At 42.1% G+C, this 70,741-nt stretch overlaps 8 protein-coding genes and 2 non-coding genes across 10 annotated transcripts in view; 7 read left to right on the plus strand and 3 right to left on the minus strand.

Annotated features, from left to right (window-relative positions):
* The window catches only part of LOC130885907 (olfactory receptor 2B2-like), a 942-nt gene extending 232 nt beyond the window's left edge, over positions 1 to 710 (plus strand). The window contains exon 1 of the mRNA XM_057787753.1: positions 1 to 710. This exon is cut by the window's left edge and continues 232 nt beyond it. Coding sequence (XP_057643736.1) covers positions 1 to 710 — 710 coding nt within the window.
* A 14,467-nt stretch (positions 711 to 15,177) lies between these two features.
* Trnag-gcc (transfer RNA glycine (anticodon GCC)) lies at positions 15,178 to 15,248 on the plus strand. Its single transcript has one exon. It is a non-coding gene; the product is annotated as a tRNA-Gly (tRNA).
* A 345-nt stretch (positions 15,249 to 15,593) lies between these two features.
* On the plus strand, positions 15,594 to 15,665 carry Trnam-cau (transfer RNA methionine (anticodon CAU)). The gene has a single exon. It is a non-coding gene; the product is annotated as a tRNA-Met (tRNA).
* Positions 15,666 to 19,868: 4,203 nt separating this feature from the next.
* On the minus strand, positions 19,869 to 20,249 carry LOC130885927 (histone H2B type 1-H). Its single transcript, XM_057787771.1, has one exon. It carries the CDS (start codon positions 20,247 to 20,249, stop codon positions 19,869 to 19,871), a length of 381 nt encoding a protein of 126 aa, XP_057643754.1.
* Positions 20,250 to 20,526: 277 nt separating this feature from the next.
* Positions 20,527 to 20,926, plus strand: LOC130885917 (histone H2A type 1-E-like). The gene has a single exon (XM_057787762.1). It carries the CDS (start codon positions 20,527 to 20,529, stop codon positions 20,920 to 20,922), a length of 396 nt encoding a protein of 131 aa, XP_057643745.1. The 3' UTR covers positions 20,923 to 20,926.
* Positions 20,927 to 21,878: 952 nt separating this feature from the next.
* LOC130885915 (histone H3.1-like) lies at positions 21,879 to 45,842 on the plus strand. Its single transcript, XM_057787760.1, has 2 exons — positions 21,879 to 22,207; positions 45,506 to 45,842. Exons 1-2 carry the CDS (start codon positions 21,879 to 21,881, stop codon positions 45,840 to 45,842), a joined length of 666 nt encoding a protein of 221 aa, XP_057643743.1.
* LOC130885922 (histone H2A type 1-H-like) lies at positions 26,706 to 27,095 on the minus strand. Its single transcript, XM_057787767.1, has one exon. The coding sequence runs from the start codon at positions 27,093 to 27,095 to the stop codon at positions 26,706 to 26,708; it is 390 nt and encodes a 129-aa protein (XP_057643750.1).
* On the plus strand, positions 27,385 to 27,765 carry LOC130885926 (histone H2B type 1-M). The gene has a single exon (XM_057787770.1). The coding sequence runs from the start codon at positions 27,385 to 27,387 to the stop codon at positions 27,763 to 27,765; it is 381 nt and encodes a 126-aa protein (XP_057643753.1).
* Positions 45,843 to 54,435: 8,593 nt separating the features above from the next.
* Positions 54,436 to 54,828, minus strand: LOC130885921 (histone H2A type 1-E). The gene has a single exon (XM_057787766.1). It carries the CDS (start codon positions 54,826 to 54,828, stop codon positions 54,436 to 54,438), a length of 393 nt encoding a protein of 130 aa, XP_057643749.1.
* A 293-nt stretch (positions 54,829 to 55,121) lies between these two features.
* On the plus strand, positions 55,122 to 55,517 carry LOC130885925 (histone H2B type 1-C/E/F/G/I). Its single transcript, XM_057787769.1, has one exon. It carries the CDS (start codon positions 55,122 to 55,124, stop codon positions 55,500 to 55,502), a length of 381 nt encoding a protein of 126 aa, XP_057643752.1. The 3' UTR covers positions 55,503 to 55,517.
* The last annotated feature ends 15,224 nt before the right edge of the window (positions 55,518 to 70,741 follow it).

Genomic DNA, 70,741 nt, shown 5'->3' on the forward strand with positions numbered 1-70,741 from the left:
TCCCCCAGATGCTCGTCAACATCTGCAGCTCTCGGAAGGTGATCAGCTATGGAGGCTGTGTGATCCAGCTTTTTATTTTCCTGGCCTTGGGTTCCACTGAATGTCTTCTCCTGGGCGTCATGTCCTTCGACAGGTTTGTAGCCATCTGTCGGCCTCTCCATTACTCCGTCATCATGCACCAGAGGCGCTGCCTGCAGTTGGCGGCTGCGTGTTGGATCAGTGGCTTCAGCAACTCAGTATTGCAGTCCACATGGACCCTTGAGATGCCACGGTGTGGTCACAAGAAAGTGGATCACTTCTTCTGTGAAGTTCCTGCCCTGCTCAAGCTGTCATGCGTGGATACGACGGCAAACGAAGCAGAGCTCTTCTTCATCAGTGTGCTGTTTCTTTTAATACCTGTGACTCTCATCCTCATATCGTATGCCTTTATTGTCCAAGCAGTGTTGAGGATCAGGTCAGCTGAAGGTCGGCGGAAGGCATTTGGGACGTGTGGCTCCCACCTAATTGTGGTGGTTCTGTTCTACGGTACTGCCATCTACATGTATCTGCAGCCACCGTCCCCTGCCTCCAAGGACAGAGGGAAAATGGTGTCTCTCTTTTATGGGATCATCACACCCATGCTGAACCCCCTCATCTACACACTTAGGAACAAAGAGGTAAAGGGAGCTTTTAAGAGGTTGGCGACAAGGGTCTTCTTGATTAAAAAATAAGGAATGCCCAAATAAGATCCTTATTAGTGTAAGTTTTTACAACCTCATAAATTATATTGTTTTCTTCTTTATTGAACTATTATGATGATCCTCATCAATAAAATCTTGCCGAGAAAAAACTACATCAGCGTTCTGCTGCCTAAATATATTCATTTCACAATCCTTTTATAATACCCCCAAACAGCTAACCCTACACGCTGCATATTTTCAAGCTTCATAATTTGTGTGTGCTTGGTAAGGCTCCTAGATTTCTCAGGTAAAAATCTGAGAATCCTTTCTACAGAAACAAGACATTTACTGTACATGCGGATACACTGTCAGATATATAAGCACACCCCACACTCTTTATAGATGTGTAGAAGCTTGAATGGAAGTATGTGATGCTGGCCATAGACCCATCTTTTTGAGGCTGTTTAAAAATTCAGCTTTATTTCCACACCAACACAATTTAACTTCCACAGTGAATCCCCCACCCAAAGGTTATTAAACTATTTCATTATTTTATTTTTACAGTTTCTACTTCTATTAAAGTGACATCCTGTTTCATCTACTAAAAAAGAAATAATAATAAAGAAATATTTTAACCTTTAATCAAACTCTTGTTTGGAATTTTAAATGCTTTTTCATAAATGTATATATATATATGTATATATATTCTCATTAACTTCTAAAGGCGATATAGTTTAAATGATAAAGAAGTCTTCCTGTGATGCCCACTCCTTTTCCCTGTACTTTTCTTATGTAAGAAGAAAGTTTGTTTTCTGTTAGTTGCCTTGTATCAACATAGATTGTAATTTATAGTTCTTCAATATTGCTTTCAGAATTCAACAGTGCTGAACAAAATTTTTATACACTAAAAGTCATAACATGCTTATTATATATCACACTGTAATTGATCTCTTTGATTCTTTTTTCACCAAAGTAATCTTAAAACAGAAAAGGCAGTAACAACAACACCCGCACGTGGAACACTTACACTGAGTCACAACAACCTCAGGATTTCTAACCCAGTGGGTCTGAGGCGAGGCTAAGAAGTTCTCTCTCTACAAACTCCCAGGACATGTTGATGTTCTCTGGCAGGGACCAGACGTTAAGAACTGCTCTACTTGCCCCAAACCTGCCTTGTCTGCAAGGTCCTTAGCTGTGGAACAGTTTCCTGCCATTTCACTAAGGATACCAACCCAGAGCAGTGAGTCCCTGACCAGAGGGCAGGCCTCAAGGTCCCCGCCAGGGAAAGCGGGCCCTTGCTGCTGGGGCTGCAGTCTCTGCTGTGATCTGCTGGACCTGCTCTGCCTGCGCCCTACTTCCCTTAGTCCCTGGCTCATTGGGGCATCCAGGAGTTCCTGTGTAGGTGCCGAGAAGTTTCATCGGGACGGGTGAGTGTGTGCTATCCTGGGGCGGACTGTCCAGGTAGAGAGCACAAACACCCCTCCCCCAGCTCCTGCTGCAGGGCTTGCTCTCCTACACACCCGCCCCCACCCCCACCCCCAAACCTGCCTTGTCTGCAAGGCCCTTAGCTGTGGAACAGTTTCCTGCCATTTCACTAAGGCTACCAACCCAGAGCAGTGAGTCCCTGACCAGAGGGCAGGCCTCAAGGTCCCCGCCAGGGAAAGCGGGCCCTTGCTGCTGGGGCTGCAGTCTCTGCTGTGATCTGCTGGACCTGCTCTGCCTGCGCCCTACTTCCCTTAGTCCCTGGCTCATTGGGGCATCCAGGAGTTCCTGTGTAGGTGCCGAGAAGTTTCATCGGGACGGGTGAGTGTGTGCTATCCTGGGGCGGACTGTCCAGGTAGAGAGCACAAACACCCCTCCCCCAGCTCCTGCTGCAGGGCTTGCTCTCCTACACACCCGCCCCCACCCCCACCCCCAAACCTGCCTTGTCTGCAAGGTCCTTAGCTGTGGAACAGTTTCCTGCCATTTCACTAAGGCTACCAACCCAGAGCAGTGAGTCCCTGACCAGAGGGCAGGCCTCAAGGTCCCCGCCAGGGAAAGCGGGCCCCTGCTGCTGGGGCTGCAGTCTCTGCTGTGATCTGCTGGACCTGCTCTGCCTGCGCCCTACTTCCATTAGTCCCTGGCTCATTGGGGCATCCAGGAGTTCCTGTGTAGGTGCCAAGAAGTTTCAACGGGACGGGTGAGTGTGTACTATCCTGGGGCGGACGGTCCCGGTAGAGAGCACAAACGCCCCTACACTAAGGCTACCCAACCAGAGCAGCGGGCAGGCCTCAGCAACCCCCGAAAGGGAGCGCAGGCACCTCCAGCTTGTACTGCAGTGTCGCCTGTGTTCTACTGGACCCCGCCCGACCCCTTGCATTCGGCCTTCTTTACGCGGGTCATTGGAATACCACGCACCCATGTTTTGGTGTTGAGGAGTTCACCTGGAAGGGAACGGTTCCTGCCCCTACACTGAGGAGATACACCTAGAGAGTTAGTCACAGCAAAGACTGGTCCAAGACATCAGGCCTCTCCTGGCTCCATTTGAAGGAAAAGATGGGCAGGCGCCAATGCAAGAATTCCCCCAACAACTTGAAAGGCAACGTGACATCACCAGGATCCAGGAATCCCGAAATGAGAAGTCTACACCCTAATCCAGAAGAATTAGAAGAATTCGACTCAAAAGTGAATTTTATGAAAATAATAGAGGACCTTAAACAGGAGGTGAAAAACTGCCACAACCAATTAGAGATTACAAACAAAAAGGTAGAGGAAATGAATAAATATCTCAAAGATACCCAAGAAAACCAAGAGAAACAAGAAAAAGTAATCAAACAGGTAAGGGAAACGGTTCAAGACTTGAAGAACGAAGTGGAAGTAATAAAGAAAACACAAACCGAGGGAAGGATGGAGATGGAAAATTTGAATAAACGAACAGGAACTACAGAGACAAGTACCACCAACAGATTACAAGAGATAGAATAAAGAATCTCAGACACTGAAGATACCATAGAGAAAATAAACACTCTCATCAAAGAAAACAGCATAACCAACAAATTCTCATCACAAAACATTCAGGAAATCTGGGACACAATAAAAAGACCAAACCTAAGAATAATAGGGATAGAAGAAGGAGAAGAAGTACAGCTCAATGGTCCAGAAAATATATTTAATAAAATTATAGAAGAAAACTTTCCCAACCTTAAGAAAGATATTCCTTTGAAGGTCCAAGAAGCATACAGAACACCAAATCGACTGGATCAAAAAAACACATCTCCTCGTTATATAATAATCAAAACACAAAACATACAGAATAAAGAAAGAATATTAAGAGCTGCAAAGGAAAAAGGTCAAGTTACCTATAAAGGTAAACCTATCAGACTTACACCTGATTTCTCTATGGAAACCATGAAAGCCAGAAGGTCCTGGATAGATATACTGCAGAAACTACGAGACCATGGATGCAAGCCCAGACTACTATACCCAGCCAAGCTTTCGTTCACTATAAATGGAGAAAACAAAGTTTTCCAGGATAAAAACAAATTTAAACAATACGTAGCCACAAATCCAGCCCTTCAGAAAGTAATTGAAGGAAAATCACAAGCCAAGGAGTCCAACAATGCCCACAATAACTCAGACATCTAAAGACCCTTCACCAGCACAACTTGAAGAAGGGAAACACACAAACTCTACTACCAAAGGAAAGAAAGAAAGAAAGGAAAAATGACCGGAGTTAACAACCACTGGTCATTAATATCACTTAATATCAATGGACTCAACTCACCTATAAAGAGGCACAGGCTAAGAGATTGGATACGAAAACAGGATCCAACATTCTGCTGCTTACAAGAAACACACCTCAACCACAAAGACAGACATCTACTCAGAGTAAAGGGCTGGGAAAAGGTTTATCAAGCAAACGGACCTAAGAAACAAGCAGGTGTGGCCATACTAATTTCTAAGAAATTTGACTTCAAACTAAAATCAATCAAAAGAGATGGAGATGGACATTTTTTACTCATAACAGGAACAATTCACCAGGATGAAATCTCAATCCTGAATATATATGCCCCTAATATAAAAGCACCCACTTATGTAAAAGAAACGTTACTAAAACTCAAGGCAGTCATCAAACCACACACACTAATAGTAGGAGATTTCAACACTCCTCTCTCACCAATGGACAGGTCAATCAAACAGAAACCTAACAGAGAAATAAGAGGATTAAGGGAGGTAATGAATCAAATGGACTTAACAGACATCTATAGAACATTCCACCCAAATAGGAAAGAATATACCTTCTTCTCTGCAGCTCATGGAACCTTCTCGAAAATAGACCACATACTCGGTAACAAAGCAAACTTACACAGTTACAAAAAAATATTGGTAACCACCTGTGTCTTATCAGATCACCATGGATTAAAGTTAGAATTCAACAACAATGCTATCCCCAGAAAGCCTATGAACTCATGGAAACTGGACAGTCAACTACTGAACCTCACCTGGATCAAGGAAGAAATAAAGAAAGAAATTAAAGTCTTTCTTGAATTCAATGAAAACGAAGACTCAACATACTCAAACCTATGGGACACTATGAAAGCAGTGCTAAGAGGAAAATTCATAGCATTAAGTGCCCACTTAAAGAAAACGGAGAAAGCACACATTGGAGACTTAATAGCCCACCTGAAAGCTTTAGAAAAAAAAGAAGCAGACTCACCTAGGAGAAGTAGAAGACTGGAAATAATCAAATTGAGGGCTGAAATCAACAAAATAGAAACACAGAAAACAATCCAAAGAATCAATGAAACAAAAAGCTGGTTCATGGAGAAAATCAATAAGATTGATAAACCCCTATCCAAACTAATCAAACGGCGGAGAGAGAATACGCAAATTAACAAAACCAGAAACGAAAAGGGAGACATAACCACAGACTCAGAGGAAATTCAGAGAATCATTAGATCTTACTACAAAAATCTGTATGCCACAAAATTGGAAAATGTTATAGAAATGGACACTTTTTTAGATAAGTACCATATACCAAAGTTAAACCAGGACCAGGTGAACAATCTAAATAGACCTGTTAGTCGCGAAGAATTAGAAGTTGTTATAAAAAACCTCCCCACCAAAAAAAGCCCAGGTCCAGATGGCTTCAATGCAGAATTCTACCAGAACTTCCAAGAAGACCTAATACCTATACTCCTTAATGTATTTCACAATATTGAAACAGAGAAGTCATTGCCAAATTCCTTTTATGAAGCTGAAGTTACTCTGATACCAAAACCATACAAAGACACAACCAAGAAAGAGAACTACAGGCCAATCTCACTCATGAACATCGACGCAAAAATACTCAATAAAATACTGGCAAACCGAATCCAAGAACACATCAGAAAAATTATCCATTATGATCAAGTAGGCTTCATCCCAGAGATGCAGGGCTGGTTCAACATACGAAAATCTATCAATGTAATCCATCATATAAATAAACTGAAAGAAAAAAACCATATGATCATTTCATTAGATGTTGAAAAAGCATTTGACAAAATTCAACATCCCTTTATGATAAAGGTCTTAGAGAGATTAGGAATACAAGGGTCGTTCCTAACTATAATAAAAGCTATTTATAGCAAGCCGTCAGCTAACATCAAATTAAATGGAGAGAAACTCAAAGCTATTCCACTAAAATCAGGAACACGACAAGGTTGTCCACTCTCTCCATACCTCTTTAATATAGTGCTTGAAATTCTAGCAATAGCAATAAGACAACATAAGGGGATCAAAGGGATTCAAATCGGAAAGGAAGAAGTTAAACTTTCATTATTTGCAGACAATATGATAGTGTACATAAGCGACCCCAAAAACTCCAGCAAAGAACTCCTTCAGCTGATAAACACCTTTAGTAGCGTTGCAGGATACAAGATCAATTCCAAAAAATCAGTTGCCCTCCTATACACAAAGGATAAGGAAGCAGAGATGGAAATCAGAGAAGCATCACCCTTCACGATAGCCACAAATAGCATAAAATATCTTGGGGTAACCCTAACCAAGGAAGTAAAGGATCTATTTGACAAGAACTTTAAGTCAATGAAGAAAGAAATTGAGGAGGATACCAGAAAATGGAAGGATCTCCCTTGCTCTTGGATAGGGAGGATCAACATAGTAAAAATGGCAATTCTACCAAGGGCAATTTATAGATTCAATGCAATCCCCATTAAAATCCCATCAAAATTCTTCACAGATCTTGAGAGGACAATAATCAACTTTATATGGAGAAACAAAAAACCCAGGATAGCCAAAACAATCTTATATAATAAAGGATCGTCTGGAGGCATTACCATCCCTGACCTCAAACTCTATTACAGAGCCTCAGTATTGAAAACAGTTTGGTATTGGCATAAAAACAGAGAAGTCGACCAATGGAACCGAGTAGAAGACCCTGATTTTAACCCACAAACTTATGAACACCTAATTTTTGATAAAGGAGCTAAAAGTATTCAATGGAAAAAAGAGAGCATCTTCAACAAATGGTGCTGGCAGAACTGGTTGTCAACGTGTAGAAGAATGAAAATAGATCCATATCTATCACCATGCACAAAACTCAAGTCCAAATGGATTAAAGACCTCAATATTAGTCTGAACACACTGAACCTGATAGAAGAAAAAGTTGGAAGTACTCTACAACATATGGGTACAGGAGATCACTTCCTACGTTTATCCCCAGCAGCACAGACATTAAGGGCAACATTGAATAAATGGGACCTCCTGAAACTGAGTAGCTTCTGTAAAGCAAAGGACACTGTCACTAAGACAAAAAGGCAACCCACTGACTGGGAGAAGATCTTCACCAACCCTGCAACAGACAAAGGTCTGATCACCAAAATATATAAAGAACTCAAGAAACTAAACTTTAAAATGCTAATGAACCCAATAAAAAAATGGGGCACTGATCTGAACAGAGAATTCTCAACAGAAGAAATTCAAATGGCCAAAAGACACCTAAGGTCATGCTCAACCTCCTTAGCGATAAGGGAAATGCAAATTAAAACAACTTTGAGATACCATCTTACACCTGTCAGAATGGCTAAAATCAAGAACACCAATGATAGCCTTTGCTGGAGAGGTTGTGGAGAAAGAGGCACACTCATTCATTGCTGGTGGGAATGCAAACTTGTGCAACCACTTTGGAAATCAGTGTGGCGATTTCTCAGGAAATTTGGGATCAACCTACCCCAAGATCCAGTAATACCACTATTGGGAATATACCCAAGAGATGCCACATCAAATGACAAAAGTATCTGTTCAACTATGTTCATAGCAGCATTGTTTGTAATAGCCAAAACCTGGAAACAACCTAGATGCCCTTCAATGGAGGAATGGATGAAGAAAGTGTGGAATATATACATATTAGAGTACTACTCAGCAGTAAAAAACAATGACTTCTCGAATTTTGCGTGCAAATGGATGGAAATAGAAAACACTATCCTGAGTGAGGTATCCCAGACTCAAAAAGAGGAACATGGGATGTACTCACTCATAATCGGTTTCTAGCCATAAAATAAAAGACATTAAGCATATAATGTGTGATCCTATAGAAGCTAAATAAGAAAGTGAACCCAAAGAAAATCATATAGTCATCCGCATGGAGAGGGGGAAGTAGACAAGATTCCAGGGCAAAAACTGGGAACTTGCGGGTGAGGTGGCATGGGGCAAAGGGGAAATGGGATGAGAAATATGAGAAGGGGAGGATGGGAGGAGCTCGGAGGATTGGGATGGTTGGGATATAGGAAGGATGGATACGGGAGTAGCGAAGTATATATCCTATCTAAGGGAGCCATCTTAGGGTTGGCAAGAGACTTGACTCTTGAGGGGTTCGCAGGTGTCCAGGAATATGTCCCCAGCTGGTACCTTGGGCAACTAAGGAGAGGGAACCTGAAATGACCCTATCCTATACTGATGAATATCTTGCATATCACCTTAGAACCTTCATCTGGCGATGGATCGAGGTAGAGACAGAGTCTCAATTTGGAGCAACGGTCTGAGCTCTTAAGGTCCAAATGAGGAGCAGAAGGAGGGAGAACATGAGCAAAAAATCAGGACCACGAGGGATGCACCCACCCATGTGACAGTGGAACTGATTTATTGGGAGCCCACCAAGGCCAGCTGGTCTGGGACTGAATAAGCATGGGTTGATTCCGGACTCTCTGAGCATGGCGGTCAATGAAGACTGATGAGAAGCCAAGGACAATGGCACTAGGTTTCGATCCTAATACATGAACTGGCTTTGTGGGAGCTTAGCCTGTTTGGACGCTCACCTTTCTGGACGTAGATAGAAGGACCTTGGTCTTCCCGCAGGGCAGGGAATTTGGACTGCTCTTCAGTATCGAGAGGGAGGGGGAATGGAGTGGGGGGAGGAGAAGAGGAGTGGGGATAGGGGGAGGCAAGTGGGGGGAGGGCAATATTTGGGAGGAGGGGAGGGAAATGGGAAATGGGGAGCAGGTGGAAATTTTAATTAAAAAAGAATAAAAATAAATAGATAAGTAAAAAAAAAAAAAGAACTGCTCTACTTACAGTTAAAGAAAATAGCAATTATACTGGGATCACATTTTTTATTGCTATCAATGGGAATTAATGAGAAAAATGGGAGAGAAAACTAAAAGTATATTTTGCAAACCAGAGGGCATTTTCTAAGGGAAGACCATGCTTATCTTAAAGTCCAAGTAAAGGAAAGACCAAATTTCCAGAGGCAACTTTTTATGTCACTTCAGCGTCAATGTCAGTGTCTTTAGAGATCTATGAGGAACCGACTGTGACGGCTCTCAAAGGCAGGAGGCTGAGGAGTAAGCCTTTGAGCCGTGTGCTCCACCATGGCCCTCTGGGACAGTGCTGACTATTTTCTCAAATTCCATCTGGGATCAGATCCAGCCTTCAGAACTATTGTGAGGCCAGCACAAGCTATTTCCTGACCCTTGACAGAAGCCAGAGGTGGGGTTGGAGGAGTAAGCAGAGTGAAGGAAATCGAGGCATTTTATGGTTTAAAAGATGAGCAATCTAATCGATCCAGCACACTATATACCAGTGAATTTTAAAGGGATTTACATCTAAGTTCTATAAATATTTTCTTATTAGTTGATGTATATACGTATGATATGTGTTTCTTTATCTCACCAGGTGATACGTATGATATGTGTTGCTTTATCTCACCAGGTGATTCATATTACACTTTTGTACAATGTGGAGCAATTGTGACTAAGGGGCCAGAATCATTCTATGTGTTCCCTCTGTGTTAAAACTTCTCATTAAAAGTTATTAATAAAATGCTACTCTCTTGGGAAGAATTCACTGTTGCTACAAGATTTAAATATTTTACTCTACTAATTGACACTTATCAATAGCCTGTCTGAATTTAAAAATGACAGGACAGACAACTTTAAAAGGATGATGTAATAAGAGATAATAATCCTAAAAATATGAGAAATAAAGTTTGAAGTAAAAGCAACAAATGGGTGGTATTTAACATTAATTAGTATAGATATTTCAAATTCATTTTCTACACTAAAAGGTACCTTTTCAAAGACTTTTTAAGGCATGTATTTGTTCATCACAGAGTAGGGAGTACTTTGTCCTGATGTCATTGACATCAGATTGGAAGAGTGCTCAAAAAATGTAGTTTCTTTCATAAGGAGAAGAATTCCTACCAATGGGTAAAAAATCAAGAAGTTGATTTTAGGACAATGTGTTGGTGGAGGCCGCTCTTTCAGTTCCTGGCTGCCCAGGCCTGAATAATCATACAGAAACTATATTAATTGCAACTGTTTAGCCTATTAGCTCAGGCTTATTATCTAACTCTTACATCTTAAATTAACCCATTTTTATTAATCTGTGTATCAACACAAGGCTGTGGCTTGCCTGGTAAGGTTCTATTCTGGTGTCTTTCTCTGTCAGCAGCCACATGGCTTCTCTCTGACTTGTCTACTTTCTTTCTCTATCTTTTCCAGCCTGGCTTTATTCTGCTCTACTATAGGCCAAAGCAGCTTCTTTAGTAACCAAAGGTAATAAAACATATTCATAGCATACAGAGGGGAATCCCACATCAACAATGGAAGAAAGGACTCATAACAATATCAATACTATACAAGTCCTGATAAAGCTGACCATTTCTGACAATCTTGGAAACCAGATATTTATGAAACAAGGTTGAGTCAAAAACCTACTCAATGCTTTTCTATTTCATTCTGTTTCAGGAGTTTTCAACAGTGAGATCTAAGTGACTAAAGGAAAGAAAGCAGACAGAAAATGTCAGCAGTGACACTGGAAAGTCTCGTGTAGATGCTCAGCTGGTGGTTGTGGCTTCAAGGGACAGAATCGCTTATTTTGATTGTGCTCAGGAAAATATGGAATGACAGGAATGAGTAAGTGCCTCTGAGATTTACAAATGCTGGAGAGGAGTCGCAGTGCACAGCTTGTAAAGATTCTTCTACCCAAAACGTTAAGGTCCTGGAAGCTATAAGAAGAACTTGGTTAGGTGTGAAGATTTCCAAAGTTCCATAGGTTATGTACCTGAAACCAAGGTATCAATCAGCCTGGCCATTTTTCACATTTGAGTGGTGAGGGAAGAAGCGTCCTTAGGAGGAACTGTCCCATGCATGTTGCAGCTCCTGGAGGCCTTGCACGTGTCAGGTCGCTTACTCACAGCCATGTGATATCACCTTTGGGTCCCTTCACAGGGCTTTCTCCACTTTGTGAATCTCTGACAAATCTCTCTCAGTCTGTCTCATAAATATTCATGATGGCACTTGGGAGACATCTAAATAATCTAGAATAAACAATTCCTCTTAAGGTTCTCAGCCCCACCTTTTGCTAATTAAGATAACACAAGGTATGAGGCGTGCCTGTATACCTACCTCATTGCTAAAGGAAGATCATCACTAAAGTGCTGAGCCATCTCTACCGCTGGGGATCACGTAGGTCTTCATCTCCTAAAGCAAGAAGGACAAAGTTAAGCTGTTTTCTAGAATCTTGATGAGATGGGCAAGAATTCACTTTACTCTTATTCCTAGCATCATCCCTATCTTACTATCAAGAGAAGACTTTAAACTTGCATATTGTTCCTATTTGAAGCAATAGAAGGGAGATTGCATCACTTAGTAGGATATACATTGAACTAAACATTGGTCAGAGGTTGGCAGGAGAATAAATTAAAATTCCCATTTCGTGGCTATTGTGACTAGAGCCATGGTAAACATGGGAGTGCAGATGTCTCGAAATACTGATGCCATTTCCTAGATGAGTCTGCAACAGCGAGATTTCTGCTCTGTACATGAGTGTGCAACAGTGAGGTTTCTGCACTATAAATGAGTGTGCAACAGTGAGATTTCTGTATTATGTGGTATTTCTAGGTCTTTGAGGAATCTTCAAACTGTTTTCTATAACAGGTGTGCTAATTTAAATTGTTTTCTGTGGTGGGTAACTAATTTACATTAGCACCAACAGTACCTAAATGTTCCGCTTTATCTATGTCATCACCAGTATTATAAAGCTGAGTATTACTGGGGTGAAATGACAGAACGTCGTCGTGGGTTTCATTTGCATTTCCCTAATGAAGTAAGGCTCAGCATTCCTAGAGAAACCCACTGGCCATCTTTATGTCATCCTTTTTGAAATGTCTGCTTAGATCTGTTGCCATTTCTTCTGTCTTTTAAGGCCTTGCTGTATCTTGAATTCCTCCTATATTCTGAATAATGAAACATATACAATTTGCAGACATCTCCCATCTTTTTGATTCAGTTGCTTTCTCTTGTGCAGACGCATCTAAGCTTGATATGGTCCCATATACTTTGGCTTTTATCTCTTGTGCATTTAAGAGCTTGTCCAAAAAAGCCTCCCACATTCTAATGCTGTCAAACATTTCCTTTATCTTTCAATACAAAGCCTGCCCTATCTTGAAAATGTGTTTTTTTTTTTGCATCTTTGTTAAAAATCAGTTGACATAGAAGTACAGGATTAATATCAATCTTTCTATTCTGCTATCGCTTTGTTTGTTTTTATGCCAGAACTTTTTTATTTTGATTGTTTCTGCTTGATAGTATATTTTTAAACCAAGAAATGTGATTACAGTGTTTTTATTATTTTTGACCAAAAATTTTTTTGTGAGTGGGGGATTTGAGACAGGATTTCTCTGTGTAGATCTGGAGCCTGTCCCGGCTCTCCCTCTGTGGTCCAGGCTGGACTTGAACTCACAGAGATCTGCCTGCCTCGGCCTCCCAACGGCTGGGAAAGACTTAGTTTGTGTGTGTGTGTGGGGGGGGGAGAGATGGGTGTGTATATATGTTCATGGGTATATAAACACACATTTCAAGGGCCATTGAATATATCAAATGCCTTCTGCACCTACAGAGTTGAGAATGAGGATTTTTTTCTCTACTGTGTGATATAGTATGCTTATTATTTGTTGGACTATCCTTTCAGCCCACTTAGTCATGGTGAACTTTAACAAATGCAATCATGAAGATAGATGGTTCACCCTGGGTCTTTAAAGGGTCTATCTCAAGGCTCCCACATCTTGTCAACTTTGCTGTTTTCTTCCTCTTAACCTCTTTCTTTAATAGAGATGTTGGCTCTGTGCTTTATGAAGGACTCGACAGGAATGATCTCCTTCAATGTCATCACACCAGAAAAAGCCAGCGGTTGAAGAATCTAGACGAAAGGGCAGCATGGTCATATCATATAATGCCATACACACAAGGAAGCTGCTCTTGTTGCTTGGCTCGTGCTAAGAGGAGCAGCATTTAGTCCGTGAGCATTTTATTTTGACGGATGGCAAAGGTAAGCAAGTAGTTCAGCTCATCACTTAGCGACAAATAATGAGAATCTAGCTTTGTTGTAGGTAAACAAGAGGGGCGGGCATCAGGGATGGAGGGATGGCTCCAACAGCAAAGGCACTTGTCATTCAGACCTGAAGACAGGAGTTCAATCCCAAGGCCCTATGCAAAACCTCTCAGCTTCAAAGAGTTGTCCTCTGACCTCCAAGACACGCACAGGCTCACACTTGCAAGACACACACAACACACAAATAATAATAACAAAGTAAAACTTTCAAAAAGAATAGTGACACCCGAGCCTTCCACCCTCTGAATGGGGGAGAGGCTGAGAGGCAAATAGGAACACTGCTTCTGAGGCCCCAGCCTCAGCATCAGTGTTCTCTGGGACATAAAGCCCTTTTCCTTTTCTTCAGGAGTCCTTTTCTTTCTTTGCAATAGCAATTTTTCATTGAAGTCTTTCCTGAATGTAATTTTTTTTAAAGTTTCGTTTTTGGACAGTTTAGCTCTGAAAGTGTTATTGCTATAGTCTCTCTCTCTCCAGTGCTGCTTCCAAATGGTCTCTTCTTCCTCAATATGGTTTTTAATTTAGCAATGTATTCTGGGGAAAATCCCTTTATCAGGAAAGTAGTGTATGTTTTCTGCTTGTCAGTGGCTTGTTTTTAAATTTCTATACAGCTCCTTTTGCTGAATAGGTTTTACATTTTGATACAATACTGAATATCCTTTCTCCTCTATCTCTTAATTTGTGATTTTGAGGCAACACACATAAAAGAGATTGATTGGTTTATCTCCCACCTTCCCCTACTTCTCTTACCCTCATCGCCCGACTCCACCCTCAGCTTCTGTCCCATCGTATATTCGGAATCCTAAAGATTTTTGGAGAGAATTTCTTCACCCTTTCAACTTCTCCAGAAGTTTTTGTAGGGCTGCACATCTATATTCTCATGCGGGAGGTGCCTGAAAGGAGACCCCAGGCAAAGCCAGACTTAGTAAGCGCAAAGGAAAACCTAGTTACGACCTCGTTCACACACTCATTTCGTCATTCCTGATCTCTTATGGAAAAGCTTCTCTTCTTTGGATTTTTTTGTTGATTGAGTACAGAAATCATATCTTGAGTTTGTTATACAAAGTCGTCTAAAACGAATTCATGTTTATATTTTTATGGAAGTCGTGACTGTGCCTTTTGGGAGAAGTTATTCCTTGATGAGACGCTGCACTCGGTTTTCCTAAAGGACACCTCGGAGCTACTTCCTAAATCAATGTAACCTTGACCAAAACTCCTAAGGCGACCAGCAGGGAGCAGCACTGGATGCCACGAAGTTGGGCAGGTGTGGGGTTCCTCTTCCCCCTCTGCTCTGCTCTTCTGTGCCCTCTGGTTGACCTGGGGAATTCCTTCCCGTTTTTTTGTGTTTTTTTTATTTTTATATTAATTAATTAATTATTGGCTTTTTTTCATTCTCCTGCTCGCGTTCCTCCCGTTTCCGTCCAGATTCCTAAGCGAGTGCTGAGAATTTTAGCCCTTGAGGTGATATTCACGGCCTCCTCAGGTGCCCTTCTCCTTACTGCCCCCCAACAATATTCCGGTCCCCTGCCCGGGTCCAAAACCTTTCCATCCCTGAAAGGAGACTTACGGTCTTCAAGGCGGTGTCAAGTTCCTGGGACTATTTTAAAAATAGGCAATATACACATTTGTAAGATTATTACAGCAACTCTTACACCAAGCATTGGTGGTTCAGTGGTAGAATTCTCGCCTGCCACGCGGGAGGCCCGGGTTCGATTCCCGGCCAATGCAAGGTGTAGCTTATTTTCTTTCCCCTTAAAGAAAAGGACATCTTGAATACAATTTCCCTCAGAGTCAGACGTTTTACCTACTTACATTTTCATGACCCGTATATGTTAATCATATTTTGATTAAAATCACCCTTTCAAATAAAAAGGACTAGTATGTTAGCGACAAACTGTTTTCTTAAAGAAACAGTGAATTTTATTTCTCTGAGGCCATTTGAAATAAAAATTTTCTAAACGAATTTTGCAAAATCCAAGTCTCTAAATAAGGCAGTCAACCATTTTATTTTTAAAAAGGGCGGAGTTACATGAATCTGTAAAGGTAAGAATCCAAAGCCACACTCTCGTGCTTAGCAGAGTGGCGCAGCGGAAGCGTGCTGGGCCCATAACCCAGAGGTCGATGGATCGAAACCATCCTCTGCTAGTATTTTCTTTCCTTTACTTTTTCGCCACAAAGAGAATGTATAGAATTAAAGCTTTATCAACTTCCTACCGTTTGCTTATAGAAACGGAAAATAATAGCCAATCAAAGCGTGCTGCACTCAAATATTCCTTCAAGTTGAAAACACCACGTTTTCAATTAACTGGGACATGGTGACAGTCTCGGAGCGGCGGTATTAAACCCAGCGGCCAAAGTAGCGTGTCTGTTCGCCACAGTTCAAAGGAGCTAGCCTCGATTTAGAGTGTCAGAGAAAGTGATATGGAGCAGACTTTTCTTCCTACTCCCTTTTCCTCCTTGCTGATCATTACCACCAGCTCAGTATGGTGTGCTTTATTCCTTTGGCAGTGCTGGGAAGCTCTTTCAGTAGGACCGGGGTTATTGTATTTCTGCTCCGTGATTTCCACTGTACCTTGAGCCCAGCCTGGTGACACTTGACACGTCTTGGATACTTGTGGTTTGGAATGAATTAAGACACACTTTCTGGTTTACCACTCACCAGATTTTAACATTGTTCCTCAAAGATTACAGAAATGATCACATGGCATTGATCTATTTATTTAACATCATAACACATTGACTACAGGTCTCTTATATTTAAAGGAGCGAGAGGAGGGAAAGGAGGGAGGGAGAAAGAGGGAGGGAGGGAGGGAGAAAGAGAGAGAGAGAGAGAGAGAGAGAGAGAGAGAGAGAGAGAGAGAGAGAGAGAGAGAGGAGAGAGAGACTCATAAAATGAAAGTATTTTCCAAAATCATTGCGGTCATATTATCCACTCCAGTTCTCAGTTTTCAGCCTCATAGATATCTGAACACAAACTCAGTTTACCTAAAACAATTGTAGAGAAAGGAACCATCACTTTCTGTTCTGGGCCTTATTTAAGAAAGAATTTTTCTGTTTGTTTGTGGATACTCCGATAGCCACTTACAGAATTTGTTTTTTAAGTGATGTATTCAATTCACCTCCTAGTTACTTACTAATTCTCCCTCTCTATGGAATTTTCTCTTAGCAAGTACGATGGTTATTACTGTCCAGATGACAGTATCAAGAGTCACTGAAGACAGGGGTCATGTCTGTGGGGAGCTATCTAGGTTAGATTCCTTGAGATGGGAAGACCCACCTTAAACATGGGTAATGCCATTCCGCAAACTTGGGCCCTGGACCAAGTACAAAGAAGTGCGCTAAACTCCCTGGCTATGTGAGCCTTGAGACCAGCACCTCCTCAAGTGTGCCACAATGACTTCTCTGCCCTGATCCCTTAGACCTTTAAGCCAGAGTCAACCTCTGCTCTCTTAAGTTGCTGTGGTGGTGGTCGGGTATTTATTTGGTTCCAGCAATGGGGAAAAGTCACTAATACTGTTAAAGAAAGAGTAGGTTCTCGTAATGAGAAATCACTGTGTACGGTTAGTGATGAAGGATGACAGCAAATACACAAGCAAGAGATGGCGTAGAACAGATTTCCCTAATGTACGTACACTATAGCTTTATGAGATCCACTACACTATCAGGCTTAAATGACATTTTAAGGTCTGGCCCAGGTTACAATTTGAACAGAGGCAAGAGACTACACGTCTGGCCACTTGGGGAGATGGGAGATTTACACAGCCAAGACTGGCCAGGATTATTTCTGAAGGACACCAGTGTCGTTCTTGTCCACACAGTTGTCCCCCAGGTCCATCCTGGCCACCTTGGAGAATTAGGCTTCTCATAATAAGAGCACGGGGACTTAATGGCAGGTCAGAACTTAATGATTCAGGTTGCGATGCCTGTTAGAGTCTTGCTGTTTGGGGAATGGGCCTAATGGCCTGTCAATCCTAGTGAACATTTACAACCTGGCAATGTAAATTTTGCTTATCTCTAACAGACCTAGCTAAACATACTAATTATTTTGGGGATCAGTGCCCCCTTAGCTAAATCCTACATTGTGTGATTTAATGTCTCCCAAGCAAATCTATTAACAAATCCCTTATAACATAAATTCCATTATGTAACTCAGTTTCTATCTGGAGCCCATTCTGACTTCACAATCATTTGAGTTCAAGCTTGCCTGCTCTGCCTGCTCCAGCATCCTTGAGAGCTGTGAGAAAGTTCTGATTAAGCCATGGGAAAGAACATTTTGCCCATGATGGAGAACACATCATCTATTAAGACACAGGCTGTTGAACGCCAGTCAAAGGCACATCCAGTTAAAAAGTAAAAACTTTTTGCTGCCAGCAGGATTCACAGGACAGACAATGAGGCTACAGTGCTTCTTTCTCTCAAGGACAGTACAGGAAGGTGGTGATGATGTTGTTCTGTGATCTGTTTTTTGCCTGTTATTAGTATATATCCTGACTGAGAGATAAATTCAGGGCTGTTTGGCTTGACCAACAGACTTCCCAAATCTATCCTGTGTTTTCTGTCTTAATTTCTCTCAATCTAACATTTCATTAGCCTCAGCACCCCCCATCCAGGTACCCTGGCTGACTTTGTTGGAGCAGGCTCTGACACCATTACTTTGAGTTTCCACCCCAGCACGGCAAGTATAAAATCAAAAGAGAACAGCTGTATGAAGATACTTTTGAGCCAGCTCACAGGACACAGGGGCACAAGAATCAAGAGTTTAAAGTCGTCCTTGTCTGCATAGCTAGTTCAAGGACAGTTGGCCTACAGGACTCTTTGTTTCGACAAACAAGACAGAGTCATTTTGAGAGAGCACCTCACGGGAAGCCGTTTTCGTTGTACAGCAAATCCCTTTGCCAAGGCTGAAACACATGTTTTCGCATTCACATTTGTGAGTGAAGGCAGCCACCTACCAAGTCTGGAAGAGAAGCCTCAGAAGAAGTACCACACCTGATCACACCTTGCTCTTGAACTTCAAGAAAAATGTGTCTGTGTTCTGTTGCTTGTCAGCCCTGCCGTTCTACTAAAGTGTTTTAATAAGATCTTTGTGCATGATTAAGCACTGCACACCACTAAAGGATCAAAAGCTAGAAAGCATGCCTCTAATTATTTTCAGTTATTTTAACTTGCTTTTGAGTAGTATTTTATTTATTTATTTATTGATAGCGTTGTCCAGACACTCCCTCTATGCTCTCCCTAGTCCCCTTGGTCTTACACCCTCTTGCTCAGTCACACATGAATGACTCCTATAGTTACTAGGAAACAAATAGCAACCCTACTGCAACTCATCACAAGAAGGAAGCAGTTAGGTCTAAACAAGAAAACTGTGAGTTCGAGGCCAGCCTGGTCTAGAAGAGCTAGTTCCAGGACAGGAACCAAAAAAGCTACGGAGAAACCCTGTCTCGAAAAATAAATTAAAAAAAAAAAAAGAAAGAAAGAAAAGAAAAAACTCAACGTCATGGGTTTGTGCTTCTACTTGATGCCACAAGATGGCAGAAAAGAGACGTTTCACACACCCTGCAAGACCAGCTCATTCCCTAAACAGCCCCACCTGCAAAGTCTTCCTGTGGAGGGACCGAGGTGGTGAAGCTTATTCTTTCATAGGTGGAGAAAGATCTACAAAACATGATTGACGGGAGAAAGTAGACTACGCGGGAACCGACACGTTAATACCATGAGACACTAAAATAATAAGTTAGGTGGTTATTTGGATAATGGTAAATTGCAGGCCCTGGATCGTGCATGGAACTCCCACGAATATCGGGAGGTAACTAACCAAGGCAGTTCGGCGGAACAGCTGGAGTCCGCTGATTTTCGGTGTAGGTTGACTCTTGTTGCTGGACTCACGACAATTAACACACCCTTGAAGATAGCCTCTCACACATAATTCGTGCTGAATTTACACTTAAAATTAGTTTTCAAGAGCTACTGGGTCCCGCTTTTACTTGGGTACCAGTAACGATTCACCTTTACCCACTCAGCATTGCTAACCTGTGGTTACACTGGCACTTTAAATATTTAGTTATGAAAAGTTGACTTGGCGGGGATCCAAAGGCCAGTGAGACACCTAAAGTCTTGAGTAATCGGTTCAGTTATAGAGATAACTTTACAAAAAAGAAACCACCTTACAACTGTCAAAACAAAGGACAACCTTTGGACGGTATGCCGAAATATTCTGTCATGAGAAGATAAAGCTTGCCTCGCCAGAGTTACACAGGAAATGGGAGAGAAGGAAAATTACGTAACAGCTATTTCATGCGAAATTGTGGGTGGCTCTGAAAAGAGCCTTTGGGGTTGCAGTCAGAGCGCTCACTTGGAGCTGGTGTACTTGGTGACGGCCTTGGTGCCCTCGGACACGGCGTGCTTGGCCAGCTCCCCGGGCAGCAGCAGGCGCACGGCCGTCTGGATCTCTCGGGACGTGATGGTCGAGCGCTTGTTGTAATGCGCCAGACGCGACGCCTCGCCCGCGATGCGCTCGAAGATGTCGTTGACGAACGAGTTCATGATGCCCATGGCCTTGGAAGAGATGCCGGTGTCGGGGTGGACCTGCTTCAGCACCTTGTACACGTACACCGAGTAGCTCTCCTTGCGGCTGCGCTTGCGCTTCTTGCCGTCCTTCTTCTGCGCCTTGGTCACGGCCTTCTTGGAGCCCTTCTTCGGGGCGGGCGCGGATTTCGCAGGATCAGGCATAGCGAAGAACAAAAGAACAAGAGACAGAAAAATAAAAGTCTCCAGTAGACACAGTCACTGGTCCCTTTTTAAAGAAACTTGTGTCTATGCTTAGTATGAATCGCAAAACGTCATCTACAAACTGTCCAATCAAAGAAAGAAGTTTTTAAAAGCCACGGTGCCGTTGGTGTTTATGTGCAACCAATGAAATCGCGCCGTTTTCGCGCCCTGCGGTAACTATAAAAAACACCAGTGTTGCTTTTCTTCAATAGGCTTTTACCCTGTTAGCTTTTTTGCAATGTCTGGACGCGGCAAGCAGGGCGGCAAGGCTCGCGCCAAGGCCAAGACCCGCTCCTCCCGGGCCGGCCTGCAGTTCCCCGTGGGCCGCGTGCACCGCCTCCTCCGCAAGGGCAACTACGCCGAGCGGGTGGGCGCCGGCGCCCCGGTGTACCTGGCGGCCGTGCTGGAGTACCTGACGGCCGAGATCCTGGAGCTGGCTGGCAACGCGGCCCGCGACAACAAGAAGACGCGCATCATCCCGCGCCACCTGCAGCTGGCCATCCGCAACGACGAGGAGCTCAACAAGCTGCTGGGCCGCGTGACGATCGCGCAGGGCGGCGTCCTGCCCAACATCCAGGCGGTGCTGCTGCCCAAGAAGACCGAGAGCAGCCACCACAAGGCCAAGGGGAAATAAGTCGTTTAAAGAAATCTTTTAGCTATGCCAAAGGCTCTTTTCAGAGCCACTCACTCTTTCTCTAAAAGAACTGACCATTACGGGAAGAATAATGGCTGTTAGAGGCGCTATGAGATTTCTTCTAGCCGAGAGGTGGTGGCGCACGCCTTTAATCCCAGCACTTGGGAGGCAGAGGCAGGCGGATCTCTGAGTTCGAGACCAGCCTGGTCTACAAGAGCTAGTTCCAGTACAGGCTCCAAAACCACAGAGAAAGCCTGTCTCGAACCCCTCTCCCCCCAAAACAACTGTTGCCTCACCGCTTGCTCAAATCACTGCTCCTGTATGTTCCTCTACATTGAATCAAAATTTTATTAACTCCTGAGTTTTTGAGAGGTTAAGACAGACACTTTGGCCACTAAATGTTCAACTCGACACTTGGAGAACTTCATATTTATTGGGAAATAACTAATCACTATTGAGAAATAACTACGTACAGTCCTCGCTTGAATGTTGAATCACACGCATGACTGACAAATCAGCCGCCATTTCCTAACATCAAAACCAACTAAAAATATCAAATAATTTGGTGATACCACGGTTAAGCACATTTCCACTCCCCGCCTTCTTTGCTCTGTGAAAATTAAAATTCACGAATTAGCAGGGCCCAAATTGCTAACCATTTAAAACCTCTTTTAAAAGTCACAACCTGATACGTTATCTTTTCATATAATCTGAAACAGAAGGCTCTAAAATAAACGCTTTAAGAAGAATTAATTGATTTCCACTAATGGCCGGAAATCCCACACTATTGCTCAAAAAAAAAAAAACCACAAAGCATGCAGAAAATAAAAGAAGTCAACAGCCAATTAAGTTGTTCCTGCAGCCATTTGGACCAATCAGAATCCGCTCCTCCGTATAAATTTTGGTCGCGCGCCTTCCAGTCTCAGAGTTTTCTTTGGGAACTTAGGACTGTAGTAATGGCTCGCACAAAGCAGACCGCTCGCAAGTCCACCGGTGGCAAAGCCCCGCGCAAGCAGCTGGCCACTAAGGCCGCCCGCAAGAGCGCCCCGGCCACCGGCGGCGTGAAGAAGCCCCACCGCTACCGGCCCGGCACCGTGGCGCTGCGCGAGATCCGGCGCTACCAGAAGTCGACCGAGCTGCTGATCCGCAAGCTGCCGTTCCAGCGTCTGGTGCGCGAGATCGCGCAGGACTTCAAGACCGACCTGCGCTTCCAGAGCTCGGCCGTCATGGCGCTGCAGGAGGCCTGCGAGGCCTACCTGGTGGGTCTGTTTGAGGACACCAACCTGTGCGCCATCCACGCAAAGCGCGTCACCATCATGCCCAAGGACATCCAGCTGGCCCGCCGCATCCGCGGGGAGAGGGCTTAAGTTGGTCTCCGCAATGTTCTTTCAAAGGCTCTTTTCAGAGCCACCCATATCTGCACGGAAGGAGCTGTTGGCTTTTGTTTGAGCCTTGTCATTTTGGAATTTTACCCTTAAGAAAACACTAGCTCACTTCTAGTTTATTGCTGCCCGGTTTGTTTTGCTGAGGAATGTATTTAATAGGTGTCAAGATTTGTTTTCAAACTCCCCAAGTTTATTAGTACCTTCCTGTGTTTAGCAAGCTGCTCAAGAGAAAACATTTGTGTTAGAGGTTACTTAAAGGGTTGGGTTTAGTTGTTCCTAAGTGTATTTGGTCAGTTTATCCTGACTTAGAAGCTGTTGAAAGTAGAGTCCAAAGCCATCTTTTTAGGTATGTAAAGTTTTGATAACAATCTGCCACAACACCGTCCCTCTTCCCGATTATTATTCATAGTGTCTGCTTTACCTGCTAAAAATTAGCAAGTAGCGACAGACGTGCTCAAAAAGTGAGGTGATTAATCTTTACATGTCTGCACGACTTGTGTACCCGATGTTCTCAGGGCAGAACAGGGCATAGGGTCCCCTGCAACTAGAGTTCCAGAGGGTTGTGAGTGAAGGGGTTAAACTCTCCCACTCTCAACCGAGTTTAGGTGTCAGTTCTCTGAGAAAGGCCAAACAGGTGTCTCCCATGAAGACATTTGTCAGCGATATTACTCTCAGGGACAAGAGAAAACACAGGCCTAAGTCAGGTCAGCCTCACAATGTCTCAAGGGCAAGTCCTGCAGCCCTCCCTGACTCAAAGTCCGAACTTGCCCAAACTTGTGCAAATATGTCCAAAAATGATAAGACAGTCTCAACCAATTAAAAGTATACTAATGTACCTGTTGTTTGCTTAACCAATTATATGTGAGATGACCTAACTTCTTGAAACTTTTAAGGAACTAACATGGTCCTCTTGGGGTCGTCGTCATTTTGTATAGGTCAACGACCTGCATATTAATTAATCAAGAAATAAACACTTTGGTTTTACATACTGTTTGAGTCTGGGGTGTCCTTTAGCGTTTCCTCGAAGCATCATGTGGTCTTGGGAATCTGAGTCTTTCTGGAGGAGGTACAAGCTGGTTTAGTAGCTCAGCCATCTCTCCAGTCCCATGAAGGGGGTTTGTGTTGGTTTGTATACTCCTGGAACTGTGTTCAGAATCCTCGGATAAACGGATGAGTGCGCGGAGAAACAGCAAGAAAACCAGATAGAAGGTGCAAAACTCATGATCAGCCGGAGTACTTAAACCAACTTCCTGTGGCCTGTGAGGGCTATCCTTGAGTTTCAGTATCCATGTGTCTTTCTAACATTCATTTTCCTTTTCCACAAGCATTCAACTTCTCCTGGCCAAGTGACCTATATAACATTCCTGTCTCAACTTGTCAGTGAGCTCATTGGAAAAAAGACACTGTGCAAGAGAGGAGTTCTGGTGCCTAGCGATCCTGTGCCTGCCTGTAACTCCAGTGCAAGGGAGGGGGAAGCAGAGATAAATTGACTAACTTAACCGCTGACTCCATCAGCTCTGGATCAGATTAGGAGACCTCAACTGAAGGTTACAGGAAATGATCAAGCCAATGTCAATCCCTGGCCACACACCTGCATTCCATGCACACACATTACCATACACACTAAAAACACAAACACAATACACACAAACACACTACACGCAAACGCAGAATAAAAATTTAAAGATAATATAAATATGCAATAAATAATATAAATATATAATAATATAAAAATTTAAATATAATAATAGCAGCATATGCTTCATATTGGCATCTGTCCCTAAAGCAAACTAAAGTCCCTCTCCAAGAAAGTGGAACCTGGAAAGAAAGATGAATATTTTGGAAGGAAGGCCAGTGGCACCACTGCAGATGGAGAGTTTGTCTTTGGACCCAGGCTGAGCCTCTTGGACAGTAAGCAGAACAGTCCTTCCTTTTAGAGCAGCACTATGCTCTATTACGGACTCTAGACGGCCTCACACAGATTTTTTTTTTTTCAGGTTTGCACTGATCAGTACTCAGTATACATCTCACAGTTTTAGCTTTTCGGTTAGAATTCCATAGAATGTTCTTTCAGGGGCAGTGATAATGCCTATATGTACATTTTATTCTGTTTCTGACAATATTCCATGTGGTGGCTATTCAGGTCATCCTCGAAATAAACTTTAAAAACTCGAGCACACCTCATCTCCCGGATAAGAATGTAGTTTTCCTTTAGTAATGGCATATAAAAGTGAATACCAGGTGGCAGATGGCACATACTTTTGGCATGTCCAAGTGGGTAGACATGAATGTTATTTATCAAGACAAGGACCTGTAAAAAATTGAATTGTTGAGTAATAGATCTAGGATATGTGTTTAGTTTTATTTTTGTTTTTTGTTTTCCTAGAAGACATCTTGGAGTTAAAGGAAAGGTCACACAGAGGGGCGAACTCCCACAGACACAAAGATGTGGAATTCAGTAGGATAGCAAACATTTAAAACCGAAGGAGAGGGAGACCTCTTGGAGCTTCTGCCTTATAGTCAATGTCAAACTTCCTAATTGGCTTGTTCCTCTCAGGCATGAATCTGTGCTTATGGGCATTCTTTGCTGGATTCCCCATAGTACCCCTCAATAATCATCTCCTTTAACCTCCCGAGCAGATGTTACCATCCGTAGATTTTTATTCTTTGAAAGCACCATGCTCCTGTTCCCTAAGTCTTCACACTTCACCCTTCTTATGCTGTTTACTCACTTCTGGGTTTCTCCTCCCTAGATTGTTTCTGTAGCTCAGACACTAACCTACGTTGTCTAAGGGTGAGGTGAATTGGTTCTGAATGAATAATTAGAATTCAAGGAGGTAAAATAACAGTCATTGTGCTTGAGCTTCTTAAGACAACTATTACATGGTATAAATATAAATTTCCTTTTCCTTATCCAGATTTCCCATATGCTAATATAGGCCGCATCAAGGGTATTTGACCCCACTGTTCTCCAAATGGCCTTTGGCTTTCCAGAAGAAATTAAACTTCCTGAAAATGGGTTGTCTGCTTATTAGTATTAGTACTTCTGGGGTTGGGATGACAACATTCAATATCATCATTATTCCTGTAGTCTCATTTAGGAACCATCCCTGGTCCCCTCTCTCTCTTTCTCTCTCTCTCTCTGTGTGTGTAAAACTGTTCAGTATATAAACACTTAACTCATTTGATTATAGCAAATGAATTTTTGTTTTTGAGATGCGGTCTCACTGTATAGCCCAGGCTGGCCTGGAATTCACAGAGATCTGCCTGTGTCTGCCTCCTGAACATTGGTTTGAGAGATGTGGGACACCCCGGCAAAGCAATGTTCCTAACAGTTTATGAGATGAGCCAGTAACATAAGACAGCAAGGTACAGTGGTTAACTGCAAATATTCATAACAGGAAAATAAAGCTAGAAACATTTTATTTTCTAAGCTTTTATTAATTTATAGACCCACCACAAACAGCAATCCTACTTCCTCAGCCCTTGGCTTTTTCTAACTCAGCTGTTCCAATGCCTCAAACAGCAACGATGTTATTTAAAGGTAAGAACCATCCATACCTGGCTTGTGAAATTTAATTTCGGTGTTACAGCAGCAGAATCATGTATATGAATACTGGATCATTATAGAAAATTTAAGTTGTGTTCTCAATGGACATGTTAATAGATGGTCAACCTCTCCCTACGTCTAACTCCAGCTCCATTTTATTTCCAAGCTGAGTCATAAACAGAGACAGAGGTAATCAAAGACTAAGTCAAAAACAGCTAAGCTAATACTACTTACTTTCTTTAAAAATATGTATCTATACTTAGTTACAACTATTATATGGGTGGGATGTGCACATGTGAAAGCCAGAAGACGAACTTGTGAGGCTTGATTCTCTCTGCTTCGTTGTGGGCTCACGGGACTGAACTCAACTATTAAGTGCAACTAAGATTTCCTGGCTCTGGACTAGGTCACTAACTGAATTTTATTCATACAGAACTGAAGACTGCAGAAAACTTGTTTCTTAGATGTGATGCTCCAGGAACAAAGCAGTAAAACACAAAGTGCTGCGGCCACCTTCTGCAGAGTTCCACATTGTAGGAACTCTAGACTGGAACCACTCGGAAACCTAAACAGTGTTCCATTTGGAATAGCTTGTGACACAAAATAATTTTAGCAAGGCACTTGTCATGTAAGCCTATAATCTGAACCTACAGAACTGAGGTAGAGCCAAGTTGTCCGTTGGGTTCCAAACAACTTCAATAATTCAACAGAACAAAATTAAAGTAAGATCTATCCTGTTACTGTTCTAATGGATTAAGAACAAATCCAAGTGTCACTCTTCTTTTGAGTACAGAAAGGGGCTCTTAAAAGAGCCTTTGTTTCTAAGAGCTTTCCGAAAACTATACCGTTCACTTGGCTTTGTGGTGGCTGCTCTCGGTCTTCTTGGGCAGCAGCACCGCCTGGATGTTGGGCAGGACGCCGCCCTGCGCGATCGTCACGCGGCCCAGCAGCTTGTTGAGCTCCTCGTCGTTGCGGATGGCCAGCTGCAGGTGGCGCGGGATGATGCGCGTCTTCTTGTTGTCGCGGGCCGCGTTGCCAGCCAGCTCCAGGATCTCGGCCGTCAGGTACTCCAGCACGGCCGCCAGGTACACCGGGGCGCCGGCGCCCACCCGCTCGGCGTAGTTGCCCTTGCGGAGGAGGCGGTGCACGCGGCCCACGGGGAACTGCAGGCCGGCCCGGGAGGAGCGGGTCTTGGCCTTGGCGCGAGCCTTCCCGCCCTGCTTGCCTCGTCCAGACATCGCGAACTAAACGTGTGTAATTTACCGGCTGAATTGGAAGAGCGGGTCAATCTTTATATTTACACAGTGGCGCTAAAAAAGAAGACGTGGTATTGGTTAGAAGTCTATTTTCATGTTAACCAATAGAAATACGAATTTGGAAATCTGTATTGTGATTGGATAAAACGAACTTCAGATACCCAATAAGATCGCGTACAAGTTTTCACCTCATTTGCATATGGAAATCTATATAAGGAAAGCGTTCGCTTGTCTGTGAACGTTGTTAATTGACGTTGTTGAGTGGGCTAACATGCCTGAGCCAACGAAGTCGGCGCCCGCCCCGAAGAAGGGTTCCAAGAAGGCCGTGACCAAGGCGCAGAAGAAGGACGGCAAGAAGCGCAAGCGCAGCCGCAAGGAGAGCTACTCGGTATACGTGTACAAGGTGCTGAAGCAGGTCCACCCCGACACCGGCATCTCTTCCAAGGCCATGGGCATCATGAACTCGTTCGTCAACGACATCTTCGAGCGCATCGCGGGCGAGGCGTCGCGCCTGGCGCATTACAACAAGCGCTCGACCATCACGTCCCGGGAGATCCAGACGGCCGTGCGCCTGCTGCTGCCCGGGGAGCTGGCCAAGCACGCCGTGTCCGAGGGCACCAAGGCCGTCACCAAGTACACCAGCTCCAAGTGAGCGCGCCCATCTCGCTCTTAACCCAAAGGCTCTTTTCAGAGCCCCCCACTACTTCGTATGAAATAGCTGTCACACGACATCCCTTCTCTCCCCTATTTGCTGTATTGATCTTTGGTGAGGCAAGCTTTTGTCTTCCCAATACCAGTAACAATATGTGGCCACCCGAATGTTTATTCTGGAAGGGCTTGTACGCCGTAAAAGTTCTATATTTTTAAGACTCATTCACATTACTATGTGTTCAGTATTGGAACTCAAAATATCCCACATGCCCTCCCGACACTTCAGCTGAGTATCTTGTCCTCAGCTAGGCACTTTCAGTGTACCCTTGAGCTTTTTCAGTCGTAATTTGGTCCCATATTTAACAGTTTTGACGTCACAATTGTCTCATGTAAGTCTGTTTGCCCTTGTTCTCGTTGCACCATAACTTGGCCACGCCTCACTTGTGGATTTCACTTTGTATTTTGGACACCAGGTCTTGATTTCACCCTACCTGAACTTGCCTCAAAATTTGCATCTTTGGGCCTTAACTTTTTGGGTAGCTGGGGTTATAGGCCTGTACAACCAAGTGTGGTTTTACATGGCCCCGGTTTTTTTCTATCGGGCTGCCTGGTAACCAACCTTAGGTCACTTGTTGATTTTAAAAATCGTCTTCTGTTGATTCTTAACTATGTATATAAGAATTTATTAGTATGATGTTTCAAAAAGGAATTTAAATGAGAAAATCTCAATAAGTCTTAATGTGATTTACCTTTTTATATAGTTTTGACATTCTGCTTACAAAGAATTTTTGTTTCTTAATCATAAAATACTAGGTAAAGGTTCATTTAACTATAATAGAAATCTCAAGAAAACGAAAGTTATTTCTAAATTCTCTTAGTAGCATAGAAAGTGCAATGGACTGGTAATTAATCACATAAAGGTAGGTAATAGGATATTGTCGTAGTTTTGTGAGGACCACCTCAGCCAGGGATGGCACTGCTCCCTGTGAGCTTAGTTCAATCACATCAATCATTGATTGAGAAAATGTCCCACAGAATTATCTACAGGGCAATCCGATAAAGGTATTCTTTTCAGCAGGCGGTGGTGGCGCACGCCTTTAATCCCAGCACTCGGGAGGCAGAGGCAGGCAGATCTCTGAGTTGGAGGCCAGCCTGGTCTACAAGAGCTAGTTCCAGGACAGGCTCCAAAGCTACACAGAAGTCCTGTCTCGAGAAACAAAAAACAAAACAAACAAACAAAAAACAAAAAAAAAGGAAGGAAGGTATTCTTTTTAACTGAGGGTCCCTCTTTCATCATATGACCCAGCTTGTGTCAAGTAGAAGAAAACTAACGAGCCCAAACATCAGTGAATTTTAGCTATTGTATAGTAAGATCTTAATATGTGTGTCTAACCATTTGTTTATTATCTCTAATCTCTCTAGTATCCTGTGGAACAAATTTTATTGTCTTCCTTCTTTTAAAGTTGAGGAAATTAAATGAGAATGGACTGCACAGAAGTCACAGCTAATATCCTGTCTTGTTTGACTGCAAAGACTGAGCTGTGAATAATTCTCCAAAATAATCATACAGTCCCTAAAAAGAAAATCTGTACTACATTGTCAAGTGAAATACCTCAAATTCTGTCAAATTTCAATAAAATTTCTTTCATTGATTTGTTTACTCGTGATTTTTTTGTTTGTTTGTTTTATTTGGTTTTTTGTTTCATTTTGTTTTTAAAGAGTGAGAGTTTGCTTTATAGCCAGACTTGCTTGGAACTGGAGTCCTCCTTTCTCAGCCTGCTACATGCTGTGGCTGGAGGCTTGTCCACCAGGCTCTGATATACACTCAGAGGCAGAGTTTCAGTCTGAATCCCTGTGAGAGGGTAAACTCTGACATTCACTACAGTCCAGACAATGTTCTGTGATAACTTTAACTTGAGTCGGTTTACCAAATATATAACAAGTCAAAAGCAAATAAATAAAAATAACGAGAGATGCCACAAATAAACAGTAAATCCTCAACAAAACGGATCTCAAAACATCTGGCAGCCATCAGCTGAGGAAGCCATCAGTCAGCTGGATTTCGAGTCCTTGGCAGAAGGGGCTCTTCCTGTAAAGTAAAAGCAAAGAGCAGCTCTAGCGATAATACCATCAAATCAGATGCTCACAGCATGAAGCAGGAACCGGGGAAGCTGCAGGCGGCTGGAGTTTCCTGTTGGACCTTTGCCGTCATTACTGAGCTTCTCATAACCGAAGAACAGAAGTACTAGGTTTTTGTTGTTTTGTTCGTTTTCCCCTTTGAGGCAGGGTTCTTTGTAGAGTTGGCTGTCCTGGAACTTGCTCTGTAACATCAGGTTGGCCTCGAACTCACAGATCCCCAGGCCTCTGCTTCTTGGATAGTTTTTTGTTTTGTTTTGTTTTGTTTTTGCCCCTGAGAGCACTTTTTCATAATGGAACAAACAAAAGTAACATTTGTTAGAAACGGTTCACCTTCTAAGGACACAATGGTTTTTATGCTTGGCTTGTTTCCTATTTTTTCCTAGCAACAGCATTAGGGGAGCCAGATAATTCTGGGCCTTGTAAGAGACTGATGCTTTTTTATGGGCAGGCTGAGGAGGGGGGTTGTAACCTGGCTGCCCCAGAACTCTCTGTTGACCAGACTGACCTGCTCTCCTCTGACTCCCAAATGCTGGGATTAAAGGTGTGTGTTGTCAACCACTCCCAGACTCCAAAGAGACTTTGAGACAAGCACGCTTGGGTCTGAACTGGTTGGGAGGTAGCTTTTCAGCGAACTCAAACATCATATGGCAATTTACCGATATAATGCTCATGATACCTTTCTCATTGTTCCATGATTGTCAATGAGATAAACTGATAGACTAACAAAAGTGTATACATTTATTATATGAAGAAAGAGATCTGTAACTTTATATATTTTTCTTGGTGGAGTAGGGTGACCAGCAGACTAGTGGAAGGTAAGTTATACCCCTCATCTGGCCTTGGTGTTTCCAGAGGATACTCATGCTAATGCGGTTGTTTCTGGGTGACTAGTTTATCTCTGGTAATTTAATGGAAATTCAGATCAAGCATATCCATAAATTTGTTTCCAAAATACCCTCAGTTTGCACTGCAAAGAGCAAAATTTAGACTGGCATTTACCAAATTTCTCTATATCATATTTGTAAGGGATATTAAATATATGAAAAAGAATGTTTCCATTGATGTGGGAGAAACTAAGAGTAGTAAGTTAATGTTATAAAGAATTTGTGAATAAACTTACCTAGCAAATACTAAATAGCACTCTGCCCCGGTTCCTGAGGAAGCCCTTTGGTGTAGGGAGCCCAGGAAGCCCAGAATGAGTGGAGTCCTGAGTGAATGTGTGTTGACATGGGAATGGCCATGTCAAGGACCCTAGAATCCCAGCCCCATGAAGGAATGGCAAAGCCTCCCACACCAGAATGAGGCTCAAAGCATGGCAAAAGCTTCTCTTGTGAGTGGATGTTGACAGTGTGTGCAGAAAATTACTACCATAAATCCCCAGCCCCGGGGTCAGGGCTCAGAGTCTGCCCGCCTGCAGAGACAGCTCCTACAGAGTTTAGCAAAACCTGTTGTCTTGACGGAGCTGTATGCCATGAACTCTGCCTTCTCCTTTATCTGTGTGCAATAACCCTATCTCCTTGCCCAGCTGTATGCAACAATCCTGCCTCCTGTTCAACTCTATATAAGAAACACGCTGAGCTTGTGGGTGCTGTTTTCTACAGCCTAGACACCAGTCCATCCAATCTCAGCTTTCTGTCCATGAGACTGTCTTTTATTTCTTCACAGTCCCAGCCAGGACTGAGCCCCCTAGAAGTCATTTTGGATGCATTCTTTGCATTTTGTTTTGTGGGTATTTTTCAGCTTGTCTAAGTTTCCTAATTTGTTGATTTATATTTTAAGTGTCCATAAGTTTCCTTGTAACTACTGATGTCAACAGCTGTATTGGAGTTTAGTTCTGTGGCAAGTCGAACAGGAAAAGAGACTCAAAAACAGACACATGTCCTTCAACAAGCTTGACTTCCTGTCACGTGACAGTTGCAAGTGCATTTCCTAGATCACTCTTATTTCCCCCGAATGTCCAGCATCAAGTTCAGAGACTCACAGCTTTTCGGGCTTAATAACTTCTCAGCTGACTCAGGTATCAAGGGAAAGTGCTGAGATTTTATTACACTTTCATCAAAAAGGATTCAGGTCCCTGTTTCAGACATTCTTTCCAGGCTTGGAAGAGCGATGTGCTGAGATGGGTGCCAGGCCATGAGGTCCTTCAACATCACAGCAAACCAAGCCTGCCCACAGCACAAGGGGGAAATCTTTACATTCATGGCCATTAGAGGGAAAGGGTATCTGAGCTCTACAGATTATTAAAAGTCCTAAATAAGACATATGACCACAATTTAGAAAGCTCTGTTATGGTGTACCCACGGGAGAAAATTATTCTGACACAGGCTTAAGCCAATAAAAAGTCTTGCCAGGCGGTGGTGGCGCACAACTTTAATCCCAGCACTCTGGAGGCAGAGGCAGGCGGATCTCTGTGAGTTCAAGGCCAGCCTGGTCTACAAGAACTAGTTTCAGGACAGGCTCCAAAGCTACAGAGAAACCCTGCATTGGGGGGGGGGGGGATTGAAAGTCTTTATTAGCTGGCCGGCAACTATACTGGGTGTTCAGGATCCCGGTGTAGCTCCGAGCCTTTCTCAGGGTGAGCTTTTAATTTAAAACATATACCCTCAGTTGGCTTATTTCTGTTCACAAGAACAGTTAGTCAGAAACAGAACTATAGAAGTCAAAAAGCAAGGATTATATATAGAGACTTTCCCAGAACTAGGGCCTTTGATGGATTAGGTCTTGGTTTCTATCTTGGCAGGTGGTGCTGTCTACATGCTGAGCTTTAGGGTCTGAATGATACTTCCACCATGGAATGGGGGTGGGGTGGGGTGGGGCTACTAATGTCATTGCAGGTCATCCTATTGCCCCACCCTACCTGGGGCTGTACTTGCTAGGCCTATAGCAGCTCAGAAAAAAACCTAGGTAGAATATTGTGCGGGTCAAACACACTAGTGGTTGATTCTGAGTCATCAGTAATGCATGGGTGTCACATTAAGGGAAGAAATAAAAGCATTTCCCTTAGGAGTCACTTAACCAAGATCAAGTTCAAATCTGAGTTCTCTATCTGCTTCATGCTCCCTGCGTCAAGTGTCTGTTCTGACGTAACGTCTGTCTGTGTGAATGAGTCTGAGTCTGAACTGCCTAGCTGAAGGCTGTCTTGTTGTCTCTGTCTCTGTGTGTCTGTCTGTTGTATGAACTGTGTGTGTGGATGGTGTCTGTCTCTCACAAAGGCTTCACTCTGTATTTTTTTGAACAGCATAGAAAGCAACATATGGCCTTTAGTGCATTGGTTTCAACCTGCAGGTTGCGGCTTCCTGGGGATTCACTTAGCAGATATCCTGCATATCAAATATTTACATTATGATTTATAACCATAGCAAAGTTACAATTATGAAGGAGCAGTGAAATAATTTTATGGTTGAGGGGTCACCTTAATGCAAGGAACTGTATTAAAGGGTCACAGTATTAGGAAGATTGAGATTTGCCAAAAGCTTTAACAGAGTTTTACAAGGATTATGTCACTGGCTACACCTGATCATGAGTGAACCAGACAACAAACATTATTCCTTATAAACTAACATCCGTAAATGTCACTTTCAACTTATATGGTAGATTTTAGAAAGTAGCTTTTAACTTCTGGAGTTGATGTTTTCAGCAAATGTTAAGCACACATTATCTAGGTCAGGAGTGTGGAAGAGTATGTAACTGCAGATTACAGCAATGCACTAGTTTAGGTGGCAAAACTTGGTTCCATGGGAAACCCGAGACAAGGTTGAATGTTACATTATTCTCTTAAACACACGCTAAACAAACAGGCTAGTTTAACACTCTCAAAAGTGACTTACTAACTCGCTGTGAGGCACAAAAAAAACATTAGAAAGTAGAAACATTAGAAAGGCTATTAGAAAGTAAGAGATAATTTCAAGATAGTATATCACTGTTTTCCGTTCAGTCAGCAACCCAAACTCTTTATTTGCCTGGGTTTTTTCTAGTTAGCAGCTCCTATCCTGAGTCATATCATTGCATTATATAAATTTAGTTCAGACAGAAAGGACACATGGAAAGCAGATACTTTTGTTATGGGGGAACCTTTAAAAACCTTGAACATCTCCAGGAACCCTGGAAAATTTGTTTGCTTTTAAAAAAACTAGAAAATATTAATGTACATTATAAAGAGTTTGTGTGAGAGATGATGAGGAAATATGATAGGGCAAAAGATATGAGCTATTGTTACCTCACGGCTTGGTTGGTTACTGTAACCCAACAAGTTCAATGGATTGAGAGGCAGAAGAACCAAAAAAGAAAAGGCTTTGTTAACAAGAAGTCAAAATACTGAAAGATGACAGGCTATAGCCTGTTTAAAATTATTTCTTTTTATTATTTTATTTTTTATGTGTGTGGGTATTCTGGCTGTACATGTGCCTGTATGTGACATGCATGTTTTTTGCCCAGATAGGCCAGAAAATACCATCAGATCCCCTGGAACAGTAGGTACAGACAGTTGTGAGCTACCATGTGGGTGGTATGTGAAGAAAAAAAAAATGAAGTGGCGAGGTAGACAGACTCACCCCCCAAAGGCTGAGACGCAGTGTGGGAACAGGGCAGCCTCAGCCTTTCTGGTGGAAGACTGATTGCAGTTAGAGAGACTGGAGAGACTGGTATATACACACATGTATACATGAATAGCTCCCAGGAAGTTACAGTGTGTGCGCATGTGTGTGTGTGTGTGTGTGTGTGTCTGTGTGTGTGTGCAGTTTAACTGGGAGTTAGGTGGGTTGTTTTTGATTCCCAGGGATATTGTTTCTACAGATGGACCAGAAGGATCTGACCAGGGAAAATCAATTCTCTGTGACTGTTACAACCTGACTCAATTCCTCGTGACCTGAGACTATTCTCCAACACTGGGAACAAAAACCTGGGTTTTCTTAACCTCTCAGACATCTTGCCGGCCATGGAGAGGATCTAGCCTTTCTATAAGTATTTTTGCCCCTTGTCCTAAAAAGCAGCCTTCTAGGTAAATCAAAGGAAGGTTTGAGGGTCCTTGACAGGGAGGTACTTGCTCGTATCTTCTAAACGTGCCCTTTTCAGAACTGTGGACTATATGACACTTACTTTTCCAGAGATAGTTGAAGTTCACTCAGTGTAAATACTTACAGGGTCGGCGTTCTGTATTAGTTCAATCAACTGTATCTACAGTTCGCTGTTCTCTGTATCTCTGGCTCCCTTGCAAGTATGACTTTCTTTCAACCTAGGCTGGAAGTGCTCAGAATGGGAGGGTCTTTGCATGTTGTAATGGCTATTCTTGGTTGCCAACTTGACTACATCCTTTATTAACTAAAACCCAAATAGCTGGGCACACCTGTGAGGAAATTTTTTGTTAATTATATTATTTGAAGTGGGAAGACCCACTTCTGTGTACGTTTGAGATGGGAAGATACACCTTTAATCCAGACCTTTTGAGGTGGGAAGATGCACTCTTGGCCACACCTTCAGTTGGCAGCCTTTATATATAAAAGACACGGAAAAAGGAAGCTTGCTTTGCACTCTCGCTAGCAAGTTCATTCCTTCACTGTCGTTGGATTCTACTTCTTTGGTATTCCCAAATGTACAGAAGAGCAGCTGAAATATTCGGCCTTCATGGACTGAACAACTATTAGATTCTTAGACCTTCCGTTCATAGACAGCCATTTTCGGGCTAGCTGGAACATAGCCCTGTAAGAGCCTACTCCCACAAATCATCTAAGGTTCCTATGTTAAGGCTAAGGAAATGTCAGATGAAAGAAACTGAGACAGAAAACACAGGGTAGAATTAGGAAGTCTGTTTGGTCATGCGAAAACAGCCTCACAGTCCAGAGTTTATTTTAGAACTTCCTTTTATACAGATCAACGGCAGACATCAGAACAAAGAGCAACCACCTCCCTGCGCTGTCCTTGGGAGGAAGCTCAAACAGGTTCATATCACTCATGTGAATTCTGCTAGCAGCAAGCAATTTTTTTTCTATTTAATAGATAATGTGTTTTTGGCTCATGGGCAAAATGCTGTTTCCCAAGGGCTTAATCAGAACTTTCTCACAGCCCTCATGGATGCTGGCAGAGCAGGCAAGCTTGAACTCAAATGACGTCTTAAAGTCAGAATTGACTCCACATGGAAACTGAGTCACACGTGGACTTCCAAATAGCCCATTAGCTTTTTCATAGGGAAAGGGATTTACTAAAATGGCTTCCAAATGTATGTAGTTTATAAATTCTGTTTCTCTAGAATGCCCTAATTAATATACATGCTTGGCTGATTACAATATTGGTCAACCTGTAGAAGAGAAAATCCAGCCAATCCTTAAGGACTAGAACGATCAATAAGGAGGGCAGACTTTTCAGAACTGGTCTCAGTGTGGAATAGTACTGGTGCTTTTTGTCAAAACAGTTTTCATCTGTCCACAAAAGAAACAGCTGATGTCCAAGGAATAAAAGAAATGGTTAATTCTAGCCCCAATATTGGGTTTCTAATGATCTTGGAATTCACCAAACTGTGGGACTTTTCACATGCTAAGGACATGAAGGAAATGGAGTTTTAGAATCGGTCCATTGCGAACCTCTTGCCCCCACACAGGGGGTCTCCTGATCCTTTTCTACCCTAAGGCAAGCAAAGAAGTGAGAACACCTTATATGACAGAAACAAGACTGCCTTTCTACCAAACTCAAACCAGAAATACTGTTCTAACAGCCTTGTCCTGTAGTAGAAGAGGCCACTTGTATGTAGTAGCCGACTGCTTGTTCATTCCGGGCTGTGCAGACCATGAAATAACCACTCAGAAACTATATTATTTAAATCACTGCCTGGCCAATCACTTAAGTGTATTGCTAGCTAGCTAGCTTTTATATCTTTGGTTAACCCATTTTTATTATTTTATATTTTACCATGAGCCTTGTGGCCTACCAGTAAGGTTCTAACTGGCAGCTAGTGTCTTTCTGGCGGCTCCATGGCATCTCTCTGACTGCACCTACTCTCTCTATATATCTCTTCCAGCTTGGCTAAGTTCTGTTAAGCCATTGGCCAAAAACAGCTTCTTTATTAACCAATAAAAGCAACACATATACCGAAAAACTTCCCACACCATTTCCCCCTTTCTATTTAAATAAGAAAGCAAGGTTTTAACTTTAACATAGTAAAATTACATATAACAAAACAGGTATCAAGAAAGAATTACATTTACAACATTTGTATCTATTTTATCTTTTATCATAACTAAGGAAAACTATAACTACAACTATCAACCCCATCGAAGGCCTGAGAAGGGAGATACTATTACTTGAGTAAGCAGGAATTGCAGTCAAGCAGCTTTGAAAATGTGCAGTAGATGACAGAGACAACTGGCTACCTGGACAATCACCCAAAGTCTCATTTGCAAAGTTGAAGCAACCAACTTTGGCTAAGGACTGGAGTAACTGAAGACCATATTCAGAGGCAGGGAATTTTTCAGAACCGTCTTACCCTGTCTTGATAAGGTTTGGCATCCTTTTCCCTCTGTCCTGCTTATCCAGTCCAGATACCATGTACTTTGTCAGTGGTCGAGGCATGGGCAGTTCCTTGCCAAAAATAAATTGTACCAAGAAGAAAATGAACTCCAAGTGGAGTGTCCTCAATGTTTAGCATTTTCTCGGGAATAGATGGGCACTGTCAGGCGCAATTGTGTCTCACATCAACAAAACCCTAACAATTTAAGTGTCATGCTCTACAGATCCTTAAAGTGGTTGAAGATTACCTATCTTTGCAGAATATAATCTCTATTGTATCTAAATAACCTAATTACTCTGACTATATGTATAACAAACATGAATAACTATTGACCTATAATACTTAATACCTATATAACTTAAAAACTAAGACTTTATATCAGAATATTAAATATTCTATAGTCAACTGTGCTATAAAGAACAATGACCTCAAAATGTAAACAATGTGTAAGTATCTGGATCATAGGTAGAAATATATAATGCAATATGATAAAGATATCCTAAAATTATATCAATATACAAAATGCTTAAACAGGGGTAGAAATATGCATGCATACAATATGACAAAATGACTTCATAACTTTTCATAGGTGTACAAATATTATAAACAGAAATAACAAAATATTTGAACTTATATCAATATGCAAGAAATTATACCAATGTAAGTTGTCCATAAATTACAGCTCACAAATAATCACTCTATTACTCACTATTATTATTATTAGTGTCAGTAAGGTCACACTAAATTCCTATTATCCCATTCAATTTTCCCTCTCTCTCTTTTTTTAAAGGAGATCTCTGGGCCTACATAATTTTCACCCCAATCCTCTACCCTATACAAGTAATAATTAAGCCCTAGATGGTGTCCCCAACCCTGAGGACAAACTTTGTTGGGAGAGAAGATGCTGCCTTTTAGAATTGCTTTCAGCTGTCATGGGGCAATGTTTTTTTTTTTTTTATGGGATCCTGTAAAAGTAAAGCAATGGTTAAGTTTCAAGATTACTGTCTAGTATAATTGTAAATGATTTCTGAGAAGTCAATAGGGTTTTTCCAACGTTTTTATTTGGAGTTCTGGCCAGAATATTGTAAGAAGATGCATCACTTCAGCAGCTGGTACCAAAAGTCCAGTTTTATAGTAGCACTATTCGCTTATGATATCATTTCAACCAGGTGGAGTCGTTGCTGTGGGGCCTCATCTTCTTTTTGAAAATTTTAAAGATTGCTGCAGGAAAAATATTTGTAGGAAAATCTACTGTTTATTGTGAAAACCTTAAACATTATTTATATAGACATATATTTAATGAAAATAAGATATAAACAAAATAGGTATGGAGAAAATAAAATCTTTTTAATTCTTTTTTTTTTCCTGTCCCATACCAGATAGCTCCTGACATGAGACAGAAACTCTGAACGTTTCTTTAAACACATGCCTAGATTTAGAGGATAGCCATTGTTCAACTCTAAAGTCAGATATATACATATGTTGATCACCTGTCCCCATAAGTCATATTTTTTTTGGCTTGGTGATCCTTTTCAAATAGTTAGTATTTTTTATCTTTTAACATCTAAACATTTAGGATCTCTTGACTTTTTTTGGGAGGGGGTTTCTCTGTGGTTTTGGAGCCTGTCCTGGAACTAGCTCTTGTAGACCAGGCTGACTTCGAACTCACAGAGATCCACCTGCTTCTGCCTCCCAAGTGTTGGGGTTAAAGACGAGCGCCACCACCACCGCCCGGCGATCTCTTGATTTTTTAATGATGTACATTTCCTGTAAAGACAAGAACAGAACCCAACCCTATATGAGGTTCTTTAATATCTGTATGGTTGTCACCTCGATGAATGAGCTGTTATTTTTCTTTTTTAAGAGATTTTTTCTTTTTAAAGCAAATCTTTATTAATTTTGATGGTATTCATAGGTTTTTTTTTTCCCTCTGTAAAAACAAAAATGAAACCCTTCCCCAATGTAGCAAATCTCCTGATTTCCATTGTGAGGTCAGCACATTCCTGAAATACACCAGCTCATTTAACTTAGAAGTTTTTTTTTTTAATTATCCAATGTCTCTTTGCTGCCATTGTTGCTTTCTCATTAGCGTTAAGAAAATTCAAGGCTAATAAAGCATTATGCAATCTATTTCTGGGGTATTTTCCATTCCTTTATAGTTTGATTTGACCTTTGTATAACTGCCTGACCTGTAGGATTGTTTGGTATACCTGTAATATGTTTTATAGTATAATAAGCAAAAAACTGTTTCATTTTCTTAGATACTTATGCTGAGTCATTATCTGTCTTTATTTGTGTAGGAATACCCATGATGGCCATAAGTTCTAATAAATGAGTGATTACTGAATTAGCCTCTTCTGAGTCCAAGGCAGTTAGTTGCCCATTGAAAGCCTGAATGAGTGTCACTGGCATCCCATGTCCTCACCCCAACACCATCCCTCTCTGAGATTAGCTGGCCAAAAAGACCGGTTTGTCTGATAGGAGATCTTAAAAACCTGGCCCCAGAGAAGTCCCTAAACTACTCAGGATTCAGAAGGACCAACCACTATAGCAGGTGAAAATTGACTAAAAAGATCTGCGGGTCAATGAAATAAATTAGCTCACATAAATCTTTTCATTATGTTCTATTTATTTTTCTGATGCTGTCCCGATGGTTCTTGCTGTTCCGAGTTCATGTTCTCTCGATGTCCCTCTTGAACCCACAAGGTTTCCAGTTTCTATACCCACACAGACAAAGCTAACAATTCTCAGCTAAATAACAATGATACCTAGCATGCATTCCTTAGGCCTAATAAGATGGATAAAGTATGCGCCGGTCGTCTTACTACAGTCTCAGAAAGGTTGCGGCTATGAGATACTGGGTGGATTAAATCAGTGCAGAATTCCAGAAAGAGAAACGGGGATGGAGGTTGTGTACTAACTACACTTCTTAAGTGTGGCAAGTTAAGCTAGAAGTTTGTGATTACTAACTGTAGAGAAAGATGCAGCAGTGTTGCTCTTTCTGAGCACTTCTGTCCCGGGTTCTAGTCAGAGTGCCAGTGGGGGCACCCAGGTGAGAAGGAATTCCTTTCTCTGGGGCTGGTTTAGAGATCTAAGCTTTTTTTCTTTTTTTTCTAGGGGTAAAAGCACAAACAGTTATTTTTCTAGACTAACTCCTTGTGCCAATGAACCTGAAGCGGTGGGAAGTACAGAATATTAGTAGTTTCTTAGGGCAGAGCAAAGACCAGTAGATTGTACTCTCCTGAATTGGCTGTTGTAGATTTTAGGGCTGTCCAGATTTGCATTTCAGTAAGGGTAGACTGTGTCCCCTGCTCAATATCTGTCCTTTTGAGGTTCCCATGTGGTCTATAGCAGGGGTCCCTTCCTTGTCAGAAGTCTTGTCAATAAGGTTTCACTGTTGTGATGCTTTCACCAGGGCCCCACAGTATGGGAAAAGATCATCCCATTGCTGGTACAGGGAAAATCATAATTAAGGAATGATTTCTACTCTACTAGGATATTACAGGATGAATCCTATCATGGGAGGGAGGAAAACCTTGGCCTCACAAGACTTCTACAGAGTCGACAGTGACTATTCAAAAGGCAGGTTTCCGGTAGCTCTGCAAATCGGGCTTCTCACTGCTTCTCTGAGTTGGTTTAGTGATCTGTCCGCTGCACTTTTACTGTAAAATATTGTGGCTCACAGCAGTCTTACATCTGGGGAAGGAAACTCCATATGGAAAAGCAGAAAAGATTATGAAGAGAAAGTCCGGGCTGAGATTTCCCATTAGTTTATTCCCACACCTTTGTTCTCCAATTCCACTAATACACACCTGTCTGTTACTGAAAATTCAGGAGAAAAAGAAGGGACGTTTTCCCTGAATCCTTGAATATTTGTTACAGAAGGCTTGATGTCACATAAAAGTTTAATACAATTATCCTAGACCTTCTTCCCAAGTCTGTTTTAAAATTGTTTTATTAATGAGACCAAGAACTTGAAAGGAAACCTGAGCTTCCCCAGTATCTAACCCGGGAAAGCTGGGGCTATGCTGATTAGCGCGAAAGCCTATATAAGCCACACTTCCCTCATGGCAGGCCGGCTGAGCAACCAACCTTTCTGCTCCGATCTACTGTGCTCCGAAGTGTATTGTTAGAGGAATAATAGGCCTTCGCAGTGAAGAATCACTCTGCACACTTTGGGGGTAAAGGCTCTTAAATGAGGGTGTTTATCCGGCTCTGACTGCTTCCCCAGGAGGAGCTGGCCTTGAATAGAAGATTTCACTAACTCAGACACCTGGAGCTTCTGTATTCTGTCCTTCTTGAATCTCTTTGGGTCTCGGGCCCAGGTTACACTCTGATCAATTTAAACAAAGACAAATCTGCATTTCTGGCCCCTCAGGCAGGTGGGAGATTTACACAGCGAAGATATTTCGAGAGAGTTCTTTTAAGGTCACCAGTGGTTTTCTTTATAAAATCATCTTGCCCACCTGGTAGAATAATGCTTTTCTCAAGAAGTGAAAGGAGTTGGGGCGGTGGGTTGCTTTGTGGCAGGCCAGGGTTACACTGACTGTAACCCTACTCTGACCCCTTGGGAGGCCTGCTTAGAGTCCTGTTCTTTGTTATGGGAATGTGCCTAACAGCTGTTGCAACCCATGATTGTCTCTGTTGTTATGGAAATGAGCCTAAGGACAAGTTAATCCTGATGAATAAACGTTAGCTCCTAGCACCCTAAGTTTCACTCCTCCCTAAGGGCACTGGTTAGTGCACTGCTTATCTTTAGGGTTCTTTGGAGGGCAGTGCTCTTTTTGAATTCTACCTCGTGTGACTTCACGTCTCCTAAACAAACCTATTATTAACAAATCCTTTATCATGTCATTTTTATTATTTTGAATCTCTTCTAAACCAGTACAGCAAGTATAAAATCAAGGGAAGAGCTACTTAAAGATACTTATTTAGAGTCAGCAAAAGAACCAGGAATACTAAGTCATCCATGACTTTATGACTAGCTCAAGGACAGCAGGCCTACGTGACAACTTGTTTGAACAAACCTACAATTAAAAAAAAGATATAGCTATTTTGTCTCAAAGCAAATGCATTCATAAATTTTTGATATTATCAATTCTATTGCTTCAAGTTTCTTCTCCATTAGTATTGTCTCTGCTTCTGCAGGAACTATATAACTTTGCTCAACTTGTTGTTGAGAGAGGATATCTTCTTGCCATCCCCATGATGTAAATATTTGATAATGAATGAAACAATACAATATGGTTTTTTTAATGTTAAAATAATTTTAGATATTTTTCTTTAAACTTGCCAGAAATCACAAATCTTAAAACATTTTTTAATGGAGGAGCTAGAAAGATAGTTCAGCAATTAAGGACACTTGAAGCTTTTGTAGAGGACCAGGGTTCAGTTCCCAGCACGCATATGGTGGCTTCAAATTACCTGTTCATACCCCAGTGCCAGGATGCCTGATCCTCTTCTGAACTTCCTAACTGTTGGGCATCAGGTATGCAGATGTTGCAGGTGCACAAAAAAATATACCAGCACAAAAACTTTACATGATCATAATAAAGTAAAAAGAAAAATCTTATTAAACACTTAAACATGTACCAGGCAGTGGTGATGTGCATGCCTTTAATCCCAGCATTGGGAGGCAGAGGCAAGCAGATCTCTGTGAGTTCAAGGCCGATCTGGTCTACGAGAGTTAGTACCAGGACAGTCAGGGCTACACTGAGAAACCCTATCTCGAAAAGAACAAAAATAAAAATAAAATTTAAAATAAAAACAAAAAAAACTTAAAAATTTTGAATGGAAACAATGCAAAATGCAGTAACTGTCCTACTAGAATCAAGAAGTTATTATATTAGGGATAATATTTTATTATAAAAAATCAAAAAAATCAGGGCAAGTGGCCTGTTGATGCATCAGACAGTCTTTCATTCACACTGAAAATACATTCTGAGCATAAAAAATATTTGGGCTATAGCTATATATTAAAGCCAGCCCTGTGTTGAAGTCTTTTGGCTCTCCCCAACAAGGAAACACAAAAGCCATACTGTCTAGTTACGCTAAGTTTATATTCATCCAGAACACTTACAGCAGGCACTAGTGAGTATAATAAAGTCTTTAGAAGTCTTTGGAGGATAAGATAATATTAATTAAATACCTTAACATTTTGAGCAAGAGCTTTGGGGAAAAAAATGGTTAGAACTCCTGCCATGTGGCGACACTGGAGTCAGTGATGCAGGGCCAGAGACTAATTACAGTTTATCCTGGGCTCTTTCATCTCCTCAATAGCCATTTCTTGCCCAGCACGGTGTTGGACCTAACCTTCTATGACTAACATATGAAATAACCTTATGGAATATATTAACTTAATAGAACCCTAATTTCTTACTAATCAAAGGGCTAAGAATGCAGTCGACTAACTTCTAAGGCCTGGCATAGGCTGTTCTCTATCTTGCAAGGATCTGATGAGTGTGTGTGAGGGGACACAGGAAAGAAACTGCTGGCATGACCTCTCCATGATATGCTAAGATCTTTACTATCGAAATGAGAGAGGGAAGCACCAGAGGCATCTGATGAGTCCAGAGCAGAGACAGAAAGATATGGACTGAGCACAACCAGAGCTAGGGAAGAGGGAAGCAGTAGAGAACCACTGAGATATCGAGGAAGCCAGAGACGGAAACTAGAGCACAGGCAGAGAGAGTAGGAGACAATGAGACAGCTGGGGGTGTGGTGAGGGGGAGCTAGGCTGAGAGAAGGCCCTGAGCCACAGGGAATTCAGGGTAAAGGAGGAGGTGAGAAGGGCTGAAAAGCTAGTGGGCACTTTGAAATGCCTACCATATTCTTCTGATACTGTGGGAGCCTGGAGGCCAACATGGGAGTCCATATGCAGCCAGAGGTACCAAGAAATCAATTCTGCCATAGGAAAGATAAAAAGACTCCTTTTGGCAGATGGAAACCGAGTTTGGCGAGTTCCTGAAAAATACTGACTTTTATCTAATTGCCAAAATTCCTGTAATTCAGGCTGAGCTCATTTCTAGATATAGACTGCCTGTTTTTTTGAGCTTTGGGAAAATGAGTTTATTTAGGACTTAACAATGACCTCACATTAAAAACAATTTTTAAATGCCTTAGGTCATGATTTTCCTATTTCTGTTACGATAGGTTTATATTACTATAAAAAGGGTACTATATTCTAGAAAGAGTTACTTACTTGAACATGGAATTTGGAGTAACTGAAATCTGTGTCTCTGGGGACACGTTTACTCATATTTGGCTCCAGAATAAAGGATGTTTTTATTTTTTACTTATCACGAATGCCCATCCTCTCGGGTAAAGCATTTGAATTTCATATTAAGTATGTATTTTGTATATGAAAACATTCCAACAGCATGGATTGGTTAAATGTGTGAGCTTTTGTTAAATGCATGAGATTTCTTAAAATGTATGCCCAGATAGTTATGTTGAAATATTAACTATACAAAAAAGTTTTAAATTTTTTCTCCACACCATTTTAAACTATTTCACGGTACAGTCCTTCTGCCAAGAAATACTGATCAAATTAAAAGTAGTGGTAGTATTCGATGTGGTTCTGAAAAGAGAAAATATGCATATGATTTCTTATGTAATTCGTGAATTTCTTTGCAATTGGTTAAAATTTTTTCTATAAGCGCTTAAAAAATAAGTAGAAATGACCATTTAGAAGCTTTAGCTAGAGGAAATTATTTGAAATGTAGTCACTGTAGAGAAGGAACACAAGGTAATTCACAGCAGTATGCGCCTTAGAAAGTGTGCTCTGCCCGCCAGAGCTCCTAAGCAGCAGGCTGCGGTGCTCTCTCTGGAACGGGTAACAGGTTGTTAGGGGGCCGCGCGGCTTTTTGTATTTTGCACAAAGCAGTAGCTTGTGCGCTTGATTCTCCAAATTTAAAACAGGATAAGGAGTTAGTTCCATTAGAAAGCACAGACAAGGAAACAAAAGCGCCTTTCTTTTTTTTTTTTTTTTCCCCCTTAAGCCTTCCCCTCCCCCACAGCGGCGGGCGCAACTTCCCGCCTCCTCCCTCAGTTCTCAGTTCGGTCCGCCGCCTGCTCTATAAAAGCCGGTGCTCGGCTGCCGTGCCAGTGTTTCAGCTCTCAAACGTCTAACCATGTCTGGTCGCGGCAAGGGCGGTAAAGGCCTGGGCAAAGGCGGGGCCAAGCGCCACCGCAAGGTCCTGCGCGACAACATCCAGGGCATCACCAAGCCCGCCATCCGCCGCCTGGCCCGGCGCGGAGGAGTCAAGCGCATCTCCGGCCTCATCTACGAGGAGACCCGCGGGGTGCTGAAGGTGTTCCTGGAGAACGTGATCCGCGACGCGGTCACCTACACGGAGCACGCCAAGCGCAAGACCGTCACCGCCATGGACGTGGTCTACGCGCTCAAGCGCCAGGGCCGCACCCTCTACGGCTTCGGCGGTTAAGCTTTTACCTTTTGTCCACTTATTTCCCAAAGGTCCTTTTCAGGGCCACCACATTTTCTTTAAAGGGAGCTTAAGCGCTACGTTATATTTAGGAATAAAATCGTCTTGAGTTGCCTGAGAAGCTAAAAGCCGACTGGCATGCATATGTCCAATCAAAGCATAGCTTTCTATGCTCTTCATTTGCATGTCATTTATCAGTGCTGTCTGAAGGATCGCTTTGGAGTCAAGTGGTTGGCGAGATGGTCATGCTTAGAACTTTTCCACTTGTAGTTAGATATCCTCGCTCTTTCAGTTTCCAGCCTCCTAACATAATTTGAGGTTGCTCTGACTTTACACATTTTTCTCTGCAGTGATACTGTAAGTTGCCACGTTAGGGGGCTGAGCTTATAAATTGAGGTGTTTTTTTTTGTAAACTTAAACATCACCTAAGCAAAATTAATCGGTCAAGAGTGTTGTCCCCAGATTATGACCCCCAGAGAAACCACCCGAGAGGCCCAGACTGTAATAAGGTATAATCAGCATAATACAAACATGTTTGGAACTCATCTTCATCCCCGTTACATATGATTTTATATGAATTATTCACATTTTTCCCCTAAACCTCTGAAATGTGACTTGCACATTTCCATAAGTATTGCATTAATTCTGTATATTAATTTTGCTACTATAGATGCTTTTTGCAATGTTATTTCTGTTATTCAGGAACACGGTATTTTTTTCATTTTCTGGCATCTTCTGTTGCTATATTTTAGTTGAGAAACTTACACACCATCATACATATAAGGACAAATAGTGGTTTTTTATTTTCGGCCAGCCACCAAGCATGGGCTAGAGTAGAAGAATGTCTCTTGGTGCCAAAATTCAAAGGAAACTGTGTTTTTAAAAGTGCAATAAACCACAATTATGTCAATCTTAGGAGAGGGTCAAAGCCTTATTTCTGTTTTTCCTCAACATACTAATTATTTAAGATACAACAAAATAATTTTATCACTTATTTTAATTTATTTTTAGTTTGTACAAACATTAATGATTTTAGTTAATACACGTGGACAATGGGTCAGGGTCATCGACAGTGCAAATGTGTCCCCAAGACAGACAATGCCATTGTAGGCTAAAAAGCTTAGACAAGTCTACACACGCAGACAGAAAATGGAGTCAGAACAAGATGGCCTGATCTTAGACAATTCACCGTGGTTTTCCTTTTTCAGTATCTTAAAGTTCTTGTTGCAGAGCTTTTGAATTTTTTTTGGTTGGATATATTCATGAATTATTTATTGGGCGTATTTTGAATGGAGTGTTTTTCCTGACTAGTTTCTGGGAAGCTCAACTGTGTGTCACATGAAAACCACTGTTTGTTTGTTTTTGGTTTTGTTTTTATTGATTTTTTTTATATGCTGGAACTTTACTATGTCTATCCATATGAAGTCCATGAGGCTTCTAATCAACTCCATGAGATCTTTAATAGACTGCATAGGGTCTTTTAAGAATCCTATCATCTTTAAATAAGGATAGTTTGACTTCCTTGCTTTCTGTTATTACCCCTGGTATGTCTTTCTCTTGTCTGCTTGCTAAAGATAAGACATTCAGAACTACATGGACTATGAGCAGGGAGAACAGTCACCCTGTCTGTTCCTGCTCTCAGAGGAAATGTTCCCACTTTGTTTCCATTTCATACCCTGCTGGCTGTAAATTTGTTGTAGATAGTATTTATTATTTTGACGTATTTTCTATCTATTCCTAAATCCTCCGGAACTTTTATCAGGAAGGAATGTTAAACTTTATCAAATGCGTTTTTAGAGTCATTTGTAATAATTATGTGGATTCTGCTCATGAATTTATTTCCATCTCTTTTTTTAAATTTAATATTCACTCAATATCCTATAAAGGTTTATTATATAACTGTGATATGTAATATCTCAAATCAACTCTCCATTGATTTATTGAATATCTTTGTTGGACCCTAGAATCCAAACACTGAGGAGGAGTTGCCCCCAGAGACCATCCCTCCCACCACAGCTGATGTAAAAGCATGAGGATTTTATTAATTCTGTCATGACAGGGTCTCCCAGCATTCAGAAGCCGAGAGACCCCTAATAGATGGTACAGGCTACTTTTAAAGGAAAAGCCATAGAAGCAAGGGGTTGTTCTTTGACTATTATATTGGCTTATTCAAAAATGCTATTACCGATAATTGGCTGGAGAGCTGTTGCCTGATCAGATGAGGTAAGAGGTCACTTTGACCCCGTTTCCCAAGGACTGAGTCAAAACATACGTGTGTGGGTAATTGTTCAGGAACTGAGTCAACATCAGGGAAATGGAAAGTTCCCAACATTTCAGTAATTGTTAGGTCCTTGGTTCCCAGGGGAGAAGGGGCAAGCATTACTGCTGAGACTGAGAGAGCCCAGAATTGGTCAGAAATGGCTTCAGACTTGCCTTGAAGTTTTACATCTTTATTTTATCATCTAAGTAAAAAGGTGAAGTTTAGTGTATAAAATTTAATTCAAAAGTAATCTTATAGCTATAGTTTTAAAAGTTTTCTTATGAATCCATGATTAAAACTTTTGGTTATTACTTTTTCCAGTTCAATGATATACTTTGAAAAGAGAAGTTTATAAAGTGTTATAGTAGATGGTTTGAAGTTTATTAAACACAGAGAACACATTCCATTGTTTCCTCATTTTATAGAAGACACACTTTATGTAGGGAAATAGTCATACAATTGAGAACAAGTCATTTACCTTTTGATAATTTTATCACTGAAACAGTAGAACAATATATTTATATCTATCATATATATATAATATCTATATATATATGATACCATATCATTACATCTGTTCCAGGGGTGGATGATACTTGGAAAAATTCAGAGTCTTGGTATCCTGGCATTTTAAAAATGTCTCCCTGGTACTATTTGAAAATACTTAGTTCTGATACTAAAAAAGAAATATGATAAATAAAACAATAAAAAATAAGTTGTGCAATTGTGTTAAGGTATTTAAAGGAATTAAAGACTCAAGAGACTAATTGTACTTGTGAAGTAGTATTTAAACATGAAAAACCTGGATGCTAAATTCATGATATACTAAATATACTTGGTAATATGGACTGCCCAAATTCAGTCACACAGTGATAATATCCATTCTAGATCCATGTCCTTTTATCCACCAAACCACTAATAAAACTTGAAAGTATTCTAGAGGTTTGTGTGGAGCCACAGCTGTGACTGGGTTTGTTTGTCTCCCAACTTAATAAAGGGGAACTTAATAAAGTTGGAAGGCCTTCCAACGTTGCCCACACTGGGACCTTTGTCTTCATAGACAGTGAAGGAGCCTGAAGAAAAATAAGCCAGAGGTGGTGCTGTCTGTTGTAATTCAGACACTCCAGAGATGCAATCAGGAAAATCAGCCAGGAGCTCAAAGTCGGCTTTGGCTACAAAGTTAATTCAAGCCTAGCTGGTAGTATGTGAGACCGGATCTAAAAAAAAAAAAAAAAATCTCCTTGCTCCATTTCTTTCCCTTTGCTTTAGGATTTGAATTAAATTATTTTTATATCCTTTGAAATACCTGGGTAAAAAAATTTCACACGTGTGTACATGAATGTGAGCCAGAAGAGATAAAAAAATGAAATTGGAGTTATGTTTCTAAAAGAGTACCAGGAAGTGAACTCCTGTCCCAAAGACCAGCAAATGTTCTTAGAACACCGAGCAATCATCTCTAGAAAGTTCGTATTTTGTACTCAAATTCTATCCAAGTTGTTGCATAAATTTGGGCAGCTGAGTGGGTGACTTCCATTAATTGTTGAGACGCTGAGTTTGTAGTCGATAAGGATTAGAGAAGGCTAGTGATTAAGCTATTAACATTTAAAGGTCTATAAAATTGGACATTTCAATTAACTACCGGAAAAAAGGCAAAGGTCTTCACAGGGAACTATGCAAACTAAGGACTGAACCTCTCGCCGTAAATATGGACAATGTTACAACTCTTTCAAAGGATCGAGTGGGTGGCCCTGAGAAGGGCCTTTAGAAAGCTGAGCATAAAATAAACAGCTTAACCACCGAAGCCGTAGAGGGTGCGGCCCTGGCGCTTGAGCGCGTAGACCACGTCCATGGCGGTGACGGTCTTGCGCTTGGCGTGCTCCGTGTAGGTGACCGCGTCGCGGATCACGTTCTCCAGGAACACCTTCAGCACCCCGCGGGTCTCCTCGTAGATGAGGCCGGAGATGCGCTTGACTCCTCCGCGCCGGGCCAGGCGGCGGATGGCGGGCTTGGTGATGCCCTGGATGTTGTCGCGCAGGACCTTGCGGTGGCGCTTGGCCCCGCCTTTGCCCAGGCCTTTACCGCCCTTGCCGCGACCAGACATGGTTAGACGTTTGAGAGCTTGAAACACTGGCACGGCAGCCGAGCACCGGCTTTTATAGAGCAGGCGGCGGACCGAACTGAGAACCTGAGGGAGGAGGCGGGAAGTTGCGCCCGCCGCTGTGGGGGAGGGGAAGGCTTAAGGGGGAAAAAAAAAAAAAAGAAAGGCGCTTTTGTTTCCTTGTCTGTGCTTTCTAATGGAACTAACTCCTTATCCTGTTTTAAATTTGGAGAATCAAGCGCACAAGCAGTACACTGACTTTGTGCAAAATACAAAAAGCCGCGCGGCCCCCTAACAACCTGTTACCCGGTCCAGAGAGAGCACCGCAGCCTGCTGCTTAGGAGCTCTGGCGGGCAGAGCATACTTTCTAAGGCGCATACCGCTGTGAATTACCTTGTGTTCCTTCTCTACAGTCACTACATTTCAAATAATTTCCTCTAGCTAAAGCTTTCAAAATGCCATCTTAATATCTATATTATTCTCTTAAGAAATTTTCATAAAAGCAACATACATGAATCGGTGAATTGGTCACCTGCATCAGTTGTTGAATGCGTCAAGCTTAAGGTCGTTTTTCACATATAAGATAATTTTACTTAATATACTTGGGTCAATACGGATGTTTCCATTCCATTTTGACTATATTATAAACTTCATATATAAATTGCATCATATTGGAAATCCCATTTCTTCTCACATATTTTCTATTTAATTGGCTTTCACCAATATTTTCAAATAGTCATCCAAATTCTTCTATGAAGTATGGATAAAATCTTCGAGGCTGGTCGTTCGTCTGTGACTGCTATGCATAGTCCAAGCAAAATGAAAATGCTTTTTTTTTCTTAATCTCCTGAACTATTTTTTCCTTAACTTGTAAATTAGGATCTGTGAAGAGAACTCCTGGGGACCAGTGTCTTCAAAGACTCATTGAGTAGGAGAGAGGATGTGGAGAGTTAGGGGCCCAGACCTAACAGAGGATGGAATCTTACTGGTCTGTAGGGTAGTTGTCTCATCTTTGGCTAGTTTTAAGCCCCTGAATGAGGTTGTCCACCTCTAGGTCTAAACTAATACCTTGTGGCTAATAGATAAAAGTCAGTTGCAGCCTTAATATTAAAGTCGGTTGTAGCCTTAACATTGCAGACCACTAGCTTCCAAATCAATCCAAAATCTAAGAATGCCATCAGATGCAATCAATATGTATCCTGGTAACTATTGGCTAATTGGCAGTTGGCGTGTATCCGGGTCTCCTCAAAGGACCCCATTTGAAGTTGAACTCTAAGCATTTTCCTGTTCGGCTGCCAGGATAAACAGCCTCTGCAAGGCCCAGTTTCACAGCCTGGACCTGAACAATGAACTGTGAGCTCGAATCAAATTTAACCACCAAACACAATGCACTGACAGCTTCCCACATGGCAACACTGTGGCCCTCATTTGCATGAATAGAGTAGCTTGGGGATTGAGCTGGAACTATCTTTCTTTCTTTCTTTCTTTCTTTCTTTCATTCTTTCTTTTACATTTCTTTAACTTTATTTTATGTTCATTGGCATCAGATCTCCCAGAACTGGAGTTATAGACAAGTGTGAGCTACCATATGGGTGCTGGGAATTGAACCCAGGTCCTATGGAAGAGCAGACAATGCTCTCAACAACTGGGCCATCTTTTCAGCCACTAGGCAGGAACTTTCTACGAATAAAACCTACTCATTTCTCAAACACACTTTACTTTTATGTGTAAAGATGTACATTTGCAAGATAGTTGTTGAAGTAATCTTTTTTATATAAATTCTTTACTAGTATGAAAAATCCATGTTTTTTTAATTTCCCAAGATTTTGCATTTACACTAAAATTTAAACCATTATTTAATAGACAACTTAACATAAAGTATGTATAAGACATTATTCAACAGCGGTTGGTAGCAGCTAAAATAGCACTGCAGTTCCTGCTACCCAGAAATGCTATGCCTCACATTCTGGGTCATCCTATCTGAACCTCCTGAGCCCTAGCATTACAGGCCTGAGTATCAGACTGGCTAAATATCAATTTTTTTTACCCAAAAACATTATAGAATACTTTGAACATTTGTTTTTTCTTCTTTTTCTGTTGTTTATTGTTTTTATTAGTTTACATATTCGTAATTTCAATTTAGAACCTAAATAACTCTTACTTATAAAAAAAGGTATAACTTTTTCTTTTATTTAGCTTTATGTGGATGAAGGTTTTGCATATATATACAACATGTGCCCCTGATGTCTACAAAGGCCAGAATAAAGCATCAGATCTCCAGGAACTGAAGTAGACAGTTGTGCACTAGCATGTGGGCGTGAGAACTGAACCCAGGTTCTCTGCAAGAGCCACAAGGGCTCCTAAACCTCGAGCCACCTCTTCAGGCCTCCACTCCGCCCTACATTTTAATATAGAGATGGTTGTATACAAGGGAGATGAGGGCTGTGTGGGTGGAGAACTGGTGGGTGGGACACTAGGCATCGCCAGGCACTGAAAGAACACTTCCTAGGGGTGTGTGTGTGTGTACAAATACGCATAAGAGTGAACATGGACTTGCAAGTGTCTATGTGTGCAAGGGTGATGGATGACCCAAAGGGTTGTATAAGAGAGCAGTGAGGAGGTGCAGTGAGGTCCCATCGTCTCCACTGAGCTTCTCAGTAGAAAAAGCAACACCGACTACCCTGATGAAGACTCGGTTTGTTGAGAACCAGCCTGCCTGCTGGAAGCAAGCGCGTGACCGTGACTATTTTAGTAAACCTAGTAAAATGCTGACACTTTTCTTTAGGTGTTTTGGAGGTGTGCTCATGACTCTGTGTTCGCTGAGGAAGGTCAAGTCGCATGAGAAAAAGAAAATTAACAATAAAAAGTGGAAGAGCTGGGATTTCCTATTCCTCTGAGTTTCAAATCTGTCATTTAAAAACACTAACTTGAAGATCTTGATCACAGACTCCCAAGGCAGGCAGGGCGATCCAATAGAATTTCTGGTTTTGATTTATGATCTTTCTTTAGTTCTTGAGTTAGGCGTGAACAAGTAGCCAACGGTTGACATAAGACACCACAGGCAGTATATACTCAACCTATGAGATGAATACTTTTGTTTTGCTTGTTCTGTTTTGTTTGCATAAATTAGGTGTTTCTGTATGCCTCAATAACAGAACCGGACCCCACCCAACCGCTCACCCCCCTATCTGATGTTCAGTCCTAAGAACTAAACTCTGGTCTTCTTATAAGATCAGCAACTGTTCTTAACCACTAAGCCATTTCTTTTTTCTTTCTTTTTTTTTTTTTTTTGTTTGTTTGTTTTTTCAAGACAGGGTTTCTCTGTGGTTTTGAAGCCTGTCCTGGCACTAGCTCTTGTAGACCAGGCTGGTCTCGAACTCACAGAGATCCGCCTGCCTCTGCCTCCCGAGTGCTGGGATTAAAGACGTGCGCCACCACCGCCCGGCCCACTAAGCCATTTCTCAGCACCCTTTTAAATGTAACTATTGCTAATATATACTGCAAGTTTTCAGATAAAATACAGATTCTGGTGATTAAACCTAGTAAATTATTTAAACTTTTTCTTTCTAGAGTTGCTCTTCCCACTAACTTCTATGAACTCGTGATAAATATAAAAGCACCGAACTTTGCATTTGTGCATAAGTTTCTAAGTTCTTCGGCAGCAGTTTTTAATTTTAACTTTTCTATTAGTCTATGGGCTCCAAGATGTCTCGATTCAAATCTCACATTAAGCTTCCTCAAAGCCTGTGCCACCACCACGCGCTTCATTTTGCATGGACCTTCCAAAACTCAATACCAACGCAGGAATGGCACCCTTTTTACAAAAATACCCTTATGTAACAAAGCAAAAATTCAAAAGTTGAATACTAGCATAAAATTACACAAAGGATTATGGTTTCTCAGACTATTTATGTAAGTCCTCCAGGAACAATCCTTGACAGAACTTGCTATTACTCGTGTAATAAAGAAACAACGTGATTTTCAATGCTAATTTCCTATTATAACACTGGCTATCAGGCATTAGTAACTGATTCGCACAACATTTAAATAGGTAACAAGTAGCTTATTCACCAATAAATTTAGGGCTGAGTTCACTTAACATTTCTTTGTCCCTTCCGATGTAGAACAGACTGCTGGTTCTACCACCGTTAAGTAGTACAGCGCTTTCCAGTGTTTTCGTGGGTGGCTCTGAAAAGAGCCTTTGGTGATACTAGCAATGTCTTGTACAAAGGGTTTCACTTTCCCTTGGCCTTGTGGTGGCTCTCGGTCTTCTTGGGCAGCAGCACCGCCTGGATGTTGGGCAGGACGCCGCCCTGCGCGATCGTCACGCGGCCCAGCAGCTTGTTGAGCTCCTCGTCGTTGCGGATGGCCAGCTGCAGGTGGCGCGGGATGATGCGCGTCTTCTTGTTGTCGCGGGCCGCGTTGCCAGCCAGCTCCAGGATCTCGGCCGTCAGGTACTCCAGCACGGCCGCCAGGTACACCGGGGCGCCGGCGCCCACCCGCTCGGCGTAGTTGCCCTTGCGGAGGAGGCGGTGCACGCGGCCCACGGGGAACTGCAGGCCGGCCCGGGAGGAGCGGGTCTTGGCCTTGGCGCGAGCCTTGCCACCCTGTTTGCCGCGTCCAGACATGATAACAGAGAATTAGCTGTGAGAACGATCTCAGCAATGAGAACGCTACACTGGTTCAATTTATAGTCAACGCATGGCGCGAAAATGGAGCGATTTCATTGGTTACGTGTAGCAGTTTCATCTAAGCCAGTGACAGCGTAGTTTTGAAAATTTCTTGCTTTGATTGGACACTTTGAGAATGACGTTTGCAAATCGCGATAAGGATAGACACAAGTTTATTTAAAAAGAGGCCTGTGTCGACTATGTTCATACACTGACTTCCATTTCTCTTTGTTTTCCGTTTATTCTCCGCCATGCCAGAGCCCGCTAAGTCGGCGCCCGCCCCGAAGAAGGGCTCCAAGAAGGCCGTGACCAAGGCGCAGAAGAAGGACGGCAAGAAGCGCAAGCGCAGCCGCAAGGAGAGCTATTCGGTGTACGTGTACAAGGTGCTGAAGCAGGTCCACCCCGACACCGGCATCTCTTCCAAGGCCATGGGCATCATGAACTCGTTCGTCAACGACATCTTCGAGCGCATCGCGGGCGAGGCGTCGCGCCTGGCGCATTACAACAAGCGCTCGACCATCACGTCCCGGGAGATCCAGACGGCCGTGCGCCTGCTGCTGCCCGGGGAGCTGGCCAAGCACGCCGTGTCCGAGGGCACCAAGGCCGTCACCAAGTACACCAGTTCCAAGTGAGCTCTCCGACCTCACTCTTAACCCAAAGGCTCTTTTCAGAGCCACCCACTACTTCGTATGAAATAGCTGTTACATACCTTCAAGCTTTCTGTGTCTTTCTGTGTTTAGTGTGACCTCTAACAAACCGTAAAGGCCAGTAGTATGGAGTATGCATTAGGAAAGTCGATCCTATTTAGTTTAAGAGCACCGAATTTTCAGATCTTAAAAACGCTAGCGTTTCATTGGTGTTTGGTTTCTTGCAAAGTCATTTTTTTTTTCTATCTCTTAACTGGAAAACTGACTGTAACCATAGAACAGCAATGCTGTAGCAATCATGATTGGCCATCTACAAGGCTCTGGGATTTGAATGTCCATGATCTCAAATCCAGCAGCGGAAGTCTTAGGTCAAATGATCTTTCCAGAGCCACTCACTCTGCTGGTAGGAAGTGGCCCTATTGTGAATAGACATTTCTTAGCTGTAACAGCCAGCCACCCAGAGGTCGTCCGGATGAATACTTGGTAAGGTTCTTGACTACTTATTAATGAAACGTTAGCGCCTTGGACACCAAAGTTTTCCCGGTCTTTGAAAGCACCTGTGCACAGATAACACCTATTGCTCAGTTTTAACGTTTGCTTTTGTGTGCACTGCTGTTCATGCATGTTTATGTGGTTTGCCCCTGGAGCTTTGTCTTACCAAAAGTGAAGCTAAGCAAAAGAATTTCTGCTCATTTTAGTAGCCTTGCTACTTAGTGACTTCATTGGCCAATCCACGCGCGGCGCGGGCAATTTAAAAATCGCGCCAAATCTTTTTCCCGAAGAGGAGTCTTCCGCGGAGGCGTTTTGTTTCCCGCCTCTTAATGTGGTGCTTCCCTGTTAGTTTCTTTTGTCTGTTTCTGACGCTTGGAAGAGACTTAAAAAGAAAAATCAGAATGCTTTTGCTTGCTGCCCCCCCCCCATAATTAAAATAGGCTCTTCAGTTCAAATACGTAGTAGCAAAATTGAGATATTTCAAAACTCTTTACCTGGAATCCACATGAAACCAGTTCAACAATAAGTTTATTTTGCTCAGTTCTTTTGTTGGTACATTTTATATGATTAGGATATTCTAACGGCTCCCAGCTGTTTTCATGAGACTATGCTGCAGACAAGCTACAGGAGATGGGGGGTAGTGTTCGTTTTAGTAACAATGGTGTTCTTTCAGACAGACTAGAAGAAATAACAACATATTCATATAAAAGAAATACTATAGTTGAGGTGAATTGACATACTGCATGTCATATAAAGAAAAAAATGGCTGAAATAATTGAATTTCAGAGTCATACCTCAAGAGGTTTACAAACAATGGCATTTAATAAAACCAAAACCAAACTAATTAGCTTTAAAGTTCATTTACAAATTGGTAAATGAAAATGTAAAACTATTAGACAAAGGCTACTTCAGTGCTAGCGTTTGCCAAGGTAACGGGTAAAGCACAGTAGTTTGGTCTCGGGTGCCTCATAGAATTTGCTTTACATTTTAGGTGTGTGTTTCCTGTAGCCTACTTTTCATCAGATGCTATATGATAATGTAGATACAAAAGAGGATACTATTTGATAATGTAGATACAAAAGAGACATGAAGAACCCTGTGTAAACAAAGAAGTTCTAAGCCTCATTGAATGTAGAAAAATCTATGAGAACCTAGTTTTCTAAGTATTCTTATTTTCGTTTAGAAGGAGGAAGAAGGAAGAGAAATAAAGTACTAATGGAGGAGGCCAATAGCAAGGCTCATGGTTTTTGATTTAGGCTAAAATTAAGTGTGAAAGATTAAAAGATCCAGTCAAAGAGACTATGGATGCCAAAAGGAAGAACAGAGTGCAGAGCCTTATTCTTAGCCACACTATACTGTTGCAGCTCTGGTTACAAAATACAGAGTGCCTAAGATACCAGCCTAAAATGCTGGATTTTTTTTTTTCTTACTAGACAAAGCACAACTTTTTTTTTTTTTTTTTTTTTTTTTTTTTTGAGTTTTTGAGTTTTTGAGACAGGGTTTCTCTGTAGCTTTGGAGCCTGTCCTGGAGCTAGCTCTTGTAGACCAGGCTGGTCTCGAACTCAGAGATCCGCCTGCCTCTGCCTCCCGAGTGCTGGGATTAAAGGCATGTGCCACCAGCACCTGGCTAGAGAGCAACTTTTTATATGTCATTAATTGCACATTTTCCCAGAAGATAAATTTTTAAAAAAAAAAAATTACACCTGGCCAAGGAAAACACTTCCTGGAGTATGAAAACAGCATTCTGCCATAACTCTGCAAACATTCTCTTGCTTTCAAGGGTTGTCTGGCAACTGTATTGTCCCGGGCTGACATCAGTTCACCAAGTCTCCGTTATTTCCCACTTTTGGTTTAATCATATTTTGTTATATAATATTGAATACAGCTGCTCGGTCGGTGTTGAATTACTTTTTTTGATGTTGGGTTTTTTTCTAGACTATTAAAAACAACAAAAATGAGCAAATAATAAATATAAATATTACAGCACAGAAAGAGCTTGAAATCTCAAGTTGATCAAATGGATTTAACTTCCCCAAGACACCAGCAATCCCCACCAATAATTTATTAACAGATAGTCTGTGCAATCAATTGTTCTGCAAACATGTAAGTAATAGCAGACAGTAATTTCAATATTTTCAAATTCACAGTACCGTTATTTAATAAATGTTTTCTAACCTCATCCCATCGAGTAGAAATGATTCACATTCCAAACACATCTTAACGACAGTCTTTTTAAGTTAACAACTTGGTCACTTAACATAATCACAGCTGACTCTGAATCAGTGATTTCAGCATGTAGTCTACTATCTATATGTCTTGGTGTAGTCTATAAAATTTCTGAATAAGAGTATCATTTTTAACATCATGCATTTTGAAGACTTTCATGTAGAGCTACTCCAGCAGTTATAGCAATGGTAGCAATGGCAATAATTCCCAATATTGATGTGGGATTTCCCTCTGTATGCTGTGATTACCATTGATAAATAAAGGAACTGCTTTGGTCCTATAGCAGAGCCATGGGGAACAGAGCTGGGCAGAGGAAACTAAACTGAATGCTAGGAGAGAGAAGGCGGAGTCAGAGAGAAGCCATGGAGTCACTGACAGAGGCAGGCGTGCTGAAACTTTGCTGGTAGGCCATGACCTCGTGGTGATGCACAGATTAATGGAGATGGGTTAAATTAAGATGTAAGAGTTAGCCAATAAGAAGCTAGAGCTAACAGCCCAAGCAGTGATTTAAATAATATAGTTTCTGTGCAATTATTTTGGTTCTGGGTGGCTGGGACTAACAAGCGCTTCCTCGCCCCACTACACAACATAATGTCAATAATTAGTCATATTCTTCATTTGATCCGATATATCATAAAGCATAGACGTAGAGGGCACGTCTTTCAAGCTCGACCCATCTGTATAGGCATCCAAACACCAATCCAAGACTGACGTATGTAAATACTCTGGAAGCTCAAATTTACAGGAGTAATTAGCATTTAAACACGTCTACAAGGAACAGTTGGAATAAGACACAGATCCTTCAGATTGATCCCAACTGATTTCTCCAGTCATAAAAAGTAAGGAAGAATAACATATGCTGTACTATTATATGATATTTATTTATTTATTTATTTATTTATTTATTTATTTTGGTTTTTCGAGACAGGGTTTCTCTGTGGCTTTGGAGGCTAGTTCTTGTAGACCAGGCTGGCCTCGAGCTCACAGAGGTCCACCTGCCTCTGCCTCCCGAGTGCTGGGATTAAAGGAGTGTGCCACCACCCGGCATATGATATTTTTTTTAAAAGAACAGAATCATTGTTAAAAAACCATTTTTCATATATCTCTGTCCAGCCCAAACATTACCTAATGTTATTAATTTCCAAAAATGTTCTTGAGTAGCTCCTTACTCCAGATGAGGAGAGGAGGGAGACATCCTGCCCCCATGTCATACTGACTCCTCAGACCTATTGCTATGCATGGAGATGGTATAATTATTACACAACTATCCTAATTATTGCCTTTCCATTTGGTGCAAGCAGAAAGCTGCAGGGCTCCAATCTATGGCACTACCTTAGAAAGTTTTGGTAAGAACTTACACCTCTGAGAGTCCTTGACATTGTTCCCATTCTCTGAACTCTGAGACAGACAGCAGGAGCCTTGCAAGGGGGAAGATGAGGTGGAATGAAAGGCTCATTAGAATATTTATTTCCTTTAAAAGCCTTAGCTGTGAAAATGAACAGATTCTTCTTCCCTTCAGGTTTGTTCCATTATGAATGATAGATAACCATACCCTAGATCTAACTTTCAAACAATGAACTTCATGTTTAATACAAACAGGAAATCCTTCCATTCACATCTAATAAGATGAATTCAAATTTAAAACCCCTTCATTGGAAAACAAAGAACCTCTACTGTCATAGGGTTCTGGAATCCAAATAGAGTCATTAGCATTAACGGAAATAATTTGAACACCCTAAGGCCACCACTCGGTTTAAGTGAGAATTAGAAATATAAACCCAGTAAGGCCCTCTGGATGTGGAAACAGGATTAATACCAAATGCATGAGTTGGCTTTTTAGAGCTCATGCCTTATGAAGGGATACCTTGCTCAGCATAGATATTAGGGAAAAAACTTGGTCCTGCCTCAACATGTGGCAGACTTTGTTGAATTCCCATGGGAAGCCTGGCTGTTTCTGGGGAGAGGATGGGGGTTGGAGTGGGGGAAGGCGAGGGGAGTGGGAAGAGGGGAGGGAGGGGGAACTGGGATTGGTATGTAAAATTAAAAAAAGACTTTTTAAATTTTAAAAAAGTAAGTTGAAAAATAATAAAGGTAAGCAATTTTCAAATAGTCATTACAGAAAACCATCATTTGCTCCTGTCTCACATCCGCTGATGTGAGCGAGTTTTGTGTGCTACATCTCCTGTTCGAAATCTCTCCATCTGCTTCTTCCGCCCCACAGAGACCCTGGGAGGTGCCCTAAGCATGCTGTACAGGAGTGCTCCTGAGAACTCTTACCAGGGCTATCCTAACCCTGTGACTGAATTGTCTCTATTCCTGCAGATAGTACCAAAAGATGCCTCCCCCAGGTTCTTGGTGTAACCCTGCAAACTTAGAGAGGTTTCCTGTGACAAATCACCTCGCAAAAGCAACTGAAGGGAGGAAGGGGTTGGGTTAGCTCCTGATTTGAAGGGATGCAGTCCTTCAGAGTACGGATGGCATGGTAACCATGCAGGCAGGGGAGGAGATGCTCTACTGATAACCATTCAAGATCCTCCCTTCAGATATCAGGCTACCCAAAGGGTGGGAACTTTACCCAAATTAAAGTTTCTCCCTGGGAATCGCATACTGGGGAAAGGAAAAGCTTAAAGCCTTGATGCCAACTGCAAAAGGAACTCGCCTCCTCAGAAGAGGTTTCAAATAATTCTGACAATCAGGCAACCTGGCTGGACCACTGGAAACCGAGACAATGATGGGCCAGTGCTGGGTGGGCCAAGCCTACATCCGGACTTACTAGTTATATAGACCCATTCGCTTCTGATTTAAGCTTGTGTCAAAAACCCAAAGGAAAAATATAAAGGTCACCGTGCCTCCTTATTTGCTCCTCTTCCCATTGTGAACACACTGAACAAATCCTCTTTCTCTGCTATTCTCCATGGCTTTTTTTCCTTAGTCAGCCACCGTGTTGAGAATGGGTGGCCATGCCCTGTTTGCTGTAGCCCAGGTTTAACTGTCAAGACTCCAGTAGTAAACATGGTAGTGGGACTGTGAAGTCGCTGTCACATGGCCTCCACACCAAGAAGCAGAAAGATGCGTGCTGGCATTCTTTCTTGTTTCCTGGATTTCATCTCTATTCAGTCTAGGATCCAGACCAAGCTTGCGTCGGTCCAACCCACATTCAAGATATGTCTTCCCTGCTCGGTCAAATGCTAGAAACGCCACCACAGACACACACAGAGGCAGGTCTCCTTTGTGATTCCAAATACAGGTCCTCTGGAGACGAACAGGAACCACAAGAAAGACACATAAACTGCCATGGTGCCCTTTAAGCACAGCACCGTGCAGCTCGGCTGGAGGGCACAGAACTGAAAGGTTCTCAGGTGCTTGCATGACTGAGTGGCAGTTCGCTAAATCAACTTAAAGCACAGAGCAAGAAGCAGGGGGAGAAGATGAGCACGCTAACAGCTTAAGGCCAGCTCTCAGAATCAGGAGTTTGGCATTGGAAATCAATCTGCTCTGCCTTACTTTGCACGGTGACTTTGAGGGAGAGACAAGATGAGCAGACCTGTCCACTGTTGGTACCTGTCCATTTATCTGCTGAAGAGCTAAGGAGTTCGTTTTCTCCCTCTCTTCTCCTCCTCCTCTTCTGTTGCCCTAACCCCTTTTCTTCCCTCCTTCCCTACCACTTCTACATAGAGTGCATGCTACCCATGTATGCAACCCAGATTGGGTTAATCTTATGATTTTCATGTTCGGACTGCTGAGCATAGGAATTAGAGGCCTCTGCCACCGTGCCCAGATGATATCATTTCTTCAATACAGAATTAGGGTAACTCCAGCTTGGGTGTGATTTGAAAATATGTGAGTAGTTAATGTTTGAGTGTGTCCCGTGACTAATTCTATTTACTGTTTCCCATTTGTGTCTAAACATTAGCTGTCTCTTGATGTCGAGGCCCTTCTGTCTGTATTAAATTACATATGCTCTATTTACCAAGAACTTATCTATCCTTCAAATATCTTAAGTTGTTTTGCCTATAACTTACAAACTAAAAGCATATTTATTTTTCATAACAGAATTATAACAAAGCCAAGCATAGTGGCACATGCCTTTAATCCCAGTACTCAAGAGGCAGAAGCAGGTATATCTCTATGTGTTCAAAACCAGTCTGGCCTACATAATGAGAATGAGTTTCAATAAACTAAAAATGTTGGGGCTGGAGAGATGTGACTGAGCAGTTAAGAGCATTGGCTGAGAGGACCCAGGTTCAATTCCCAGCACGTACATGTCCCCTCGCAACATTTGTAACTCCAGCTCCAGGGGATCCAGCGTCCTCACACAGACATACGTGTGGACAAAACACCAGTGCACATAAAGTAAAAACAAATAAACAAGAAACTTAACAAAGACATTGACTTCAAATCTAAAGGCATACTACAATATAAAAAAAAAAATCACTCCTTAATGATACAATTTTTACATCACATTTTATTATTTGTACATTTGTAAAAGTTTCCAGGTTAAATATTTAGTAGATTTCAGTGTTGTCAATAACAGAGTGAATCAAAGCCATGCAATTCTGTTCTTATAAATGTGAAAATTCGGCTATAAATGGCTTGTTATGATGTCTTCACAAACATTTTGTAACGGTGACACGTTTGAGAATTATGGAAATAAAAAAAAGTTTGTTAGAGGTTTGAAGTTTTTTTTTTTTTTTTGCTTTTTAAAAAAAACTAACAGCCAAAATAAATGGGTTTCATGGTGGCATTGTTGTTATGCCAAGATCCAAGAGGTCAGCCAAAAAACCAACAAGGAGACTGAGTCCTGTATGTAAAAGCAAAGAGCCTTTATTTTATACAAGTTTGCAAACTCGGTCTCTCTGTGTGTCCAACATATTGGAATAATCAGAGAGCCCTGAGCTTTGTTACAGTTGGGTTTTTATAGTAGTAAAGGTGGGGTAAGGGATTTCTAAGGTTCAGGACCCCTGATTGACTGACATTTGTCTAGGGGTGGCCTGGTGAGTGCTGGCAGGGGATCCTATCTACAATGGTTGGAACTTTAGGCATTTCCTTTGGAATGATCAGTTCTTGGGTGGTTGCTCAAGTAATCTGTTTGTGGTCCTTCCTAAAACTAGGTGTTGCTTCAGGGTAAACTACTGAGACTCAGGCATCCATTAAACTTATCAATGGCCGAGTTCTACTTTAGCAGGTAATAATGGCTGGAAATAAAGAACTTCCTTTGGGTGATTGCTGTGCACCGCGTCCCTGTGTCTGCGCTCTGTGCGCTGGCACCCAGTTTGCAAGCTTCGGGCAAGGGGGCTGGAGGTTGAAGACACAGATGCAGAGACAGACTGACACACACAGCTCCCAAACGCTGGTTCAGAAAGCCCATCTTTATTAACACCATGTAGACTTAAATACACTGCAGTTAATGGTCAACAGGTGATCCTCTGACCCTCTAACTAGGCACAGCTTCTAGTAACTTATATTAGAAGGTTCTAGGAGGGAAAAGCTACTGAAGGCCAGGACTCATTAATCCTAACAGGTGATCTCTTTCTGTTTATCATGGCTGGCTCCTGCAATTGTCATACATGCACATTATTGTTCCAATATGCTGCCCCCTTTAATATATGGTTTTCACCTTTCTCTTGGAGTGTCTTAGTCACTGTTCTATTGCTGTGGAAAGACTCTGCGACCAAGGCAACTCATCAAAGAAAGCATTTACTTGGTGAATTGCTTACAATTTCAGGTGAGTCCATGACCATAATGGTGGGAAGCATGGCAGGGGACAGGCAGACAAGGACCCAAAGGAGTAGAGGAGCGCTCACTCACATCTAATCCACCAGGAGGGGTAAGGGAGTAAGCAGAGAAAGACACAAAGACTGGGCCTGGCTTGGGCTTTTGAGACCTCAAAGCTCACCCCAGTGACACACTCCTCCAACAAGGCCAATCTCCTAATCCTTCCCAGAATAGTGAATAGGGTCTTAGCCATGGAATATGGGAACCTATAGGAGCCATTCTCATTCAAACCACCATAGAGAGGAAATTTAATCAGCATATATACTTTATTTAGACCAGAAAACAATCTATATAGTCAAAATAATGGAAACTCAACAAATTTTTTAAGTGAAAATGCTGACATAGAAAGTGGTCTAGATAAGGGGAAGGAAGCCGAGCGTTGGTGGCGCATGCCTTTAATCCCAGCACTCGGGAGGCAGAGGCAGGCAGATCTCTGTGAGTTCGAGGCCAGCCTGGTCTACAAAAGGAGTTCCAGGACAGGCTCCAAAGCTACAGAGAAACCCTGTCTCGAATAAACAGACAAACAAACAAAAAACAAAAAAAAACAAAAACAAACAAACAAAAAGATAAGGGGAAGAAACTATAAGAGTAAAATGTTTATTCATTGTAAATAAATAGATAATAAATAAGAATAAATAAATCAGAAGACTGAGTGTAATGGTCTGTCCTGCCATCCTGTCCCTTTAAGAAATATGCCCCACCCACTCCCTCCCCCAGCCACCAAGGCAAGCTGATCTTCAGCTTCCAGCCCGAGTCTTTACTTTGCGTCTCTCTCTCAAAGAGGCTACCATGGCTCCTCTTTCCCCCCAACCCCCCCACCCGTTTTTGCATTCTCTCTCTCTCTCTCTCTCTCTCTCTCTCTCTCTCTCTCTCTCTCTCTCTCTCTCTCCTCCCTCTCCCCTCTTCTCCTTCCTTCCCTTCCCCCTTCTCATTCCATAATCCACTAAATAAATATCCAACCTCACTCTGTATGGCATGCCTATCCATCTCTGTCTCTCACCCATAACATGGCTCCCTGCCTAGGGCCAGCACTGGGACTGGCTGACTTCATGGCCCACCATGGTCTCGGGACCCACTGCACACTGCCTGCCGCCACTTGGGGACCTGCAGCATTTTGTTTAAATCAACACTGAGACAGGAAGATTATGGTTCACAGACCTGCCTGCTAGTCTCAAAGACCAAACAACAAGGACTGGAGAGATGGTCAGTGATGAAGGGCACATAACGCTCTGGTGCAGGACCCAATTTCAGTCTCAAGAACCAGGGGATCAGACAGACAGACAGACACACACACACACACACACACACAAAGAAAAACTTTTTAAAAACAAATTTCATAAAGCAAGACAAAAGGTAATGCATTGTGTGTGTGTTCTGTTTTATGTGCATCCGTGGAAAAAATCAGTCACTTCCAGGATGCATTTTGACTTGAAGCAGCAGGAAAGTCAGTTTTTGGTGAAGTTGTAATGGCTTAAATAAAAAACGGGGGGAAGAGAGATGGGTGAAGAACAGAGACAGAGAGGAGAAAGGATGGGGTAGAAGAGAAGTGGGGAAAAGGAAGTGAGGCAAAAGCTGCCTCTTTCGGAGAGATGGAGAGGGAAGAGACTCTGGCTGCAAGCAGGAAGGAAGATCTGCCTGCCTCTGTGGTGCATGTGGGGGAGTGAGTGGGCGGGGCTTGTCTCTTAAAGGAACAGGACAGACCATTACATTCCCATCTCTTTTATAATAAAAAGGCGGGAGGTTAGGCACAACAGGTTAAAGGAATTGGGGCGGCAGATTCTCAAGACTGCTTCCTGCTTATTTGTGGGTGTCAACTTGGGGGAGGGGACTGAGAAAGCAGGGTGCTGGTCACATTCTGGAGTAGCTGGTCTCTGTTCTTGTCTGATGTTTGTGGTATAGAAATGTCTGGTGTCTCTTATACCTGTTTAAGGTATTGGCAGAACAGAGGACAAAATTAAGTTTAGGGAAAAAAATTTTTAGGACCAAGGAATTGACAGGGATGTTTCTGACTGTTTAAGGTGGGTCCTTTAATTTGGCTCCCTGGAACTCAAAAGAATTCTTTGGGTTTGTGAAAGTTTAAACAGCAGTATATTTATATCAGAATGACTGTGACAGATTTTTTTGTATAATGAAAGTATTTTTAAGACTATGAATGACAGAGAAATTTGATAACCTGTATTTGTCCTCACACCCTTACAACTTGCAGGTACACATCTTAATAACTTGTATTTGTATTTTACTGAAATTTGTTTGGTGAGGTTGTTCTTTTAAACTGACAAAACCTCTTAGCTGTCAAACTGCATCAGAGATCTTTGAGAAGGATAAAATTTTACTTGAGTTATTGATTAAAAAGTAACAGATAACTTACTTGGTTGGCACCTAGAGCTACTCCTCAGGGTCCTCCATGGCCGCTGAGGGTCGTATTTGCCTTTTGCTGTTTAGTGCAGGTCCTGCCAGGCTCCAGAAAATCCTGTGGGCTAAGAAATCCTTAGAAAGACAAGCCTACCTTGACCTGAGCAGCTAGGCTATCAATTCCAGTGATTCTTTCCACTGTCTGGTGTTCTTCAGTTTAAATGAAAGGCAGTTTTTCCCAGTGGTCAGTGCTTGGCAGTTGAAGTAAATTGCAGATGGACGTTGTTGTGTGCCCATTTGTCTTCTGTCTTCCTTGGAGGAAATAGAGTGCTGCTGCTAGGAGCCAACCTGTCTCTTTTTGTTATGAAAAAACTTTTAATAATTAAATATTTAAATGCTATCTTCTCCAGATCTCTGAGCAGTTGAGGGCTGTTTACCAGGTATAGATAAGTTATAACTACAGTATAGAATCTGCCTGGAGAGCTGGGTCCAAGCTTGACTGTACTGGCTCTCAATTTAACAGGTAAAGCAGGGTTGGATTAAATATACCGTTTTTGATTTTGTTTTTCTAAGAGACTTAAAAGTACATACCAGTTTAAAACATGAGACTTATTTGTAGTCTGTAATGAGATACAATGAACAGACAATTATAACATTTAACAGTAAACATAGGTGCATTAAAATTACATGTACGCATATACACACACAGAGTGAACAGGAATTGGGCAAAGTGGATGCTCTTGGTGGCCCCACCAAAGGCATGCCGCTGCACAAAACACATACATGTAATAGAATCGGCAAGAGGAATTTACAGACAACAACGTAAGTAAACTGTGGGACCAGGCAGAGTATGCTTCAGTAAAGATGGTGGGACCTGGTCACCTGACCTAGCTCTCAGTTAAGGTAGCAGTGGAAGAACTTGATATTAGTTAAGAGGTGGTAAGGTCACCTGATCTCAGTCAACATGGCAGTGGTCACATGTTGTGTGGAAAAAACACATTTTCTTTGTTTGTTTGTTTTTTCAAGACAAGGTTTCTCTGTAGCTTTGGTGCCTGTCCTGGAACTAGCTCTGTAGATCAGGCTGGCCTTGAACTCAGAGATCTGCCTGTCCTCTGCCTCCAGACCAGGTGTTAAAGAGTGACTGGCTCTGATCAGGGCCACTCAGAAGCCAGAGAGGATTCCAGGCACTGACTGCCCTTGCTTTGCAAAAAGGTCTTTTTTTATTGTTATTCATATATATTTTTTTATTGTTATTTATACCTTAGCATTTTGGTTCTAAAAATCAAATGCTAACTAAAGCTATTCTCAGTCACAAGAGCTCTTGGTGTTTCAAGTCCTCTCATGACCAAATTTTGCAAAAGCTTTGAACCCTTCAGGAAGAACTCAGATAAGATTCAAACACACCAAACAAAAGGTAACATCACAAAAGGCAATTGGAGCCCCAGTGCTAACAGTTGGGAAATCAAACCAGATGCAATGTAACAATAACAGTACAGTATCAGCTAATTCTCTTCTGCTGTAATGAAACACCAAGATCAACTCAACTTATACAAGGAAGTTTATTTTGAAATACAACCCCAAAGAGAGTCCATAATGGCAGGGACCAGGCGTGGCCACTGGGGCTGGAAGCTGAAGGTTGTGAGTTCAAATCTCACAATGAGAATGAAGCTAGCAGCAAACTGTAAATGGGGCTAGGCCTGAGGCTCTCAAACCTGGCCTCCCAGTGACAACTTTCTCCCTCAATGCTTCATTTCTATTTATTTATTTATTTATTTATTTATTTATTTATTTATTTTGCTTTTTTCGAGACAGGGTTTCTCTGTGGTTTTTGGAGCCTGTCCTGGAACTAGCTCTTGTAGACCAGGCTGGTCTCGAACTCACAGAGATCCACCTGCCTCTGCCTCCCAAGTGCTGGGATTAAAGGCGTGCGCCACCACCGCCCGGCAATGCTTCATTTCTAAACCTCTCCAAATAGCAACAGCAACTGGAAACCAAGTGTCCAAATGCCGGTGACAACAGGGGACATCTCTCATTCACTCAAACCACTCTAAGTAATAAGGCTGTTAAAAAAAAAAAAAAAAAGTCCCTCCATCTCTCAGTATTTCTAACTTTTATATTCCTCATTTCAATGTTTCTTGACCATGCCCTTAGAGGCAGGTTCAAAGGTCAGCAGTGGGATCTCACAGTCACATCCTTTCGCATTTGACGGCCTGAGGACTAAAGTGGTTGTGGCCCCAGATGAGCAGAGGCATCGGAAAGTGGCAGTGGCTGACACAAAAGTCAGGAAGGGTCCTTAGAGCCCTACGTGGAGATGCAGGCTTCCTGAACTTGAGCATGTAAGGTTTGAGGCAGGTCCTAAGGAGGAAAGAGAAGTGAAAAACAAGAGGTAAGAGGCATACTGGGACCGCTCTACTTTGTGAACTCAGTCGCTTGGCCATTCCTAGGGCTTCTGCACTACTCACTCGTATTTCCAGCTCCCTTTCTCAATCTTTATCAAATGCAACAAAATACCTGAAGCGGGCTACTGTTGAAGAACAGGCTACTATTGAGGAACAGAGTTTTGGCTAGCTTACCATATTGGATACCAAAAGTCTGAAGGTAGTGATGAACGCATGACAAATGCTGAGAATCCCTGAAAAGATCACTTCTTCCAAGAGAGGAGCTTCAATGGAGAGCGGCTCACTCTTCTGCAATAGCAAGAAGCCTTTCTTCAGAATTAACTTAGGGCTTTCCACAGTTACTTTGATCACTTCCAAGGCCATTGCCCACAGGGGCTTGCCAAAAAGGTCCTGTATGCTAAAGGTCGGGATGGTCTCCCATATCACCAAACTGGGAGCAAATTCCCCTTGTAGGAGCATTTGTAAACCAAACAAAACAAACTCAAACAGTACCTGTCATCCATTATCCAGCCACCAGCCAGCAATCCACGCATTCATCTATCCACTCATCCCCGATCAGGCATCCAGCCTTCTGTTGAGTCACCATTCCCATCTATCCTTCTTATTCATCTGCTTCCTGGTCTGTCTTGCAGCCACGTGAGGCAGTGTGTCTGACTTCCAGCCTTGAGATAGTTGGCAAGGTCAGAGACCTTACATTTCAAAAAATATTTAATGGGTGGAGAACTGTCTCCATAGTTAAAAGCACTTGCTTTTCTTGCAGCAATCCCTGCTTCAGTCCCTAGAAGCCTCACAACTTTCTTTAACTACAGTTCGAAAGGATCTGACTCCACCTTCTGGCTTCTACAGGCACTGCATACACATGGTTCACAAACAGACTTTCAGAAACAATGCACATAGAAAAAAAACTTTATTTAAATTGTGTGTGTGTGTGTTTACACAGGCATGAGTGTACAAATCCTTGGCAGCCAGGGTCATCAGATCCCCCTGGAGCTGGAGTTACAGGCGTGTAGTTGCTGCCTGAAGTACAATGCAAGAAACTGAACTCGGTTCCTCTGCAAAAGCAGTGTATCTGTTCTAAACTACGGAGCCATCTCTCCAGCACCCCAGAGCAAGAGCACTCTTTTTGGTTCATTCTTTATATTTTTCTGTTTGAATGCAAATGTAAAGGCTGGAGTCAAAATACCTTTCGTGGACAAGACCTAGAGGGCAATAGAAAGAGCTTGAATAGCAGACCATGAAGGGTGAAAATGGTCTGTGCTGTGTTTTAGGAGCTTTCCAATAACTCAGGCCAGAAGTTCCAAGTCTGATGAGGGTACCGTTCTCCACCCAAAGTCTTAAAATAAAAAGGCCAGCCTTTTCTCCCTGTCCTCCAGATGTAAGAGAGACAGCTGTCACTCTCCTACTCCAGCTCCCTCTCTGGCATTCTAGCAGCCTGTGTGCGCAGCAGTTCAACCTGACCCAACTGGGATTTTCTACAATTATCTTTCTGGGTAAGAACAATTCTCCATTTTCTTTACTACACAACATGTTTTAAATGATATATGAAGTATGAGGGCAAATATGATGGCCAAAGCATTCTAGGCAGAGGAATCAGGAAATATGTTTTCAATTGTTGCAGAATAATTCAACCTGGGTTCCAAATGTCATGCATCCCTCCCTGGATCTTGATGTGGTCTTAAATCCAGAGCCCCAGAGGTACCAAATTCAGCTAACCTCAGTTCCACAAGCTTTGAAGAAATGCTGAGACATGGACTGGTATGTCAGAGCCCACTCCGGCAGAAACCAGCTGGGGGTACCCTGGAAGGGGGCACAGAGGCTGAGGAAATGTTAGATTGAGAGAAATGAAGACAGAAACGTAGGATAGACTGGGAGGACTAAAAGCCAATGCCAAACAGCCCCGAGTTTATTTCTCAGTTTCTGAGTGTATATACTACAGGCAAAAGGCAGAACAAAGAGCAGTCCAGTCAGCTAACCACCTCC

The sequence above is a fragment of the Chionomys nivalis genome, chromosome 13 (assembly GCF_950005125.1).
Source record: "Chionomys nivalis chromosome 13, mChiNiv1.1, whole genome shotgun sequence".
In the NCBI taxonomy this organism is placed as follows: domain Eukaryota; kingdom Metazoa; phylum Chordata; class Mammalia; order Rodentia; family Cricetidae; genus Chionomys; species Chionomys nivalis.

What these genes read in the sequence shown, in the direction of transcription:
- LOC130885917 (XM_057787762.1), top strand. Translation starts at nt 20,527, where the DNA reads ATGTCTGGACGCGGCAAGCAGGGCGGCAAGGCTCGCGCCAAGGCCAAG.
- LOC130885915 (XM_057787760.1), top strand. Translation starts at nt 21,879, where the DNA reads ATGGCTCGCACAAAGCAGACCGCTCGCAAGTCCACCGGTGGCAAAGCC. An exon ending in CTGTTTGAGGACACCAACCT is followed by an intron (nt 22,208 to 45,505) that starts GTGCGCCATCCA and finishes CTGCCGTGCCAG; the next exon opens with TGTTTCAGCTCTCAAACGTC.
- LOC130885926 (XM_057787770.1), top strand. Translation starts at nt 27,385, where the DNA reads ATGCCTGAGCCAACGAAGTCGGCGCCCGCCCCGAAGAAGGGTTCCAAG.
- LOC130885922 (XM_057787767.1), bottom strand. Translation starts at nt 27,095, where the DNA reads ATGTCTGGACGAGGCAAGCAGGGCGGGAAGGCTCGCGCCAAGGCCAAG.
- LOC130885927 (XM_057787771.1), bottom strand. Translation starts at nt 20,249, where the DNA reads ATGCCTGATCCTGCGAAATCCGCGCCCGCCCCGAAGAAGGGCTCCAAG.
- LOC130885925 (XM_057787769.1), top strand. Translation starts at nt 55,122, where the DNA reads ATGCCAGAGCCCGCTAAGTCGGCGCCCGCCCCGAAGAAGGGCTCCAAG.
- LOC130885921 (XM_057787766.1), bottom strand. Translation starts at nt 54,828, where the DNA reads ATGTCTGGACGCGGCAAACAGGGTGGCAAGGCTCGCGCCAAGGCCAAG.